This window comes from Tachyglossus aculeatus, chromosome 17, assembly GCF_015852505.1.
Source record: "Tachyglossus aculeatus isolate mTacAcu1 chromosome 17, mTacAcu1.pri, whole genome shotgun sequence".
Classification (NCBI taxonomy): domain Eukaryota; kingdom Metazoa; phylum Chordata; class Mammalia; order Monotremata; family Tachyglossidae; genus Tachyglossus; species Tachyglossus aculeatus.
The window spans coordinates 39776202-39848290 of NC_052082.1; the positions used below are offsets into that span (position 1 = coordinate 39776202).

Below are 72089 nucleotides of genomic sequence, written 5' to 3' on the forward strand. Positions count from 1 at the left end.
TTATTATTATTAGAGTTGGGAAAGATAGGATGAGGAAAGGATTTTGTATAATAATAATGATGGTATTTGTTAAGCGCTTACTGTATACCAAGCACTGCTCTAAACACTGGGGCAGATAAAAGGTAATCAGATTGTCCCACGTGGGGCTCACAGTCTTAATCCCCATTTTGCAGATGAGGTAATGGAGGCACAGAGAAGTTAAGTGACTTGCCCAAAGTCACACAGCTGACAAGTGGTGGAGCCAGGATTAGAACCCATGACCTCTGACTCCCAAACCTGTGTTCTTTCCACTAAGCCTTGCAGCTTCTCACAGGAAAGTGTGCACCCCAAACTCCCTTCTTTATTGCACAAAGGCAAAGGTAGATTCTTCAGTGCTATTAAGTTTATTCCTTACAAGGTTTATCTCTGTTTTTGAACCTGCTTCATGTTCTGTTAATTTTTGTGAAGACTTTATTCCGAAAAGTAACCCCTCTCCCGACTGCTGCCTTCTAGGCTGGTCTATCTGATGCAGTGGTTTCCTGCAGCCCTTTCTTTGCCTTGTCACATTTCTTGAGACTGTCCTCAAACAGTCTCAATTGTAATAAGCCTTGGCCCGCTGCAATGATTTAAAGTTGATAAATTTTCTCTTCTCTGACCCACCAGAATGAGTGAGGAAATGCTTTACGTATCTATGGGAGGACGGAATTCTTCTCAGCAATACCAGAAGGAAGATACAGTTTACGCAAGCATGAAGTTCAGACCTTGTTCCAAGGAGCAGAGCTGCCAAGAGTTGGAAAATTCCAGGGACAGAGCTATCGTCCAAACCAGCCCTTTGAACACATACTTTCTTCAGCTTCTCAATAATGGAACAGGTAGCTTCGCTTAGTTACCTGATTCCCTTTTTCTTTAAAGATAGGCTGGTGGCTGAGGGAAAGACACTCACCTATTCTGTGAGTCAGTTTCACTGATGCTGTTAGTTGTTGTCAGGTTCTGTTTGATTTCTTTGATGGAAATGATTTTGGAACTCATATGAAATCTGGTGATTTCACAGGGTTTCCAGGACATAGAAATTGCAAAGGCAGAGATTCCAAATAAGTATTTCACAAAACTAAAAGCATCCAGAAAATTAACGAATGATTCCAAAATTCAGAAAAAGCACTGATATAACTCTACTATTTCTCCTATTGCTTTACTACTTTTCATATCCCTGATCTATTTTAATGTCCGTCTCTCCCTGTAGACAGTAAACTCTTGTAGGCAGGAATCACATCTACCAAATCTGTTGTGTTGTACTTTCCTAAACACTTAGTACATGTGTTCTGCAACACTCACTCACTGTCTCCCAGAGCTTACTTTCTTTCTCTTCTGATATCTGCTTTATTCATTGTGATTTTCTTCTTTCCTAGCTTCATTGTCATTTGCATTCTCTCCTCCATTTCCTTGTGTCTTTAGTTCTCCAGAATATTTTAAGGTCTTTGTTCTTTCATCTTTTTGTTCTGTGTTCTCTTATTCCTCTTTGTCAAATTCTGTTTTCACAGTCTAAGCTGGAGGGAGAACAGGTAGTGAATACCCATTTCACAAATGAGGAAACTGTGGCATGGAGAAGTTAGGTGATTTATCCAAGGTCACACTGCAGGAAAGTGCTGGAGCCAGGATTAGAACTCAGGTCTCCTGACCCCCAGGTCTGTGCCCTTTCCGACTCGGCCACACTGCTCCTCTGATTATTCATTCATGTAGTAATTCTCCATCTTTGTTTTGAGGTGCCTTCAAACTGGCCTAGTCTCTCTAGTCTTCAGCCCAACCTCAATCCCCTTTGAAGCTGTTCAGAGCTCACACTCACAGGTACTACAAAATCTCTGCCTACCAAAATTTGACTGAAAAGTGTCTTACCTCTGGGGATGAAGACCCAATTTTCTGTGTCCTGAGGGCTTTGGATCCAGTCCGGTTTGACCATAGCTTTGTTTCCGGCTCGTCATCTTCTGTTCTGATAGGTTTCTCCTTCTTTGTTTAGAATTCCTAAGAAAAACTCACTTGATTGTTGCAGTCGTGATTCTTTTGATCCTCTGCCTTATTTGCCTGATAACAACCGTGGCTCTAAGAGTCAGGGGTAAGTAGAAAACTAGCAAGAGTCACATATGATCCAACCAATTTAGATATCAGGACAGTATCTCTTTATTCAAGGCATTTCTTAGGAACTTACTATGTGCTGCACATTTTGTGCTAAGCTATTGAGTAAATGATAATAATGAGAATCAGCATAGCCTAATGGGAAGAGGCGGGGCTGGGAGTCAGAGGACCTGGGTTGTGATTCCAGCTACACAACTTGTCTGCTGGGTGACCCAGGGCAAATCACTTCACTTCTCTGTGTCTCTGTTACCTCAACTGTAAAATGTAGATTAAGACTGTGAGTCCCATGGGGGACATGGGCTAATCCAACCTGTTAAGTTTGTATCTTCCCCAGCGCTTAGAACAGTGCCTCAGGCATATAGTAAGTGCTTAATAAATACCATGAAAAAGCGCTTAACAAATACCATTAAAAGTAATAATAATAACAGTACTAGTATTTGTTAATGGCTTACTTTGTGCCAACAGGCATCGGTATAAGATAATCATATCAGACACAGCCTCTCTTCCCTAAGGGGCTCACAGTCTAAAGGAGAGAAAGAAGAGGTATCTTATCCTCATTTTATAGTTGTGAGAACTGAGGTACAGAGAAGTTAAGTGACTTGTCCAAGGTCACACACCAGGCAAGTGCAGAGTAGGGTTTAGAATCAAGGTCTCCTGACCCCTAGGCCCATGCTCTTTTCACTAGGCCTTTCTGCTTCTTTAAATACTAGGTGATCAAATTGGGCATAGTCCCACAGGGGGGCTTGGACTTAGTTGTCTAAGTGGGGGGTGATGAAGTACCACCGTCAGTTATTAATTCTCAACAGTCCAGAATGAACAGTGTTAAGGTGGCAGATAAAACAGTCTCTGGAGGGGACAGTGCTCAAATTCCTTTTTGTTTCAGCCAGCCGTCCTTGGTTAAAAAGCACAACAGTTCATTCCCCTGGTACCCTGGTTCCCCAGTAGTTGGAGGGAGGTTGGCCTAAATATAACTTGCAGCCCTCTATGGATTCCAGAAGGCAGATTGCAGCTGTTTTTACATCGTTATTTTAGTGGAACAATCATTCTGCCTTCCTTGATCCAAGCTTTTGGCTACTGTTGGCTTCCATTGGAAAAATCCCACCATGGCATCCAGTTATAAATCTTCATTACTAATTTCAGTTCAGCAACAGCAGAAGGATCTGGAAATCCTGATCAAAGTGAGAGATCATCTTCAATTTGAGATTAGCAACCTTGCCAAAGCACTGAAGAGCACAGGTACAGTTCATCAATCAGTGTTATCTATTGAGTACCTACTGTGTGCAGAGCACTGTACTAAGCACTTGGGAAAATTCAGTAGAATCAGAATACATGATCCCTACTCTCAAGGAATTCAAAATATAACTGGAGAAAGACAAAATCAATTACACTGGAAAGATAGGCTTGTGGATGAGTAAATGCTTTGAAAGTAAAACGTCTAAGTCAGTAGGTACAATGTGTAGATGTTATAGGGGTGAAGTTCCGAGGGAATAATTGGTAGGATGTTACCTGGAGGGAAGAAAAATTAACTGGGAAATTCTCGTGGAGGTGATGGGATTTCAGAAGGACTTTGGTAGTCTGGCAGGTCTCAGTGGGGATAGGGTTCCAGGCATGAACAAAGGTTAGAAATGGGAAAGAAGAGAATGAGGCACCATGAGTAGGTTAACTTGGGAGGAGCAAAGAGTGTGAGTTTTTTTATAGCATTTATTAAGTGCTTACTATGTGCAAAGCACTGTTCTAAGCACTGGGGAGGTTACAAGGTGATCAGGTTGTCCCATGGGGGGCTCACAGTCTTAATCCCCATTTTACAGATGAGGTAACTGAGTGGGAAGACAGAGTGGGTAGTAAAAGGGAGAGAGCTGCTGGAGTGCCTTACAGCCAGTTGTCAGGAAGATGATGATGGTATTTGTTAAGCGCTTCCTATGTGCCAGGTACTGTTCTAAGCACTGAGATAGATACAAGCAAACCAGGTTGGGCACAGTCCCTATCCCACACAGGGCTCACAGTTTTCATCCCCATTTTTCAGATGAGGGAACCGAGGCCCAGAGAAGTTAAGTGACTTGCCCAAGATCACACAGCAGACAAGTGGAGGAGCCGGGATTAGAACCCAAGCCCGTGCTTCTTCCACTAAGCCATGCTGCCTCTTAACTTGTCTGCTGTCACATCACTTCTCTTCACTTCTCTTTGCCTTAGTTACCTCAATGGTAAAATAGGGATTAAGCCTGTGAGTCCCACGTGGGACATGGACTGTGTCCAACCTGATTATCTTATATCTACCCCAACACTTAGTGCTGTGAGTCCCTGAAACATAATAAGCGCTTAACAAATACCATAAACAAAAAAAAACAAAACTAAGGATCTGGCACTGTACTAAATGTTGGGAGTAGATACAATAATAATAACAATAATTATGGTATTTGTTAAGCACTTACTATGTGCCAAGCACTGTTCTAAGTGCTGGGGTAAATACAAGGTAATCAGATTGTCCCACGTGAGGCTCACTGTCTCAATCCCCATTTTACAGATGAGGGAAATGAGGCACAGAGAAGTTAAGTGACTTGCCCAAGGTCACACAACAGACAAGTGGCAAAACAGGAATTAGAACCCATGACCTCTGTCTCCCATGCTCGTGCCACTAAGCCGTGCTGCTCCTCTCAATCAGATCAGATACAGTCCCACATAGGGCTCACAGTCTAAGGAAGAGTAAGAACAGGTAAATTCCCATTTTACAAATATGTAAACTGAGACACAGAGAAGTTGTGACTTGTCTAAGGTCACCTTTGTCCCTTGGAGGCAATGAGGGCTTTTCATGATCAGTCTCCCCACAGGACTTGACTCTAGGGAACTAAGACAAAACCTGAGAACCTGAAATGACTTTAGAAATGTGTTTTGTTTTCCTATGGAATCGCGGAAACTCTCACAAAGGAAACTGGACTTGCATCGAAGAGAATTGCTATCATTTTTCTGCTATAAAAAAAACCTGGCCAAACTGTATGATATACTGCCGTGAACTGGGTTACAGTATGCTGAAGATAGACAGCAAGGATGAACTGGTAGGGTGTCTGCTCTTCCCCTGGGGATTCTCGAATAATTAGAGCTTCTGGTTTCAGCACTTCTGGGAATTCACCTTACTACTGAAATGCAGTTGGGGTTTTCCAAGGAATTCAACCAAAGCATTAGACATGTTCAAAGAAGAAATACTTCAGGGCGGTCTTCATGTGACATCACATTCTGGGTTTTGGCTGGAGTAGGCAATAGTCACAAATGCAGTTAAAATATAATACAAGGGGAGAGAATTTCCTCATCCTTAACAAGTTCTTTCTAGGCCCATAAAGTGATTTTGAAGCCTCAACTAATCTATCCCTGGCATTGATTAAGCATCCACTGTGTCCTGACGAAGGTGAAAGTATACTAGCAGCAGAGGAAATGGTCTCTGTCTTTGAGGGGACTTATCATTCAAATGAAGTGACAGGTCGACATAAACTCTTTACAAATAGAGGGAGCAGGAGGAAAAACATATATAATATAGGTCGTGTTGTTCAATAAATTCAGATATGGGTTCAAATTCATGCAAATGTTAAGGCTTGTTGTTGGCTTCTGAGAATTTTCCTTAATTGTGAAAATGAACCTCAGGGGAAATAGGAAGGGGAAATGAGGAAGGGTAGGAGATGGGCCTATTTTAGAGAGAGATCATTTTGGGAAAATTGGGATAATTGGGGGATAATTTTGTCTGCTGTGTGACCTCGGGTAAGCCACTTAACATCTCTGTGCCTCAGTTACCTCATCTGTAAAATGGGGAGTAAGACTGTGAGCCTCACATGGGACAACCTGATTACCTTGTATCTACCCCAGCACTTAGAACAGTGCTTGGCACCTAGTAAGCACTTAACAAATACCATAATTATTATTAAAAGAGCAGCAAGCAAGGGAAGCAAATGTCCAGTGGTAGGTGTGAAGTGGGTGAGCATATGCACATCATGGTAAGACTTGGGATGGCACCTTTCTCTCCTATAGGGATTGTGAAAGATGATAAATCGGTCACATTTATCGACCACTTACTGTGTGCAGAGGGAACTAAACTCTTAGTTAAGTACAATATGTAAGCTCGTTTTGGGCAGGGATGTGTCTGTTTATTGTTGCATCGTACTTTCCCAAGTGCTCAGTACAGTGCTCTGCACACAGTAAGTGTTCAATAAATAAGACTGAATGAAATAGAGTCATTAGGTGTTGATTTGGATTTGTTTTCAGGTGGCTATGGAATCCAAAGCCAATCACTTTCACTGGATTGGATTATCCTTTAAGGAAGGCACATGGAAATGGCAGGATGGTTCACTTCTTTCTAAAGACATGTAAGTCTAGGGAATTCACATCATGTCTCAATTCCTTTATTTCTGTCTCCTGTTCAGTGCCGTGAGGCGGCAACAGGGAGGGAAACTCTCCAGTACAAGCTCAGGTATAGATGTGACTTGGAAAGGAAGATTCCATTCCACTTCAATCTGTTCTTCAGAAACCTCAGACCCCAGGGGATCTACCATTAAGGGTGCACTTTCATGCTTTAGAGAGCATAAAAATAAATTGGTGACAATCAATGGTGTTTATTGAGCACTTACTATGTGCAGAACACTGTACTAAGCACTTAGGAGAATACAATACAACTCAGTTGGTAGACATGTTCCCTGTCTACATGGAGCTTACAGTCTGCAGAACTAGAAGTGTCTAGCGGTATCTCTAGACCATCTCCTTCAACCTCATTTGGATGAAGTTTTGCTTCCTGTTTCATCTTTAATATTCAATCAAATTATTGATCAGCTGTATTTCTTGGGCGCCTACTGAACTTAGGACTGGGAGAATCCAATAAATTTAGTAGACATGATCCCCTCCCATATTCTTCGACTTTTCCTCAGAAGGCATTTAGCCAAAAAGGCCTCAAGAATTCCAGCGTCCATTTGCTCTCCACTTTGATAGTTTAGATTCACAGTCCACATGCTCTTCTACTACATCCCAGCTTACACACTTAGCTCCTCTAATGTTGATCTTCTCAGGGCACCTCGATCTCTTCTATCTCTCTGACGACCTCTCGCCCACATCCTTCCTCAGTCCTGGAATGCTCTCCCTCCTCATACCTGATAATTACTCTCCCCAACTTCAAAGCCTTATTGAAGGCACATCTCCTCCAAGAGACCTTCCCTGACTAATCCCTCCTTTTCTCTCACTCCCTTCTGTGTCTCCTTGACTTGTTCCCTGTTTTCATCCTCCCACCCCCGCCAGCCCCACAGCACTTATTTATTGATTTATTTATTTAGATTAATGCCTGTCTCCCCTTCTAGACTGTAAGCTCGTTGTGGGCAGAGAATGTGTCTGCTTATTATTATATTGCAGTCTCCCAAATGCTTAGTATGGTGCTCTGCACACAGTAAGCACTCAATAAGTACAACTGAATGAATGATTGAATGAATGCATATGTTTCCCTCAAAGTCTTATCGAATACATTCAATACATGCCTCAGAAAAGATCAATTCAAGTCTCTGAAATTGCAGCGTTTTCAAATAATTTTGAGATACTTTGAAAAAGCTTTTCTACCTCAGACACCCTTCTTTTCAAACATCCCTCTTCTTTTATCCATACACATTCCCTGGGAATGTATTCCAATGTCAGGGGTTACTGTGTCTTTTCATTTAGAATGAAGATAATGATATGTTCTTTATTCCTTCTTACAGAAACTTCAGTGTGACCAGTGGAGATGGTCATTGTGCATTTTTAAGCCCAACAAGAATCTCTGCAATTAAATGTTCTTCCACATACTCCTGCATGTGCGAGAAGAATCCTCATCCTACAAAGATTGTTCACAAAAATGAGCTCCAGACAAAGACATGAGCATTTGGTTTCCGAAGGGTGACAAAACTAGGACCATTGCAGAAATCTCATCTTTTCTCATTTGCCTCCTCTGCTTTTATTTTGACAGGTACCCTTTAATGACATTAAAGAAATTGAACTGAGAACCTATTTTGCAAAGAATCAGAGCTGGCAAATTAATACAATACTCCTAGAGTTTACCGCTCTTTAAAATATTCAGCAATGAGCCCTGAGGCACCCAGATATTCCATTAAAAACCTCATCCTCATCACTGCACTGACCATACCCGAGTCTGGTGTACCATTATGGTCAAGTGTTAGAAACCTTCGCTGACCATGACTGCGTTTAATCCTGACTCACATCCTGGAACACTAGGGATAATATGATGTCTTTGATACAAACAAATAATGCAAAATATGGAACCTAGTGCTTTTCCAGCCTAAATGTAACACAGTTAATAGCATGGTACTCTATTTTGTAAGCTCAGTATACAAATGGTTGAAAATAAACAAGGCAACTAAGCACACATTTCTCGTTCTGTTTGTCAGCTCAGGATATTTTACTGGGCCCCTCTTCAAATATATGTAAAAAAGAATGTCCATGATTTCTAACCCTTAACCCTGCCTTAGGCCAGAGTCTCCTGTCTGAAATAAAAACTGGTGAAAACAGGCCCATGTCCTTGACCAGTTCTCAGAATTAAAGTGCCTTCAATTTTTTGAAAATAATAGTAATAATGATATAATGATAGTAATAATAGCAATCCAATCAATGGTATTTATTGAGTGCTTACTTTGTGCAGAGCACTGAACTAATCGGTTGAGTGAGTACAAAACAAGGAATTCATTTATTCCTTCAGTCGTATTTATTGAGTGCTTACTGAGTGCAGAGCACTGTAAATGGAATTAGCGGACATGTTCTCTGCCCATAAGAAGCTTATGGTCTAGAGGACTTACAGTCTAGAGTCCAATAAAGTACTTGGTAAATGCTTATTATGTGCCAAGCACTGGACTAAGCACTGGGGTAGGTAAAAATTATTCAGGTTGGGCACAGTTCGTGTTCTACATTGGGCTCACAGTCTAAGTAGGAGGAAAGTAGGATTTAATCCCCATTTTACAGATGAGGTAACACGGGCACAGAGAAGTTAAGTGACTTGTCCAAGGTCGCACAGCAGACAGATGGTGTAGCCAGGATTAGAATCCAGGTCTTCTGACTCCAATGCCCACCATGCTTTTTCCATTATGCCCCATTGCTTCATTGAAATTTGTAGAGGGAGCTATGTCTTCTTAGAGTATTTACTTTGAGGACATTTTGAATAATTTGAGAATTTCTTGATGGTTTGATGTCCCTGCATACTGGTTTGACCAGCTACAACTCCTGCAAGAAGTGTTCTCAATTCGTCAATGATTGACTGAATTTCTAGTTGCCGAGATTCAGGAAGAATGAAACACCTGGACCAAGGTTGATGTGCAGAAACTAGTTTTTAATGTGCCTTTTTCTAAAGTAACCTGTGAATTCTAGGAGCATTTGTCTCCCCATTACCTGCCAGATAGAGTAGGTTTGCAAAGTTACCCAGGAATTTTCAATTTCCAGGGAAAGCTGCTGCTAAATGGGAAACACAACCAGATTTGGGGAAGTAAAACTTATATACCAATTTTATGTCATGTTTATGTGGTCAACTTAATTCCCACTACCCTGAAGTGATTATCAATCTCTCAGAGAGAATTTTCAGCTATTTTTCAGATTGTCAATTTTCAAAACATCCACAAAATGAATGAGATTTGCCTTAGTGAGGCTCCCCTTATATAGTATCATCCTTAGATCTGAACATGGTAGTGCTGATGGCCATACAGCACCTTTGAGTGCCAGAGTCTTTGAAATTGAATCTCTTGCTCTCTGTATCTGTGGAATTAGGGTAAAAGAAAATTTCTAATGCCTTGCTCTTCAGGTGAGCCATTGCTTTCCAGCAGGAAATGCACTTCTGTTGCATTTGCGGATGTCCTGATGGGAAGTAGTTTGGTCTACTGGAAAATAATCTGAGCCAGGGAGTCATAGGATCAGGGCTCTAATCCCAGCTCTACCACTGGTCTGCTGGTTGTGACCATGAGTGAGTCATTTAACATCTATGTGCCTCTTAGACAGAGAAATAACTCTTCTTTCCCTCTTAGACTGTGAGCCCCGTGTGGGACAGGAGTGTTTCTGACTTGATTACCTTGAATCTATTCCAGTCAATCAATCAGTTTTCTTTATTGAAGGCTTACTGTTTGAAGAGCACTGAGTGCTACAGAATGCAACAATATAACAGACACATTCCCTGCCCACAATGAGCTAACAGATTAGAGGGGAGACAGATATTAATCTAAATAAATAAATTACATACATATATGTACAAAAATGTTGTGGGGTCGGGGTGGGGTGCGTGGGAAAGTCAATAAAGGGAGCTAGTAAGAGTGATGCAGAAGGGAGTGCTTAGTCAGGGAAGGCTTCTGGGAAGAGAGGTGTCTTCAATAAGGCTTTGAAGGTAGAGAGTAATTTTCTGACATATATGAAGAGGGAGGGCATTCCAGGCAAGAGGCAGGAAGTGGTTGAGAGGTCAGAGGTGAGATAGATAAGATAGACGTACAGTGAGTAGGTCGGCAGTGGAGGAGTGAAGTGTTCAGGATGCACAGTAGAAGAGTAGCAAGGAGTGGTAGGAGGGAGCAAATTGATTGAGTGCTTTACAGCCAGTGGTGAGGAGTTTCTGTTTGATGCGGAGGTGGATGGGCAACCACTGGAAGTAGCTGAGGAGTCGCGAAACACAGCCTGGAAGATTTTGTAGGAAAATGAATCAGACAGCAGAGTGCAGGATGGATTCTGGAATGCGGAGAGACGGGAGGCAGGGAGGTCACCAAGGAGGCTGATGCAGGAGTTAAAGTGGGAAAGGATAAGTTCTTTGATCAGCATAGTAGCAATTTGGATGGAGCGGAAAGGGCATTTAATACAGTGCTTGGCATAAAGTAAGTGTTTAACAAATGCCCCAGTTATTATTAATGGTTTGTGTTGAGTCATCCAAACACTATCATCCAACACCCCTGTTCTCAGCAGCACATATTGCAAGAGACGTGTTCTGGGGGACATGTCCCTAGAACAGTCTCCCCCACAAAATGTCCACCATCTAATAGGATCTTTGTCTGTCATCTCATTCAGCAATTCTCCAAACATCTTCGAAGCTTTGTTTATATCATCCCTAGATCCACTGGACACATTTGCATTTATAGAAGACATAGATGAAAGTCATTTTAAAGTTTGAAAAATCAACACTTCATTTAGGTTACCTTTTTGCCACTCCGTGAATAGAAAACCAGGGATCGTATATTTGCCTTTTCTTGTCACAGATGTGGCTAACACACTGACCCCAAATTGTTTATGGCCTTGTACACTTGATGCAATGAGGTGGTAACTCAAAACCATGTTTTGAGATTAATGGTTGAACAGGTTAATCAGGGAAGCCACTGGAGACAAGGAGCTTTGCAGAAAAGACTTTATTAGGGGTTACACCTTTCTATGGTATTTGTTAAGCACTTACTGTATGGCAAACACTATTCTAAGCCCTGGAGTAGATAGCAGTTAAGTTGGACACAGTCCCTGTCTCGCATGAGGCTCAGAGTCCAAGTAGGAGGGAGAATGGAAAACTGAGGCACAGAGAAGTGAAATGACTTGCCCACAGTCACACAGCAAGCAAGTGGCAGAGCCAGGATTAGAACCCAGATCTCTGACTCCTAGGCCTCTGCTCTTTCCACTAGGCCACCTGCTTTCTTCCTAGATCGACACATTCCCCTCGGCCATTGAGGAACTCCTGGGTCAAATCAGAATTCACAGACACCTGAAGAAAGATCAGAACTCTAGAAAATACAGTTCACACTTTGTAGAGAATTGAAAAATAAGGTTCAGTGGATCTGAATGTTCATCTCCTTAAAGTCTATTGCTTTCTGTATCTGTAAAGTATTTTAATGTTTACCTCCCCCACTGGAATGGGGATTATGCCTATTAACTTTATCACATTATCCTAAATGTTTCATACAAGACTCTGCCCATGGTAAGTGCTAAATAAACACAATCGACTGATGGATGGATTGAATGGCTTAGAGCCATTTTCTCAGACACCCCAAAGTTGAGTTTCCTGAATTTCATAGAAGATTCCAATTTGCGAATGTGTGCTAAATATCAGGCATGACATAGAAGATGGAAAAAGTATCATCACTATCTTCAGTGAACTTTTATTGTTGGGGAGAACCTAGAGTCACACTATTACTTGAAGAAAATAAAAATTGATTTCAGATATCTTCTCATCTTTGTCAGTCAATAGTATTTACTGAGTGCTTACTCTTTGCAGAGCACTGTACTTAGTGCTTTAGAGAATACAATAGAGTTGGTAGATAAGATTCATGCTCCCTGTGGATACAAATGAGAAAGATTAATCTCCTTCAGGAGAAAGCTTTATCTAAATTACATTTTTGCTTATTTTCTAAACTGCCCAAGGGAAATAATGAATTTGGGAGGCAGAGCGGTAATATCCATCCACAACCCCTACCCTATCCCGACCCCTGCCTCCAGAATAATTTAATTACCCTTTTCATCACTTTTCTAGTTCTTCTGCCCAGATGTAGGAAACGGTGTGTGAGTTTCCCTATATTCTTATTTTATTTTAGGATATTTGTTAAGGACTTACTATGTGCCAGGAACTTGTTCTAAGCACTGGGGTAGATACAAGCTAATCAGGTTGGACACAGTCCATATCCCGCATGGGGCCCACAGTCTAAATCCCCATTTCACAGATGAGGTAACTGAGGCACAGAGAATATAAGTCATTTGCCCCATGTTATGGATGAGGAGACTGAGGGACAGAGGAGTTAAGCGACTTGGCCAAGGTCACTCAGCAGGCAGGTGGCAGAGCTGGGACTAAAACCAAGTTCCTCCTACTTTCAGGCCCATGATCTCTCCACTAGGCCACGTGCTCAGCCAAAATAGGAGCTCAGTACATTCTCCAGAAGCTGAGGGCATTACAATTGGTTTTGAAAAAGACTAATAAATTATGATAGCTTCTCACATTCTTTCTTCATTTCTCTGTTCCTCAGTTCCCTAATCTGTAAAATGGGGAAGAAATTCCCATTCTATTTAGATTGTGAGCCTCATGTACGACAGGGACTCTGTCCAACCTTATCATCTTGAATCTACCACAACACCTAGTAAACTGTTGGGCACAGGGTAAGTTCTATACAAATATCACAATCATTAGATTACCTAGAATCTCTGTGACCATAGTGGAAGATCAGGATATTCCAAGGCCACCCATTATATCTGTGAAGATACAGAATGGAACTGGAGGGTCAATCAATTAATCAATCATATTTATTGAGCACTTACTATTTGTAGAGCACTATACTATTTGGGAGAGTAGCATATAGTAAAATTGGTAGACTTAACCACTGCCCACAATGAGCTTAAAGTCTAGAGGGGGAGACAGAAATTGACATAAATAAATAAATTTACAGATATGTACATAAGTGCTCTGGGGCTGTAGGAGGGGTGAGTAAAAGGTGAAAATCCAAGTTCAAGGGTGATGCAGAAGGCAGTGGGAGAAGACCAAATGAGAGCTTAGTCGGGGAAGTCTTCTTGGAGAAGATGTGATTTCCGAATTTTTGAAGTTGGGGTGAGTGATTGTCTTTTGGATATGAAGAGGGACAATGTTCCAGGTGAGAGGCAGGATGGGAGAGAGAGAGGTCAATGGTGAGAGAGAAGAAATTGATATACAGTGAATAAATTGGCATTCTGGGAGCGAAGCGTGTGTGCTGGGTTGTTGAAGGAAATCAGGGAGGAAAGGGAGGAGTTGGGCAAGGTGATAAAGTGATTTAAAGCCTCTGGTAAGGAGATTTTGAGGAATGGAGAAACGTGGACTGAACAGTTTTGTAGAAAAATGACCCGAGCAGCAGAGTGAAGTACAGACTGGGGTGTGGAGAGGCAGAGGCAGGGAGGTCAGCAAGGAGGCTGAGTTAGTTATCAAGGTGAGGTAAGATAAATGCCTTAGTGGATAGAGCACCAGCCTGGGAGTCAGAAGGTCATGGGTTCTAATTCCAACTCTTCCACTGGTCTACTGTGGGAAAGTCACTTCACTTCTCTGTGCTGCAGTTCTCTCATCTGTAAAATGGGGATTAAGACTGTGAGCCCCATGCGGGACAGGGACTTTCCAACCAATTTTGTTTGTATACACCCCAGTGCTTAGTACAGTGTCTGGCACATAGTAAGTGCTTAAAAAATATCATTATTATTATTATTATTATTAGCGAGGTAGCAGTTTGGATGGAGAGGACATGGCAGATTTTAGAGGTGCTGTGAAGGCTGAACTGACAGGATTTAATAATAATAATAATGGTATTTGTTAAGGGCTTACTATGTACAAAGCACTGTTCTAAGCGTTGGGGAGGTTACAAGGTGATCAGGTTGTCCCACGGGGGGCTCACACTTTTAATCCCCATTTTACAGATGAGGGAACTGAGGGACAGAGAAGTGAAGTGACTTGCCCCAAGTCACACAGCTGACAGTTGGCAGAGGCGGGATTTGAACCCATGACCTCTGACTCCAAAGCCCGTGCTCTTTCCACTGAGCCACGCTGCTTCTCAATTCTCAATTTAGTGACAGATTGAACATGTGAGTTGAATGAGGGTAAAATGAAAGCTTGGAAAATAGCCCTTCTCCTTACCTTCTGAATCAAGCCCACACCACAAGCAGGACAAGAAGCTTAGAGCATTTTGGGGTCTCCTCAGCTGTGCTCAAAGGGACTTAATGGACACAATGATAAAATCTTTAGGAAGAAAGTACAATGTTTATTATTCCACTTAATAAGCAGGTAGAAAGGTAGGCAAAAAGTAACAACAATAAAGAATAGGAGAAAAGGATACTGATCACTTGATAACTTGCTGGATTTTTGAAGATTTTGAAGAGAAAATGATACTTCCAAGATGGTTCCAGGATAGAGACACTACCGTATAAAGATCTTCATGTCTTTGACCTGCTTCCCATTTCAGTTGGAGACTCTTGAAGACAACTGATTACTCTCACACAGACAGAAGTACTTAGATGTGCACAGTACAGCAGAGACATTTGTTGAACTTATAATTGCACAATCGTCACCCACAGATGACTCAGTCAGACCCCTAGGGAAGAGGGAAATATACAATATTAACAAAACATCTTGGCATCAAAAGAAAAGACCAGAATTATTAGCACTAGGCCTTCATAGAAGAACGAATGGAGGTTGTAGTAATAGTAAAAGTATGAATTGAACACCGACTAGGTGTGATTTACTGTACTGAGAGCTGGGGAAAAACAAAAACAAAGAGGCTTGTTCCCTGCCCATAAGGAGCTTACTCTCTAACAGGGGACTCGGACATAAAAACTATTTTAAAATAGGGTAATAGATATTTGAATGCAGTTGAATGGATATGTGTGTATGTGTATTCATGTATTCTCATAGACACACACAAGTGCTGAGGATGTATGCCAATAAGTGCAACCATACTATAAATGAGAAGCAAAGTTGCTAAGTGGAAAAAGCATGGGCCTAGAAGTTAGAGGAACCGAGACCTGATTCCAGCTCCACCACTTGTCTGCTGTATGACCTTAGACAAGTCATTTAACTTCTGTCTGCCTCAGTTACCTCATCTTTAAAATCAGGATTAAGGGACCCTATGCAACCTGATTATTATTGTATCTACCCCAGCTTCTGGTCGATTGCCTGGCACATAGTAAGCACTTAACAAAAACCATTTAAAAAAATAACTGATGGGTTTATATGACTTGAGGTCCTGAGAATTAATCAGGGAAGGCTCGTTGTAGGAGTTGGGATTTGAAGAGGGCTTGGAATGTGGAGAAAGCTGTGGTGGGGAAATAGGGGAGATGGAGGGAGTTCCAAGCTTGAAGAACAGACAAAGTAAGGGAACCCAGGTTAAAAATCAAGAGCAACGTGCAGTTTGAAGGAATGAAGAGAGTGAGAGTTAGGAGTAATGGGCAAATTGAGCAGATGCATATGATGAGGTGAATTGGTGGTGAGCCTTGAAGTTGATTGTGAGAAGTTTTTACCTGTTGCAGGATGGCATTTGGAGAAAGGAGAAATGTGGACCAGGTGACACTTTAGGAAGATGATCTATCTGTACAGCAGTGGGTAAAAAAGATCAGATAAGGGAAGAGATCAAAGGCAGGAAGACCAAGAAGGAGACTAATATAATATTCTAGCTGCAATATGATATGAGCGATCTTTAGATATGAGCGATCTACCAGGAGCGTCTGTTGGAGGAACTGTCAGGGCTTGCAAAGTTGGAAGACAGGGAGGATTTGAGGTTGCTATTGAGGGAGTAAATTGCTGGGACAGGGAGAACAGTGGGGTGATCACCTGAGGTGGGAAAATTAGGAGGAGGAGTGGGTTTAGGAGGAAAGATGAGTAGTCCTACTTTGGACATACTGAGTTGCGGTGCCAGAGGGACAGCCGTGCAGAGATATCCTGGAGGCAAGACAGATGCAGGATCGCAGGCTAGAAGAGAGGTCAGGGCTAGAGAGATAGATTTTCAAGTCAGCTGCAAAGTGGTGGTAATCACGGTCATGTGAGCAGATGATTAATCAATCATATTTATTGAGCGCTTTTTGTGAGCACCGCACTGTACTGTTTGGGAGAGTACAATATAACAGAGTTGGTAGAAACATTCTCTGCCAACAATGAGCTTATAGTTCAGAGGGGAAGACAGGCATAAAATTAAAGGTACAAATTCAAGTGAAGGGTGACGTGAAAGGGCAAGAGAATAGGGGAAATGAAGTCTTAGTTGAAAAAGTTGTCTTGGAGGAGATACGATTTTAATAAGGATTTGAAGGTGGGGAGATTGATTATAGTACAGTGCTCTGCACACAGTAAGTGCTGAATGAAACTGTCAGATATGAAGTGGGAGGGCATTCTAGTCCAGAAGCAGGATGTGGGCAAGAGGTCTGCATTGAGCTAGACAAGATCGAGATACAGTGAGTAGGTTGGTTTTAAATGAGCAAAGTGAATGGGCTGGGTTGTAGTAGAAAATCAGTGAGGTGAAAATCAGATAGGAGGGGGCACGGTGATTGAGTGCTTTAAAGCCAATTGTAAGGAGTTTCTGTTTGACAAGCCAGTGGATGGGCAACCACTGAAGGTCCTTGATGAGTGGAAAAACATGAGCTGAATTTTTTTTTTAGAATAATGATCCAGGCAGCAGAGTGTCGTACGGACTCTGGAGTGGGGAGACACAGGAGCCAGGGGACTGATGCGATTAAGTGGGATAGGATAAGTTCTTTGATCAGTATAGTAGCAGTTTGTATGGGGAGGATAGGGTGGATTTAGCGAGGTTGTGAAAGTTAAACTGACAGGATTTAGTAGTGGATTAAATATGTGGGTTGAATGAGAGGGAGAGGAGCCAGGGAAAATGCCAAGGTTATGGGCTTATCAGACAGGGAGGATGGTAGTGCTGCTACAGTGATGAGAAATTCAAGGGGAGACCAGGGTTTGTGTGGGCAAATAGGGAGTTCGGTTTAGGATATGTTACGTTTGAGGTGTCAGCAAGACCACCAAGTAGGGATGTCCTGAAGGCAGGAAAAAATACAAGCCTGCAGAGAATAATAATAATAATAATAATAATAATAATAATAATAATAATAATAATAATAGCATTTATTAAATGCTTACTATGTGCAAAGCACTGTTCTAAGCACTGGAGAAAGAAGAGCAATCAGGGCTGGAGATGTAGATTTGGGGATCATCTACATGAAGATAGTAGTCGAAGCTGTGGGAATGAATGACTTCTCCAAGGAAGTGGTTGTAGATGGAGAAGAGAAGGGGATCCAGAACTGAGTCTTGAGGGACAGCCACAGTTAGGGAAGTGGGAGGCAGAAGAGGCCTGTGAGACTGAGAATGAACAGTCAGAGAGATAGGAGGAGTACCAGAAAAGTCAGGGAAGCCAAGGCTAGATAATGTTTCCAGAAGTGAGTGATCTATAGTGTTGAAAGCAGTTGAGTGGTCAGGGGGGATTAGGATTATGTAGGCAGTTGGATTTGTCAATAAGGAGGTCATTGGTGATATATGAGAGGGCAATTTTTATGGACTAAAGGGGGCAGGAGCCAGATTGGAGGGGATTAAGAAGAGAATTGGAGAAGAGGAAGTGGAGGCATTTTAAGACGTCTATAGAGGAACGGTAGGTGGGAGATGGGCAATAATTAGAGGGATCCTGAGCACTTACTGTGTGCAAACACTGTGCTAAGTGCTTTGGAGAATGCAATACATCAGTATCGGTAGACACATACCCTACCTACAAGGACCTTTCAGTCTATAGTGGAGATTAAAGACCATAGCTGGATAATGGTATTTGAAAGGACAGCAAATGTAAGACATTAAAATAGAGGATGACAGGATCAAAGTAGCAGGAAAAGAGGATTTTTCAATAGGCAGTAAATTTCTGTACATTTGGAGTCCAGAAACAGGAAGGGCAACAAATAAGTGGTCTCAGTAAACCACGAGCGTGGTGACCAGGGACGTGGAGACAGACCTATGGGTGACAGCGAAGGACTAAACTGAGGATATTCATTCATTCATTCATTCATTCATTCATTCAATCGTATTTATTGAGTGCTTACTGTGTGTAGAGCACTGTGCTAAGCGCTTGGGAAGCACAAGTTGGCAACATATAGAGACGGTCCCTACCCAACAACGGGCTCGCAGTCTAGAAGGGGGAGACAGACAACAAAACAAAACATATGGACAGGTGTCAAGTCATCAGAATAAATACAAGTAAAGCTAGGATATGGTCCAGAGACTCACAGGTCAAGAGAAAGAGGTGAGCAATCTTGCCAATTCCAGCTGCTCTTATCTCTTACTCTTGTTAAACCGATCCAGTGAAAGTGACTCATTTTGGATTGTATGGCCACCTGCAATGGAAAAGAACATCGTCCAACTCTGTGTCCTGGGTATGGTGGAAAAGTAAAGTTAAGGCCCCATATTCACTCCTGTGCTTCCCTTCTACAGAAAATCAATGCGCGCCATGCCCCCTCTCTGGAAGAAAAGCTTTCTCCTTTTACTGGGGTGGTCACATCACAGCTGTTACATTTTCTTTCGGGCTATGGAAATCCTATAGAACATCATGAAAATCAAAGCTGTTTTATAGTCAGCTCATCATCATCAAATGCTGTCAGGATGTTTCTTATCCCATAGTGACTCTTGTCTTATGCTGTCGAGTCATCCCTAACCCATAGTGACTCCATGGACCCATCTCTTCCAGGATGCCCCATCTCCGTCTGCAATCATTCTGGTAGCGTATCCAGAGACCTTTCTTTGTAAAAATATGGAAATAGGTTATCATTGTCTTTTTCTGCACAGTAAGCTCAACTCTCTCCCATGCCGCTGCTGCCCAGGACAGGTGAGTTTTGACTTGTAGCAGATTACCTTCCATTTGCTAGCCACTGCCCAACCTCCTGCCTCTCCCCACTTCAGTCCACACTTCACTCCGCTGCCTGGACTATATTTCTACAGAAACACTCAGGACACGTCACCTCCCTCCTCAAAAATCTCCAGTGGTTGCCTGTCAACCTCCATATCAAACAGAAACTTCTCACTATTGGCTTTAAAGCTCTCCATCACTTTGCACCTTCTTCACATCCCTTCTCTCATTCATTCATTCATTCATTCATTCATTCAATCGTATTTATTGAGCACTTACTGTGTGCAGAGCACTGTACTAAGTGCTTGGGAAGTAAAAGTTGGCAACATATAGAGACGGTCCCTACCCAACAGTGGGCTCACAGTCTAGAAGGGGGAGACAGAGAACAAAACAAAACATATTAACAAAATAAAATAAATAGAACTCAGCTCCTCTGGTGCTAATCTTCTCACTGTCCGTCATTCTTGCCTGTCTTGTCGCCTAGCCCTGTCTTATCTATGGCCTGGAATGCCCTCCCTCCTCAAAGCCACCAAATAATCACTCTTCTCCTCTTCAAAGTCCCACTGAAGGCCCACCTCCTCCAAGAGGCCTTCCCTCTTTGCCTCAACTCCCCCTCCCTTCCACGTCACCTAGACTCACTCCCTTTGCTCTTCCCCCCATCCCCACCCCACAGCACTTATGTATATATCTATAATTCTACTTATTTATATTGATGCCAGTTTACTTATTTTGATGTCCATTCCTCCCCCCACCGCAGATTGTAAGCCTGTTGTGGGCAGGGATTGTCTCTCTTTATTGCTGTATTCTACTTTCCAAGCATTTAGTTCAATGCTCTGCAAATAGCAGGCACTCAGTAAATATAATTGAATGAATGAAGGAAGAAAGGAATAGAATGGGTATGTCGCTGCTCCCATAGCCGAGACTATTAGAGTACTGGAAATTCTCCAGGTGCCATCCTGAGAGAGTATAGTGACTCTATGGACATGTTTTCTAGAGAACATCCTATCTTCTGTCATAACTGTAGTTGTTTTGGAATGTACATCCATAGAGTTTTCTTGATAAAAAAAATATGGACGTGGTTTACCATTGCCTTCTTCCACTTATAGTCAGTTGGAATCCTTAGACAGAGGTGTGAGGACTCTTCTACTTATGCTGACATCCCATTCCACTATGGTCCTCATGCCTGATTGCCACATAATCAGTTTGCAATCGTCCTTGGAGATCTGAGGCCTTATCATTTTATGGCCTGAACCCAAGGCTGTTAGTCAATAGTATTGACTGGTCAACAGTATTCACTGAACATCATCCTGAAAAAAGCATTGCTGAGCATTGAGTGATGCTCAATGAATGTTACATTAAGTCTCAGTAGATAGAATCCCAGGTGTTTTACAGGGGTGAATCTAATCCTTAGGCTCTGTGTGGTATACATAGGCAAACGTAGTATGAAGCTTTGAAGGAAAAGTGAAGGGTTTCCCTTTTATCAATTGCATTACAATTGATGAGGTGCCCCCAAGAATAGAAACCCACACTTTACCAGTTCAACCTTGCTGTCTATCTTCAGCATATCTTGAGTCAGTAGGGAACAATATTTTCTGCAGCTGGCCCAGGTGTCCTCTCTAGTGGAGAAGTGGTAACAATTTTCTGCCATGCAGCTCCAGTTTCCTTTTTTGGATTTGACAACAGTTTGATAGAAAACAAAAGCAAGTCCATGTTCATTTCTATTCCCGCTTGAGGGAGGCCATCTAGGTTTCCAGACCCATCCCAAACCCTTCAGACACCACTGGAAACATCTCTTTGCTTGTTTCCATTGCAATTGGGGAAACTTGGGCCCATAAAGATGATAATTCAGCTAGCTGGACTCTTAGGCTCTCTACAGCATGTTTTGTTTTTTATCCTAACGGTCTCTTACTCCACAAACAGACCAGTCCCTAATCTATTGGTTTATCTTTTGCCCCTGTTTCCTTCTTTCTCCCCATTCTGGTAGAACTGTCATTGGGTAACTGTTCAGTGATGTGCAGAAGTAGGGAAAATGCGACATAATATCACACAAACCAATACAAAGGGTAATGGAACTTGGATGATGGAATTAGTTACTTTGGCTTACCAAATAGCTCACTGACCAAAGACAGTGAAGCCCATGTGTAATGCCTGGGAAAAGGCCATGATAGAATGGGGGTGGACCACTTTACTGGATGCAATATTAATTATTGCATATTAGATAAACAGTGCTCAGCATCTGAGTTAAATGTGCCAACTGCCATGTCACAGCCCTGAGTGAAGGCAGGGCAAAATCCCCTGTGGCTCTCCAGGATTATTTTGGAATTTTTCCCAACCTTGCCTAGGGAGTCACAGTAGGAAGCAAAAAAACTACATGTGCATTAACTGCAGCAGGCAGGGGAGAGAAGGCAGAGAATGGAGGGTAGAGGCAGAGACCGAGACCAGATCAAAGCAAACCTAGCCACTTATGTGGTACTATGTTACCCCAGTAAGGTGAAACACATATGTAAAGCACTAGGGAATAACCCATTAAGATGGCCCCCCAATCTGCTTGTCCTCCTTCTGCTGTGGGGTGAGGTGGGGAGGATGATGGGGAGGTGAATGGGCTAAACCAACTGAGCAGGTTTATTTCCTGCAGGAAAATTCTGAATTGCAGGTGTCCAAGATGTAAAAGGGGAAACCTTGTAAGAGCAGAAACCAAGGTGATTCATTTCCTCCCTTTGATTTATTTTCTGATTTTATATCAGGAAAGGAGGATCAGCCACCTGGAAACATCCCAGTATAAACCAGTGGTCTACAACTCAAACAGCTTAAGCTCTGAAGATTCACTATTTATAAGGAGTGGGGTTGGGGTGAGGGTCTCTAGAAGTGATTAACAGTAACCATGATTTCCATCACTTTAAAACTATAACGGGTGACCTAATGGAAAGAACGTGAAGCTGAAAGACAGACAGAACCAAGCTCTAATCTGGGATCTACCACTTGCTTGCTATGTCACCTTTGGCAACTCACTTAACTACTCTGTGACTTTCTTTCCTCGTCTCTAAAGCAGAGATTAATTACCTCTTCTCTCTTCCTCACAGACTGTGATCCACATGTGAGACAGAGACTGTGTTTGATCTGATTGCATTTCATCTACCCCACAGTTCTTAGTGCACAGTAAGTGCTTTACAAAAACTTTTCTATTATTATTCTTAGTATTACTATTATTACTATACCTTTTATATCCCAGGGTTTAGCGAGGCTTTCAATCTGACTTTGGAGATTTTCTTTTTCATAGGCCATGATTTCCAGATTTTCCTGCTGCTTTTGAGCTGAAAATAATAACTTGATTTCAAAAATGCTGACAAATGTTAAGCAGTGATTTTCTTTTTATATCTTGTTCCCTTTTCTTTTCTCATAAGAATAAAATAAAATTACCTACGTAGAGCCAGAGGAATAATACAGCCAAAGAAATATTTTAGCCAATGGAATGTCTAAAGGGGAAATGATAAGACATTTGAAAAAAATGAAAAAAGTAACTTACATGCACCTTGATACGTGGTCACTGCTATTTGTACAGATTAAAGTTGAGTCTCAAACAGTGGGAAATTTGAAATTGATACATTTTAAAGACTAGGACTTGGGTGATCCTTATCCTGCATTACCTCTCCTTGGTATGACAGCATTACCTGTTTATTGTACAGAACTGGCTGCCAGAGAGGATTGAAACTGTAAATGGGACATAACATTGCAATTTCCTCTAGGCCAGAGATTCTGAATTTTTTTCAAGACTGTAAGCTCCCTGTGGGCAGGGAACATGTTTACCAACTCTGTTATACTGAACTCCCCCGAGCACTTAGTACAGTGCTTTGCACACAGCAAGCACTCCATACCATTGATTGATTGATCTGTTATATTCTCTAAAGTTCTTACTAGAGTAAAAATAATAACAATAATAATGGTATTTGTTAAGCGCTTACTATGTGCAAAGCACTGTTCTAAGCACTGGGAGGATACAAGATGATCAGGTTGTCACACGTGGGGCTCACAGTCTTAATCCCCCTTTTACAGATGAGGTAACTGAGGCACAGAGAAGTTAGGTGACTTGCCCAAAGTCACACAGCTGACAATTGGCAGAGCTGGGATTTGAACCCATGACCTCTGACTCCAAAGCTCAGGCTCTTTCCACCGAGCCACACTGTTTCTCTCCTCCCAGTCGGTGATCAGTCAATACTGATGATGATGATGGTGATGATGATGACAATGATTTTTATTGTTGCACAAATGCCCAACCCAAGTCCAATGTGGAATAGTCCCTGAACATATTCATTCATTCATTCAATTGTATTTGTTGAGCGCTTACTGTGTGCAGAGCACTGTACTAAGCGCTTGGGAAGTGCAATTCAGCAATATATAGAGACGGTCCCTACCCAACAACAGGCTTGAGGTCTCAGTCCACAGCAGCCAGTGTCCACCATGGAGCACAGTGAAATGGGCACAAATGAGTAATGGCCAATGGGATGTCAATATGTGGGGAAGTGATATTAGGAGATTCTTTTCCGGCAATACTTACACTTGAACACAAAGAACACAACTGTTCCCAGGAGAATCAAATTTAGGATTCCAAGAATAATGGCAGCAAGATGCCAGCAAGTCAGACATCCTAACCAAAAGAAGAAGAGGATACTGATAGGTTCAGAAGAGAAAAATCACATATGTTCCCTGACTCAGGGACCAACAAATTAGAAATTAGAAAAAAAAAATCATTACTGATCTGTGCAAATTACTGAGACTGTGAGCTCCATGTGGGACAGGGACTATATCCAACTTGATAAACTTGTATTTACCCCAGTGCTTAGAACAGTACTTTTTTTTATAATGGCATTTATTAAGCACTTACTATGTGCAAAGCACTGTTCTAAGTGCTGGGGAGGAACAAGGTGATCAGGTTGTCCCACGGGGACTCACAGTCTTAATCCCCATTTTACAGATGAGGTAATTGAGGCACAGAGAAGTTTAGTGATTTGCCCAAAGTCACACAGCTGACAAGTGGCAGAGCAGGATTTGAACCCATGACCTCTGACTCCAAAGCCCGTGCTCTTTCCACTGAGCCATGCTGCTTCCCCAAGCTAAGTACTTGGTACATAGTATGCACTTAACAAATACCAGAAATCAATACATCAAATCAAATAATACATATAGATAAACTGTCTAATGTATTTTATATTTAGCTCACATTTTTGTGCATCACCATACGTATTTCCTTTCTCTTTCACAGATATCAATTCAATGACCTTATAAATTACCATACTCTCAAGAGGTCAAATTGCTTCTCGGACATATCTGAAGCAATGTGTAATGTTTAGAGGATTTTGGTGGCAGCATATTTCAAAAACTGTAATAGTTGTGATATTTGTTAAGTCCTTACTACGTGCCAAGAACTGTACCAACCACTGTTGTAATCAATGAATCAACCAAGCAATCAATCGTATTTACTGAGTGCTTACCGTGTGCACAGAACTATACTAAGCACTTGGGAGAGTATAATATAACAGAGTTGGTAGACATGTTCCCTGCTCACAACAAACATACAGTTTAAAGAGGAAGACAGATATAAATATACATATATAATTACACTTATGCACATAAGTGCTGTAGCACCAAGGTAGGGATGAATAAGGGTGAAAATCCAAATGCAAGGGTGACCTTGAAGGGAGTGGGAAAAGCATAAATGTGGTTTTAATCAGGGAAGACCTCTTGGAGAAGATGTGCTTTTAATAAGGTTTGAATGTGAGGAGAGTGGTCATCTGTCAGATATGAAGAAGGAGAGCATTCCAGGCCACAGGCAGGACATGGTTGAGAGGTTCATGGAGAGATAGAAGCAGCGTGGCTTAGTGGAAAGAGCACAGGCTTGGGAGTCAGAGGCCATGGGTTCTAGTCTCGGTTTGGCCGCTTGTCAGCTGTGTGACTTTGGGCAAGTCACTTAACTTCTCTGTGCTTCAGTTACCTCATCTGTAAAATGGGGATTAACATGGTGAGCCCCACGTGGGACCACCTGATTACCTTGTATCTACCCCAGTGTGTAGAACAGTGCTTGGCACATAGGAAGTGCTTAACAAATGCCATCATTATTATTATTATAGAGGAGATTGAGGTCAATGAGCAGATTGGTATTAGAGGAGCAAAGTGTTGGGGCTGGGTTGGATTAGGAAAGCAGCAAGGTAAGGTAAGAGGGGCAGAGTGATTTGAGTTATTAAAAGTCTATGATAAGGAGTTTCTGTTTGATGCACTAGTTGATGGGTAATCACTGGAGGGTCTTGAGGAGTGGGAAAACTTGCACTGAGTGGTTTTGTAGAAAACTGATCCGGGCAGCAGAGTGAAGAATAGACTGGAGGAGGGAGAAGCAGGAGGATGGGAGGTCAGCCAGGAGGCTGATGCAGTAGTTAGCTCATTGGAGGCAGGAAATATGTCTGTTTATTATTATATTCTACTCTCCCAAGTGCTTAGTACAGTGCTATGCACACAGTAATTGCTCAATAAATATGATTGAATGAATGAATGAATGAACTAAGGTGGGATACAGCAGTTGTATATATTTGTACAGATTTATTACTCTATTTTACTTGTACATATTTACTATTCTATTTATTTTGTTAATGATGTGCATGTAGCTATAATTCCATTTATTCTGTTGATTTTGACACCTGTCTACATGTTTTGTTTTGTTGTCTGTCTCCCCCTTTTAGACTGTGAGCCCACTGTTGGTTAGGGACTGTCTCTATATGTTGCCAATTTGTACTTCCCAAGCGCTTAGTACAGTGCTCTGCACATAGTAAGCGCTCAATAAATACGATTGATGATGATGATGATTCATTCAATCGTATTTATTGAGCGCTTACTGTGTGCAGAGCACTGTACTAAGTGCTTGGGTGCTGACTTCTCTTTCCTGAGCACTTAATACAGTGTTCTGCACACAGTAAGTGCTCAATAAATACGATTGAATGAATGAATGAATGAATGACAAGTCTTTGGATTAATGTGGTAGCGGTTTGGATGGAGAGGGAAGGGAGGATTTTTGCAGTGTTGTTAAGGTTGATCCAACAGGATTTGGTGACAGATTGAGAATGTGGATTGAATGAGAAGAGATGAATAGAGGATTATGCCAAGGTTATGAATTTATGAGATGGGATAGATTTTGGTGCTGCCTACAAGTGATGGGAAGGTCAGGAGAAGGACGGAGTTTGGGTAGGAAGATAAGGAACTCTGTTTTGGATATGTTAAGTTTGAGGTGTCAGTGGGACATGTAAGTAGAGATGCTCAGCAGGCAGGAGGAAATGAAAGGCTGCAGAGAAGGAGAGAGATCATGGTTGGAGATGTGGATGTGAGAATCATCTGCATAGATCTGGTAGTTGAGGCCACTGGAGTGAATGGGTTCTCCGAGGGAGTGAGTATAGATGGAAAATAGAAGGGGACCCAGAACTGAGCCCTGAAGGACTCTCACATTTAAGGGATGGGAGGTAGAAGGGGAGCCTACAAAAGAGATTAAGAATGAGCAGCCAGAGAGGTAGGAGAAGAATCTGGAGAGGACAGTGATAATAAAACCAAGGTTGGATAATGTTTCCAGAACAAATGGGTTGGTCAGCAGTGTCTCAGGCAGCTGAGACATCAAAGAGGATTAGGATGGGGTAGATGCCATTGTCCCTCTCAGGATTGCACCTGAAGAGTTTCCAGTACACTACCAGTCTCTGCCACAGGAGGAAGAGTCAAGAAGAGGCATATCCATTACATTCCTAGCTTGGGCAGTGGCTAGCAAGTGGAAAGCAATCTTCCACAAGCCAAATTTCGCCTGTGCTGGGCAGCATTGGCATGGGAGAGAGTCGAGAGTAGAGACTCATTTACTGAGAGGAAGAAGACAGTGGTAAACCAATTTTGTGTTTTTACTATAAAGATACACTACCAGAATGATTGCAGATGGAGGTGGGGGGTTCTGGGAGAACTATGTCCATGGATTCGCTATAGTTCGGTAAGGACTCGACAGCAAAGGACAAGTCAAGATGCCCTTGGACTTGGCAAAAAGATCATTTGTGACCTTTGAGAGGACAGTTTCTGTGGAGTGAAGGGGGTGGAAACTAGATTGGAGGGCATCAAGGAAATAATTGAGGCAAAGAAGTGGAGACAGCAGGTATAGACAATTTGATCAAGGAGTTTCAAGAGGAAAGGAAGGAGGGAGATGACACAAAACCTGGAGGGAGCTGTGGGGTCAATGGAGGGTTTTTTTAGGGTAGGGAAAACTTGAAGATGTTTGAAAACTGTGAGGAAAAACCCACTGGAGAGTGAGCAGTTGGAAATGGCAGTCAGGAATAGAAGAAGGGAGGGGACAAGCTCTTTGATAAAGTGTGAAGGGATGAGGTCAGTGGCACAGGTGGAGAGGGTGAATATTGAGAGTATGTAGGAGATCTCTTGAAATACTGCTGGGAAAGATGGAAGAAATGAAGAATGGGTGGAAGGAGGGAGGAACTGGAGAGCAGCAGGGGAAATTTTAGGGAGTTCATGCCTGATAGTTCCACTTTTCTCATTAAAGTAGGTGGCCAGATCATTACAGTCAAGAGATGGGGGAGGTGGGAGTTTAGGGGTTTGAGGAGGGTGTTACACATCTGAAATAACTGGTGAGGGCAATAAGCATGGGAGTTAATAAGGATGGAGAAGTGATATTGCCAGGTAGAGGAGAATGCAAGGATGAACTTGAGGTAGACAAGGTCAGCCTGGATTTCTGCTAGCAGTGCTCTATGGCTCACGCACAGGAGTAAAGGAAGTGGACTATGGAGGTGATTCAGGATTGTGGGTTAGTGGTACAAGATCAGAGAAGGGATAGGGGAGCGAGTGAGTTGCATTTGGTAGTTACAAAATAATCAAATCAAATTCCTTGGCCACAGGGGACTAACAGTCCAAAGGGAAAGACAGGACCCCCATTATACAGATGAGGAAATTGTAGCACAGAAGTTACATGACTTGCACAAAATCACACAGCTGGTAGGTGGCAGAGCCAGATTTACAACCCACATCCACTTCAAAAGATTTTCAACTTATTTTAGAAGGATTTATACAAGGTCTTAAAAATGAAAGAAGAAATGGATGATTTAGAGTAATAGAAAACCAACTAAAAAGTAATAGGCAAGGGGTAGAGCAAACTGGATCATTTTCTGGTTAAAGAAATGTAAATAGCGGACTTTTCCATGGGTGGGCGAGAGGACTGGTTTGAATTCCCATTTTCTATAATGATATGGATGAGAGGGTGCAGGATTTGGGAGAGACCGAGTTTTTCTGGATGTTGAGCAGATAGGGTAGAGCTCCAAGAAAATCCAATGCAGTTGAGAGATTGGGCAGAAAAGTGATGAGATTTGAGATATCATTCATTATTCAGAAAAGATACCTTGGATACCTTGGAGTCTTCCTTGCCTGTTCTAACAAATAATCAGCCCAGTGTACTGCAGCCATCATAAAGGACAACAGAAATTCACCACAGATTGGAAATCAATCAATGGCATTTATTGAGAGCTTACTGTGTGCAGAGCACTGTACTAAGTACATGAGAGAATATTGTATAATAGAGTTGGTAGATAAAATCCCTGTCCACAGGGCGTTTACAGACTAGAGGTGGAGACAGACAATAAAATAAATTGCAGAAAGGGGAAATGGGAGAGTAAAGGGTTATGTATATACATCAGCTTTGCCCCTATGCAAACCAAAGTATGTCTTCATTGGAGTACTGTGACCTTTACTGGTCCTATATATTATAAGGAAAACAGGGTTATAGAAGTAATAGTAGGAGTAGTAGTTATACTGCACTCTCCCAAGCGCTTAGTATGGTGTTTTCGATTGACTGACTATGAGAAGCAGCATGGCTCGGTGGAAAGAGCCCGGGCTTTGGAGTCAGATGTCATGGGTTCAAATCCCGGCTCTGCCAACTGTCAGCTGTGTGACTTTGGGCAAGTCACTTAACTTCTCTGTGCCTTAATTACCTCATCTGTAAAATGGGGATCAAAACTGTGAGCCCCCCCACCCCTCGCTGGGACAACCTGATCACCTTGTAACCTCCCCAGCACTTAGAACAGTGCTTTGCACATAGTAAGAGCTTAACAAATACCATCATCATCATCATCATAGTAATAGTAAAAATAATGGTATTTGTTAAGCACTTACTATGTGCCAAGCCCTGTAATAAATGCTGCGGTGTATACAAGCAAATCATGTTGTCCCTGTCCCACATGGAGTTCACACTCTCAATCCCCATTTTACCGATGAGATAACTGAGGCACAGAGAAGTGAAGTGACTCGCTCAAGGTCACACAGCAGACATGAGGCAGGATTAGAACCCTTGACCTTCTGATGCCCAGTCCCATGCTCTATGCACTATGCCATGCTAGTGCTCACTGTGTGAGGAACACCATACGAAGTGCTGGGAGAGAAAACACAGGGGAAATCAGACATGGTCCCTGGCTCACAATCTGAGAAGGTAGAAGAGAAGGGCAACCAAGGTGATCAATGGGATGGAGCAGGTTCACTAGGAGAGTGAATTGAAAAGATCAGACCTCCAGTCTGGAAAGACTAAGGATAAGAGGGGTATAATTAGAGAAGCAGCAGCGTGGCTTAGTGGAAGAGCAGGGGCTTGGGAGTCAGAGGTCGTGGGTTCTAATCCCATCTCCGCCACTTATCGGCTGTGTGACTTTGGTCAAGTCACTTAACTTCTCCATGCCTAAGTTACCTCATCTGTAAAATGGGGATTAAAACTGTGAGCCCCACGTGGGACAACCTGATTACCTTGTATCTACCCCAGCGCTTAGAACAGTGTTTGGCACATAGGAAGCACTTAACAAATACCATCATCATTATTATCATAAAGTTTAAAAATCATGAAAGATATGAATAGGCTCAACACAATTGATGTTCAAAACTTTTCCCTACACCAGGGTGAGGGCACAGGCATCACAGCTGGAAGGTGGTCAATCTGAAATAAAGGGGAGGAAAAGATTTTTCTTTTGATTCAGCAGGGCCCATTTGCAATCACAGAGTTGTGTGGGGTGAAAGTATCAATAGATCCAAGAGACGGTTGGATAAAACCATGGATGAGGGATATTTGGCTTTGTACCCTTTAAGCACTTGGTAGTCACCCCATCCTCGGCCCCACAGGATTTATTCATCATTTATTCTAATATCTGTCTCCCTCTCTAGACTGTAAATTTTCCACAGCTAGGGACTACACCTACCAACTCTGTTGTTTTGTACTCTCCAAAGCACATCAAACCAGTGCTCTTCAAACTATAAGCATTCAATAAACATCACTGATTGATTGATTGTGAGGAGGTCAACAGTGTAGTGAATTTAGAAAGCTTGAGTCATATGGAGTTCCAGGAGAGGTTAGTAGAATAATAATAATAATGATGGTATTTGTTAAGCGCCTACTTTGTGGAAAGCAGAGCGTATTAAATGGCAGTAAACTAACATGAGGATTTATGACAAGGAAAGTAATTATCACATGAATTCTCAGAGAATCCTTTGTGTCAGTCTCAGAGAGATTTTTGAACTGGGTGAGCGAGTAATCCACTAATGACATTTCCTGTGTTCTTGTTCTCCAGCTATTCTAACTTGTTAGACTATTCTGTGGGTCAGATTTCTTGCCAATAGGTATTTGTTAATCAAAATCCAAATATGGAGTTCTGTATGTTTAAAGTTATTTGGTGGATATTTTAAAAATGAATTTAATGGATTATAAAAACCAAGGAACTAAGGAAGTACATTGTCTTATAAGAGAGAATTAGTGAGGTTGGGGAAATGGATTGACTTTTGGTTCTTCATTCTGACCATATTGTATCTACTCCAGCACTTGGCACAGTGCTTGGCACATAGTATGTGCTTAACAAATATGACAATTAAATCATCATTATTACTATAATTAGACTCAGGAAAGGATGCAATAGCCCAAACTTACCTCTTCTTTGAGAAGCTTTAGGTCTGTATTGTTTCTGATGACTGGAAGAAGAATTATGTTTCACTAGGGAGTCTGCCCTCTGCAATTTATGCATTTCTGGGGAATTATAAAAGGTTATATTCTGCTTTGATTGAAAGCCCTGTTATACCAACGAGTCTCCCAGTTATTTTAGACAAGGAAATAGAAAACTGAATCAAAAAGGATAGTATGTCTTTTGAGAGACTGAGTTAACAGACAACACAGACTCAAGTTGTGAATTAAACTGAAAGTTAACATAAGTGTTGGGGTATCCAACCTTCTATAGGATATCCACAGAAAGATTACCCAGCCCCTCAAGCCGCTACACCAGCCCCAGGAGCAGCAGACATCCTGAACATCAAATAGCAAACAGAATCACCCACCAATGATAGTCATGGAATCCAGTCAATTAAACCCACATTGAGGAAATACCACCAGACATGACTGTCTGACCTCCATGATCACCACATAATTGCCGATTCTCAGCATGCTATGTGACCATATATGTGTGGTGGAGTGGAGTTTCAACTCTTTCACATTTGCAAAAAACTCATTTTTCAAGACAGCATGACATTTTGAATTGCATTTCAGCAAGTGAGTTCAGAATCTAAGGACTTATTCATTTCCATCATTCCTCTTTCCCCAAGGCTCTCAACTTCGCTCCCTTCTCTCCTCTTCCTTTACATCTCTTCATCCCTCATAACTGGTTGGGGGAATTGAGGGTCTGAAGAAGATGCCAGGTGACTCTTACTTTGCCCCGAGGCTATGACTATTTTAATCAGGCCCTAGACCCATAGAAAATTCTAGATGCAGGGCCAGAAACCAACCCAGGAGAGCTCAGTAGACTTCCCTCTGAGGACAACATTCCTGCCCCAACTAGGACCTTTATTTTGGGTGTCAGCGGGAGTCTCTGAATATAACAAATCACTTGGTCTAGATGTAATCCCAGCTCCACCACTTGTTTGCTGTGTGACTTCGGGCAAGTCACTTAACTTCTCTGGGCCTCAGTTACCTCATCTGTAAAATGGGGATTAAGACTGTGAGCTCCATATGGGACAGGGACTGTGTCCAAACTGATTAACTTGTATCTACCCCAGTGCATAGACCAGTGCTTGACACATAGTAAGCACTTTACAAATACCATTATTATTATTATTATTAATGAATGTGAACCCAGATTAATCAAGCTCTCTCATAAAACTTCATAGAGAGTCCTAAAGTCAACCCTTCCTCAGTCTCCTCTTCCCTCTAAAGGAACAAATGGCAGACAATCTCAGCAGAAGAAGAAGCGTTAGAAACATTGAATGCAAGGGGCGATCAAACTATTGAAACTGAAATCCGTAATTAATCAACAGTATTTATGGAACACTTGCTGTGTGTAAAGTACTTTACTAAGCACTTAGAAGACTACAATACAAAAAGTTGATAGATACAAAATGAAAACTTGTCAGGTAGTCATCCCTCCAGGGGTTTGGAGAATAGACTTCCCAAACTCAGCCAGCCCCAGAAGTTAAAGCTTGGGATGGCTCAGTCTACAAATTCATTATGGGAAACCACTGTTCCAAATACCTTTGACCCAAACCTCCTCCCAGTGACACACATACTTCCTGATAATGTCCAGGCTTCACAAATCACCCTCATCACAGAAATAAAATCTTATTTCTGCCAACTTGGAGCCCCTCCATTCCGACCAACACAAGCTAGTCTTTCCAATGCCCCCTCGCTAGCACTGACAATGGTGAGCATTAACTGGTGTTACCTGCATTCACATCCAGGGTCTCTTCTGGCTGAGGATGCTGATCAGGAACAGAGCGGGAAAGGGGCTGTGGTGCCTGGTGCATAATCTTGGGGAGAGAGATTGTCTGATTTTCGCGTCTCACACAGCTGTTCACAGAGGGGCTGCCTGAAGAGATAAAGAGACTTCTGAAGACTGATGTTTCCGCCAACCTAGTACAGGAAGTCTCCTCTCAGCTCAGTGTCTAATATGATCTCTCACCTGCTTAGAGGAAATATACTTGTACAGATTTATTAGTCTATTTATTTTACTTGTACATATTTATTATTTATTTTGTTAATGATGTGCCTATCACTTTGATTCTATTTGTTCTGACGATTCTGACACCTGTCTACATGTTTTGTTTTGTTGTCTGTCTCCCCCTTCTAGACTGTCAGCCCATTGTTGGGTAGGGACCATCTCTATATGTTGCCAACTTGTACTTCCCAAGCGCTTAGTACAGTGCTCTGCACACAGTAAGTGCTCAATAAATACGATTGAATGAACGAATTGAATGAAATAAGAGTCAGCAGTTGGCAGCCTAAGTAAGGCTGATCTAGGGAATTAGTCCAGCACTAAGTTGCAGGTTCCTCCATTCCATTCCAGGAAAAATAAGTAATCACACCAAAGGAGTTGCTGTATCTATGTGAGTAGACAAATCTTCAGAAAAAATTCTGGACACTTCTAAGTCACCCCAAGTTTACTCCTGTCTCTGCTGGGAGGAGAAGGGATTTCTACAATGCAGCATACAGAAATTTGCCCCAGCTTTCAATCAATCGATTGTATTTATTGAGAACTTACTGTGCAAAAAATACTTTGGAGAGTATTACAGAGTTGGTGATAATCTTAGACATTGGGGTAACCACTGGTACTTGGGCCTGGGAGTCAGAGGATCTGAGTTTTAATCCTGGCTTGGACACTTGCCCTACTGGTGACCTTGGGCAAGTCACTTAATTACTGTGTGCCTCAGTTACCTCATCTGCAAAATGGGGCTTAAAGTCCCTCCTACCTAGACTGTGAGCCCCATGTGGAATAAGGACTGGATCAGACATGATTATCTCCTATCTACCCCAGCACTTAATGTAGTGCTTGGTACACAGTAAGCACTTAACAAAAACCACAATTACCGTATAATTATCACTACTGATGGAACTCAAGTATACAGGAGGCTCTTTAGCTGACTGGGAAGAAACAGATTCCAGCTACACTATGTACATTATTAAATGCAATTAGAACGGTGCTCTGCACATAGTAAGTGCTTAACAAATGCCATTATTATTATTATTATTATTATTATTATTATTATTATTATTATGTGAAAGTTTTGTGAAAGTGTGTACACTAGTCTACTCCTGGAGGAATAACCACCCTGATAGAGATGGCGCTGATTCTCATCCTGATTCTGCCTGGGGAAGCACTGCTCTAACTGCAATCTAGGCAACCACAGCAGCCGAACCGTGGGGCAAAACAAACATTAGCAAAACAGGCGGCAATACTTCTTTATCTTAGCTCTTCCCCAGCTCTATGTCTCACCTCGACCTGATTGAACAGGAATAGTTCAAGCTTCTTCCCCTTCTCAGGCCTGTCTTCCCTCCCCGCAGCCTGCTTGGGTGACCCAACAAGGTGCCCCGTGTCCTCATAGGTTGGCAGCAGAATGAAGAAGGGGGAGTCCGAGGTAGCCAGACTCTTCGTGGGAGCTGTCAATCATGCAGTGACTCAGGGCATCCAGGAGGCAGGAGAAAGAAGCAATCAATCAGTGATATTTATTGAGTGCCTACTGTGTGCAGAATAAATAAATAATTAGAGAAGCAGCCTGGCTTAGTGGAAAGAGCCTGGGCTTGGGAGTCAGAGGTCATGGGTTCTAATCCCGGCTCTGCCACTTGTCAACTGTGTGACCTTGGTCAAGTCACTTAACTTATCTGTGCCTCAGTTACCTCATCTGTAAAATGGGGATGAAGACTGTGAGCCCTATGCGGGACAACCTGATGACCTTGTATCTCCCCCAGTGTTTAGAACAGTGCTTGGCACATAGTAAGTACTTAATAAATACCAACATTATTATTATTATTATTTTTTACTATGTGCTAGGCAGTGTACTAAGCACTGGGGTGGATACAAACAAATCTTTTTGAACATAGTCCCTGTCCTACATGGGACTCACAGTTTTGATTGCCATTTTACAGATGAGGTAGCTGAGGTCCAGAAAAGTGAAGTGACTCTCCCGAGGTCATACATCAGACAAGCAGTAAGCCGGGATTAGAACCCATGACCACCTGACTCCCAAGCCCGTGCTCTAGCCACTCTGCGATGCTGCTTCTCCTAGGTGTTTGGGAGACTATGATAGAGCAAGCAGACATGGCTCCTGTCCTCAAAGATCTTACAGTCTAGTGAAAAGGAAACTGAGGTTCAGAGAGGTTTAGTGACTTTCCCACGGTCACACAGCTAGTGGGTGGCAGAGCACAGACTTGAGCCCCGACTGGTCCCTTCCAGTACACTAGCAATCTCTCAGTCCTGCTCTCCTGTCTGAACTGTGAATTCATTTTCGGGTAACACAGCCACTGTAGAAAGTTGGAGCTATCTCTTTTTATTTTACGGTGATGCTTCTGAGCGGGGATAAGGTTTTCTCTATTTCAATTCTTGATCACTTGTTTCATCAGGCACAAGAACTGGAGATTCATGAGACAAGACACTTGGGAGAGTATCTTTACCATAGTTTAATTTTGTTCAGATCATTCATTTGCGTCATAAAAAAATACCCACAAAACCCAAGGGACCTCACATCTCTGAACAACTGGGGTGGGGGTGGGAGCGCGGTTAACGTAATACACTTCCAAAGGGCTTTTACTGTGTGCTCTAGCTAAATGAAGCAAGTCATTGCCATCAGCTGTTTGACGTGGAATAGAAGTTAAACCTAACCACATCAAGTTTAGTACCATGTTCCTTCCCCCCCCCACACACACTCCTCTCCCCTTCCCCAAACCGTATATTCATCTATAGGGACTTTAACATCAAAGTCTAATCAAAAAGTCATATGACCCACGACCAATTGGAACCCTGGAGGCTTGGAAGTATTTGCTGTTTTTTGTTGCAAATCCGGCATGACATTACATTATCACAAACTGGGACATGGAAGGGGGACTGAAGCTCTATGGCCTTTAAATCCTGGGGTTCACACTTTCTTTTCCCACTGTCCGGCCATAAGCAAGCAGACGGTTTTAGAAACATGAATTCATCCTCCCCTGAAAGACTACTTAGAGGGAGGGAGATTTCAGGGAAGTGAGATAAACAGGATTGGGAATGTAGGGACATGGATTGGAGGAAGAGAGCTGAGGGTTCGGGCAGCTTTGCAGTTTTTGAGGCTGGGGACTTCATCATCAATCATATTTATTGAGAGCTTACTATGTGCACAGCACTGTACTAAGCGCTTGGGAAGTACAAATTGGCAACATATAGAGACAGTCCCTACCCAACAGTGGGCTCACAGTCTAAAAGGGGACTTCCCTTCAGAGTGAGAGACTTTTGGTTATCTTTGGACAGTGAGCTCCACTAGACTGCAAGCCCATTGTGGGCAGAGCAAGTCAGTGCTCTGCACACAGTAAGCTCTCAGTAAATACAATTGAATGAGTATTGTATTCTTCCAAGCACCTAATACACTGCTCGGCCCACAGAAAGTGCTTAACAAATATGATTGGCTGATTGATTTTGACACTCTTATTCACAAAAGACAAAGCAGTGGTTTGATAATAACAATAATGATAATAATAATAATAATAATAATAATAATATAATGGTGTTTGTTAAGTGTTTACTGTGTGCCCAGTATGATCTAAGCAATCTGATTATAAAGTAATCAGGTTGGACACAGTCCCACTAGTCCCACATAATAATAACAATAATAATGTTGGTATTTGTTAAGCGCTTACTATTGGCCAAGCACTGTTCTAATCGCTGGGGTAGATACAAGGTAATCAGATTGTCCCACATGGGGATCACAGTCTTATTCCCCATTTTACTGAGGCACAGAGAAGTTAAGTGACATGTCCAAGGTCACACAGCAAATATTGGGCAGAGCTGAGGTTAGAATGCATGTCCTCCGACTCCCAGGCCATTAGGCCATGACTCTCTCTCCATTAGGCCATTCTGCAATCCACCCCCTTTGTCTTGCCCTTTTTTGATTGATCCCTTACCCCAGATTTGATTAGTGGGAATATATGTTTCTTATTAGAGTCCCCACACCACCGCAGTCCCGAACACTAATTGATTTTTAGCACCAGAGATACTTTCCCCTATGAGACAAGCCTTCTTACAGACCTTCCTGCCTCCAGCCTCTCACTCCTCTCCAAGGCCATACTTCACTTTGCTGCCCAGGTAATTTTTCTGAAGAACTAACTCTGCGAACGTCTCCTCACTCCCCCAAAACCTCCAATGATTGCTCATTTATCTCGGAATCAAAAAGATACTTTAAGGCACCCAATCAGCTCTCCTACTTGAGCTCCTTCCTCTCCCTCTACAACCCAGCTACCACACTTCACTCCTCTAATACTAAAGATTCACTGTTTTATCTTGTTTTATGCTGTTGAGTTGACTCCAGTCCATACTTACTGTGTGCAGAGCACTGTGCTGTTTTGAAGAATACATTATAACAGACTTGATTGACCTGTTGCCTGCACCCACTGAGTTTACAGTCTAGAGTACTATGTTATAATAATAACAGGTATCCATACACAAAGGGAATTCACAGAAGGCTGAATCTAATAAATCATGAAACAGCATTATTTTTCATCGAAACATATGCATATATATCACTTTGTTTTAGTATGGCTAGTGGACATCAATTCATGAATAATAGTCTCTTTCTGTCAGTCAATCAGTCAGTCAGTCATATTTATTAAGCACTTACTGTGTGCAGAGCACTGTACTCAGCTCTTGGGAAAATACAATATGACCATAAACAGACTCATTCCCTGCCTACAGTGAGCTTACAGTCTAGAGGGGTGACAGACATAAATAGAAATAAATAAATTACGGACATGTACATAAGTGCTATGGGGTTTGGAAGTGGGAATGAATAAAGGAAGCAAGTTAAGGTGACACAGAAGGGAGTGGGAGAACAGGAAAAGAGGGCTTAGTCAGGGGAAGGCCTCTTGGAGGAGATGTGCCTTCTCACCTTCTCACTGTGCCTCAACCTCGCCTGCCTCGCCGCCAACCCCTGGCCCACATCGTGCCTCTGGCCTGGAATGCCCTCCCTCCACAAATTGGCCCACATCCTGTCTCTGGCCTAGAATGCCCTCCCTTCACAAATCTGCCAAATAATCGCTCTTCCCCCCTTCAAAGCCCTGCTGAAGGCACACCTCCTTCAGGAGGCCTTCCCAGACTAAGCCCCACTTTTCCTCAGCTCCCCCTCCCTTCCGCTTCACCAGTACTCGGTCCCATTGCTCCTCCCCCCTCTCCCTGCCCCGCAGCACTAATGTATATATGTATATATCTAGAATTCTATTTATTTATATCGATGCCTGTTTACTTGTATTGGTGTCTGCCTCCCACCTCTAGACTGTAAACCCACTGCAGGCAGGGATTATCTCTATTGCTGTGCTTTCCAAGCACTTGGGAGTCAGAAGTCATGGGTTCAAATCCTGACTCTGCCACAAATCTGCTGTGTGACCTTGGGCAAGTCACTTCACTTCTCTTTGCCTCAGTTCCCTCATCTGTAAAATGGGGATGAAGACCGTGAGCCCCACATGGGACAAACTGATCACTTTGTATCCCCCTCAGTGCTTAGAACAGTGCTTTTCACATAGATCCTGGGGATATTATCTCTCTGTTTGACCTCAGGCCTGAGAGTCAGATTCAGCAAGAAAGGAACAAAGCATCTGTGAGTCTACCCAGAGTCTTACAGGTCACAGGAGAGTGTTGAGTTCAGGTCCAGTTGCCAGAAGACCTTTCCTCTAACCCAGTCCAGGCACAGCACTGAACAAAATCTCATGTGGAAGTTAGAGGTTATCATCATCCTTGTAATCATCAAGAGTATTCATTCAGAATCAATTAATCCATAGATGGTATTTATTGAGTGCTTGCCGTATGCAGAGCACTGTAATGAGTGCTTGGGAGAGTACAACACTACAGAGCTGGAAGACATGTTAGATGTCTCCCCCTCAAGGCTCGCAGCTTGTCTTGGGCAGTGAATGTGTCTACCAACTCTTCCAAATGCTTTAGTACATAGTGCTCTGCACACAGTAAGCACTCAATAAATGCAACTGATTGATCAATTGACAGAAACTCCCTGAAGGAAAATACTCTCAAAAATTTATTCTAGGTGAATGCAGGCAGTTCGCAATAAAGGCATTTGGGCAAATGTACAAATTCATAACTCTTTTAATCTAACTGAATAAGTGAATAGGATTGTAAGCTCCTTGAGGGTAGGGATCCTGTCCACCAACTCATCTCTTCTTCCTCCCATTTTAGTTTTCATCTTGCTTAGGAGTTTTTGGGGTACTCAGTTAAAGGTACAACCGGTCAGAAATCGAAGCTGGCCTCTGAATTGCAGAGGGTGGAAGGTGTCACACCTGGGCAGGGAGACCCTTGCTGAAAACCATGGAGATGCTCTGGAGTGATGGCAAATCGGGCCCTTGGTGGGCAGTGCAGACAGTGGGGATGGAGGAGGGGCGGGGAGGGACAGCCTCAGCAGGTTGGAGCCCCTTCTTTCAGTACGGGGCCACCTTGGACCCCGGGGACAACAAGGTGACGTGGCTCAGTGGAAAGAGCAAGGGCTTTGGAGTCAGAGGTCATGGGTTCAAATCCCGGCTCCACCAATTGTCAGCCGTGTGACTTTGGGCAAGTCACTTAACTTCTCTGGGCCTCAGTTACCTCATCTTGAAAATGGGGATTAAGACTGTGAGCCCCATGTGGGCCAACCTGATTACCTTGTAACCTCCCCAGCGCTTAGAACAGTGCTTTGCACATAATAAGCGCTTAATAAATGCCATAAAAAATAAAATCTCCCTCCCCACAACACAGCAGAGGAAGAGCCAACTTTTTGTGGGGTTCTGTGTTAGAAGCCACTGGGAGTTTATCTCTCTGCCACAGAGCCCAAGCGTGAGAAACACATGGAGAACAGGTGTGGCCACCCACATGATATCGTCCCCACCTCCTACCCCTAAACAATGACAAATGGGACGCTGAGGCCAGGCCAGGTGGCAGGTGACCCCTGAGTTGGGCAATCCTGACCCCATTCCCTCTTATCACAGATGAAAAGTCTCCATGCATGAGACAAAATGAACACTTCTCTCTCATGGATCCAGGACTCATAACCCAATCGTGGACAGACACTGGGGCATGCATGGAGACAACACATCCCACTTGGAAGCGGCCTCCTGGAACATACATGGAGCCCAATCAGGACCTGCCAACTGATTTCAGGTTGTCTGATGTGGACCTATCCAAATGGCAACAAGTATGCAATTAGTGATGGGATAAGAGGGGCAGGCTGCTGGAGGCTTGGGGTAGTAGCTCCTCTGACTCCATCTGGCCTGGGCTGGCATGTATATTCAGTGTGATGAGGACCTCTGCACAGTGATACCTAGCAGAGCTTAAGGGGAGAGGGTTGCCAGGATTGACACTAGTTGTCCTCTAGACTGAGAGCTTTTTGTGGATAGGGAATAATAATGATGGTATTTGTTAAGTGCTTACTATGTGCAAAGCACTGTTCTAAGCACTGGGGAGGTTACAAGGTGATCAGGTTGTCCCACTGGGGGCTCACAGTTTTAAGCCCCATTTTACAGATGAGGGACCTGAAGCACAGAGAAGTTAAGTGACTTACCCAAAGTCACACAGCTGACAGTTGTCAGAGCTGGGATTTGAACCCATGACCTCTGACTCCATGCTCTTTCCACTGAGCCACGCTGGAATGTGCCTGTTTACTGTTATATTGCACTCTCCCAAGTGTACAGTGCATTGCACTCAGTAAGTGCTCAATAAATATGATTGAATTGAATCCACAAGCATAAGATGTGCCATCCCTGTTCAGTCTATCAAATTTTTTGAACACTTACTATGTGCAGAACACTGCAAGCACTTGGGAGACCACAAAGCATCACAACTGGCAGACACGTTCCTTGGCCACAAAGAGCTTACAGTCTAGAGGGGGGAACAGATATTCATAAGAGTAACTAATGGCTAGCTAGCATTAGGGAGCTAAATCCTTGGAATGCCTACATTTTAATAAATGAATAATATTCATAATAAATTATAAATTTAATAAATAAAGCCTTGGTTAAAGAAAATTACTAGCTTCTGTCTCTCCCTCTGACTGTTCATGGCTGCTTGGATCTTGAAGTAACCAATTAGACCTGGTTCAACCCCACAAGGACAGTGACTATTATTTGGTGTCATAAGTGGGATCCGAGATGTGCCCAACAATCTTGATTGAGAAGGTAGAAGCTGGAAAACCCTGGAAGAGGGCTTCTCCCAAGCCGGCTGGCCCAAAGTGCAACGGGACAAAAAAATGGGTCGAGACTTACGATCAAAATCCTGACACGATTTGGACTAGATTCATGGGGTGGGTTGTGGCTTGAAAGATTAAGAAAAAGAAGGGAGAGTTGGAAGGCAGGCATGTGCTGGTTTTTAGAGGCTGCCTCATAGTAAATTGTGAAAAGTTGAAAGGGGCCCAGGATGAGCTGGCTTGAAATCAACAGCACATTAGAGAAGCGCAGAAAGAAGGAGGGTATATCAGCTCAAGGCACAGGGGCTCCAGCACTGAAAGGAGCAGTGTTGCTCAGTGGTAAGAGCACGGGCTTGGGAGTCAGAGGTCATGGGTTCTAATCCCATCCCAGCTCTGCCACTTATCAGCTGTGTGACTTTGGGCAAGTCACTTATTATTATTATTATTATTTTTGGCATTTGTTATGCACTTACTATGTGCAAAGCACTGTTCTAAGCGCTGGGGGGGGGAGACAAGGTGACCAGGTTGTCCCACGCGGGGCTCACAGTCTTAATCCCCATTTTACAGATTTCACTTCTCTGTGCCTCAGTTACCTCATCTGTAAAATGGGGCTTAAGACTGTGAGCCCCACATGGAACAACCTGATTACCTTGTATCTAGAACAGTGCTTGGCGCATAGTAAGCACTTAACAAATACCATAATTATTATTACTAAAGTCTTGGAGGACAAACTAGGTCCTCTAATAATTCAGAGGACAGAGGACCAGCAGTGACACCTCCAGGGAAACCTCCTTGACGGCCCACTCAAAGTCCGCTGTGCCCATTATGGCGACCCTGAATCTGGGGGCAGCCTGATTTGGAACCCCTACCATCTGGGTGGGAGGAGGGGGTGGTGAAAGACTCAGTCCAACTGTACCCCAGCCTGGATCCCTGTAAAGGCTAGGGAAACTAGGAAATGGGGCTGCTCCAGTTTCCGTTTATCCCAACAACAGCAGTCTTAATGCGGCTGCCTCCCCAGTGATGGCGATACAGGTTAACAGGAAATATGCAGTCAGTTTCCACATGGACACTGGTCCTATTCTTTCACGCAATTGTATTTTTTGAGAGCTTACTGTGTGAAAAGCACTATACTAAACGCTTGTGAGAGGACAATACAACAGACACATTCCCTGCCCACAAATAGCTCACAGTGTAGTGGGGGGGAGACAGACATTAATATACATAAACAAATATATACATATATAAATTACAGATATATACATATGTGTTCCAGGGATAGAAGGGAGAATAAATTAAGGGAGCAAGTCAGGGTGATGCAGAAGGGCATGGGAGAAGAGGAGAGGAGAGTTTAGTCAAGGAAGGCTTCTTGGAGATGTGCCTTCAATAAGTCTTTGAAGTGGGGGAGAGCAATTATCTTCCTGATATGAGGAGGGAGGGCTTTCCAGGCCAGAGGTAGGATGTAGGCCAGGTAGATGAGATCCAGGTACAGTGAGAAGGTTAGTATTATTAATAATAATGATAATAATAATAATTTTGGTATTTGTTAAGTGCTTACTATGTACCAAGTTCTAAGTGCTGGGGGAGATACAAGATAATCAGGTTGTCCCACATGGGGCTCACGGTCTTAATCCTGTTTTCCAGATGAGGTAACTGAGGAACAGAGAAGTTAAGTGACTTGCCCAAAGTCACACAGCTGATAAATGGTGGAGCCGTGATTAGAACCCATGACCTCTGACTCCCAAGCCTATGCTCTTTCCACTGAGCCAGGAACGAAGTGTGCTGGCTGGGTTGAGGCATCAGTCTCATGGACATAAGTGTCCATGATAAGCATTAGTGATTATCAGAACATGAGCCCCCTGGCTATACTCAGTAGGAAGGTGTTAATAGCATAACAATGGGAACACCATTCATTCATTCAATCGTATTTATTGAGCACTTACTGTGTGCAGAGCACTGTACTAAGCTCTTGGGAAGTACAAGTTGGCAACATATAGAGACGGTCCCTACTCAACAGCGGGCTCACAGTCTAGAAGGTAGTCTGGGTTAAATTAATCATTTTAAATAGTAAAGAGGTCCAAACCCACCTCCTATTAGGAACTATGGGAGTGGTGGGATAGCAGATCAGTGGGCTGTCAGTGATGATGTGATAGTTAAGTGCTTGAATCCGCATTAGGAGTTGCTTTACAAGAGCCCAGTAAGAGGGGAAAGAATGATTTCTCCCAAGGGAAGAGAAAGTTGTAAAATGAGATCACATCAGGATACTTCTGGAATTAAAGTATATAGTTTAAATCAGTACTAATCAATTTCAAATTAGCAGGAAGCAAAGCAGACTCTCGTGAGAAATTGGTGTTTGCTTGAGGCGCATAGCGCTGTAACCTGACATTCCCTGGAAGAAGAGTGATAGAGGCTACTTAAGTCTCAGCTAAATGAAGAGAAATTCCTTGGAGTGACCAGAGAACACCTGGATTCTTTCTGAGGTACTCAAAGGATTGTATGAATGTGTTGGGCTTGAATGCACCCTCGTGTCTGTGTAAGAATGTACATAGAATGTGTTGTGTATTATGGGGAGAAATTCCTAACAGAATTTTGGTAACTTTGCAGATTAAGAATAAAAATTTAAAAGATTAAAGAGAAAATTTTGTTGGAGGGAAGGCACTTCCCCCAAGCAAATATTTAACTTTATTGTACAGTATGGATCTCCCTGTTCTAAAAGCTAGTTCTCAATGACGATGATGGTATTTGTTAAGCGCTTACTATTTGCCAGGCACTGTTCTTAGCGCTGTTAAGTCTGAGAATGCAAAAGAGGTAATTGGGAGAGGAGAATTTGCAATTACTCTTACAGATTAAGAATGCCCGTTGGGGAAAGGATGTAATTATTACATCAGAAATCCTATTGCGTTAGCTATAGATTTGCTAAATTGGTAAAGGAGCATATGAGTGTGTTGAGTAGAGACTATCATCTTTATATTTGGCTGGTAGAAATGTGTTGGCTTGAATAAAGTGAGATTTGCCTTGATATGTTTATTGTGTGGTTAAAGGGAAAAAAGTAAGAAGAACATGTGGTCCTTTCCTATGTAATCTTGAGTAAATTGAAATGTGGAAATTTGGTGTAATGTTGTTTTGGACAAAAAGGTAATAATAAGGATGAAAGGGGGGAATTTGTCATGAATGGAATTAAAAGTGAATCTAAGGAATTTATGGTCTACAGGGTTGCCCGAATTTCTTGAGAAAAGACCCTGGCATGGGTCATCTTCTCATTTTGACAGGGGATTTTAAGACCATATAGAACCCCTACTTGCAAAAGGTTTATTAAAGGTTAACTAGAATAGGTTTAAGGCTGAGAAACCTGTTAGCCAGGGGTCTGAGAAGTCTGTGCTAAGGGGATAGCTGCATACAAAGTAGAGACTTAATTCTGAGGCTACAAATTCAGTGTATGGACATTTGTAAAAGGAAAAGCTTATCTGTTTATAAAAAGTAAAACAAGTCAACAAAGAAACCGTGGAAATTATTGAACTCCCAGCCACTAAACAACAAGGACCAGGCAGGAAGTCATCTTCCTGGGAGTGTGGTAATAATAATAATAATTGTGGTATTTAAGTGCTTACATTGTGCCAGGCACTATTCTAAGCACTGGGGAGGATACAAACAAATTGTGTTGGACACAGTCCCTGTCCCACATGGGGGGGCTCAGTCTCAATCCTTATTTTACAGATGAGGTAACCTGCCCAAGGTCACCCAGCAGACAAGTGGTGGAGTCAGAATTAGAACCCATGACCTTCTATCCACTATGCCATACTGCTTCTCTTGGTGAATAGGATGCTGGCAAACTATTCCCTGTGGTTAACCTTAAGGACCGCCTTGATCTCCCAGCCTCTCAGGGCAAATGGGAATTCCCGATTATGAATGCATGACTGTTGGCATGCACACAAACCAGGGGTTTATATGTCCTCTTGGGGAAGTCCCCTGAGCAGCACTGGAGAAGACAGGAAGAGGAAACCTTTGGCTCTTTGAAAGAGAAGGTGGGAGTGTTAGAATCCCTGAAACCAATCCACCCAGCTAGACCCTTCTAACTCCATGTCTCAGTGGGTGACTGTGCAGTCCAAGGGAAATTGTGGCCGAGAGGAACCTCCTCGCATGAGGTCTCCATTATGTTTGGCTCTAAGGCATGGCTTTTTGGTCTGGTCTAACTATTCCCTATTTGAAAAGGTGTTCAGTGCTTAGAACAGTTCTTTGCACACAGTAAGTGCTTATTAAATGCCATCATTATTAAAAGGTGTTCCTCACAGCTAACGTGGCCCTGCAGGATACTGAAGCTTTGATGGAGAGCAGGACAGTTATGATTCCGGCTGGACGCTATCCATTCACCACTGATCTAAGTACCTCCAACCCTAGGGGTGGAGGAGATCTTATATTGACTTTATGGAGGTGTACACAGGAAGCCCTGTGGACAAAGTGGGTGGCCTTGGGGGTTCCTATTCTACTCCAGCTGGAGCAAAGAGCAGGGCAGCCCCATGAGCAGTCCCTGAGAGAGGAAGTCCTGGCCCAACATCCCAACTTTGAGACCATTACCCTATGCCCCAAACCAGGAAAGGGGAGGATTTGGATGACACGGGACTGGGTTGGTAAGACTATCGTTATTCCTGAGGTTTGGATTCTAGCCAAGACCTAGTATGTGCTCTCTCCCTCCCTCCCTCTCTTCCTCCCTCCCTCTCTTCCTCCCTCCCTCTCTCTCTCCCTCCCTCCCTCCCCAGAGGAGACTGATCAGGAACAGAATGGGAAGGGGTCCATCAGTCCTGGTCCTGGAGCTCCAGTGGAAGAGGAGGCTGGTCAGAAACAAGATTGGGAAGATTTTGGTTCATGAAATCTTGGTCCTTGGATTGGAAGGGGACCAACTGATTTCCTTGTCTCACACAGCTGTTCACAATGGGCTGGATGAACAAGAAAAAAGAGGTAACTGAAGACTGTTGTTTCAGTCAACTCAGCACAGGAAGTCCTCCCCCTTGTGCCCCCACTTTAACATCTTAAGTGCTTAGAGGCAAATGGCATCATCACCTGCCAGCTAGAATGAGGATGATCTAGGGAACTGGTCCAGTATTAGGTTGCAAATTCCTCTATTCCACTCTGGATCATTTGCAAGCTTTCACAGTTCTGTCAGAACAAGGGAAAGACAGAAAGACGTGCTCACACGCATCCCCCAAAGGCAAGCGTGTTTGTGGAGATATATTTTTAGAGGAAACTGAGGATTCTCCCAGAGCTATCTCTAGAGGGGCATTAAGGCTCAAGGTAAATCCCCCCCGCCCCCCCGGAGCAAGCCTTGGAAGGCCCTGATTCCAGGCCCAATTTGCCCCACCCCAATTTACTCAGCTGCAGAAAAGTTTCCCAGTTTGCCTTCCCCTTGAGCAGCTCTGACTGCTGCATATTCTGCCTGGGTTTCGTTAAGAGCCATTACATTAAGTTTGAGCCCCAGTCCTCCAGGGCCTGAATCCTGGAGTAAAGCAAGCACAAGGAAGGCAGGTAGCACTAATAATAATAATAAAAATAATGGCATTTAGTGTAAAGCACTGTTCTAAGCTCTGGGGTAGATACAAGTTAATCAGGTTGGAAAGAATCCATGTTCCACATGGGGCTCACAATCTTAATCCCCATTTTACAGATGAGCGAACTGAAGCCCAGAGAAGTGAAGTGACTTGCCTAAGGTCACACAGCAGACAAGTGGCAGAGCTGGGATTAGGACCCATGACTTTCTGACTCCCAAACCCGTGCTCTATCCTGCCACCTCCAAGCTTGTCTCAGAACTCTGAGGTTGGATTCGCTTTGATCGGTCAAGAACATAGCTGGGTTCGCTCCCCCTAGCCAGGCCTGAACCTGCAACTCTGTAGCCTGCCTGGGTGACCTGTGTTCGGACTACCAATGGTCTGACAGCAGAGTGAGGTGGAAGGCATCCAAAACTGCCAGTTTATTGCCTGTGATCTGTCCATCATGCAGCATCTCCCCCCAGTCCAAAGGCTTATGGAGGGCACATCTCCTCCAAGAGGCCTTCCCTGACTAAGCCCTCCTTTCCTCTTCTTCCACTCCCTTCTGCCTCACCCTGACTTGCTCCCTTTATTTACCATATCTCCAAGCCCCACAACACTTCAAGAGAAGCAGTGTGGCTCAGTGGAAAAAGCCTGGGCTTTGGAGTCAGAGGTCATGGGTTCAAATCCTGGCTCCACCAATTGTCAGCTGTGTGACTTTGGGCAGGTCACTTAACTTCTCTGTGCCTCAGTTCCCTCATCTGTAAAATGGGGATTAAGACTGTGAGCTCCCCATGGGACAACCTGATCACCTTGTAACCTCCCCAGTGCTTAGAACAGTGCTTTGCACATAGTAAGTGCAGAATAAATGCCATTATTATTATTATTATTATTATTATTATTATTATTATTATTATTATTATTTTCTGTGCCTCAATTTCCTCATCTATAAAATAGGGATCAAGACTGTGAGCCCCCTGTGGGTCAACCCGATCACCTTGTAACCTTCCCAGGGCTTAGAACAGTGCTTTGCACATAGTAAGTGCTTCATAAATGCCATTAAAAAAATCACTTATGCACATATCTGTAATTTATTTATTTATATTTATGTTTGTATCCCCCTCTAGACTGTAAGCCCCTTGTGGGCAGGGAAAGTATCTGTTCATTGTTATACTGTACTCTCCCAAGCACTTAATACAGTGCTTTGCATTCTGTAAGCACTCAATAAGTACGATTAAATGAATGACTGGCCCTTTAAGAGGTAGAAACAAGGAGCAATCAGTTCCACAGCACAGCTTTCCTGTTACAACTATGCAACTCCTCCCGGGGAAGACACACCTATTGAGAGGAGTTAAAGATGTTCTTTATTTTCTGGTGAGGTTCCCATGAGGGATTCATTCATTCAGTCGTATTTATTGAGCACTCAATATGTGGATAGCACTGTACTAATCCCTTGGAAAGTACAACTCAGTCCAATCAATCAATGATATCAATGTATTTTTTACTAATGGTATGTGTTAAGTGCTTACTATGTGCCAGTCACTGTACTAAGCACTGGAGTAGATACAAGATGTTCAGGTTGGACATAGTCTGTGTCCCTCATGGGGATCACATCTTAATCCTCCTTTAGACTGAAAGCTCACTGTGAGCAGGGAAAGCATCTACCAACTCTGTTACATTGTTCCCTCCCAAGCATTTAGTACAGAGCACTGCCCACAGTAAGTGCTCAATAAATACAATTGATTGAGTGATTGATTTTACAGATGAGGTAACTGAGGCACAGAGAAGTTATGCTTAGAATGGTGCTTGGCACATAGTAAGTGCTTAACAAACGTCATCACCATTATTATTAGAGGATTAGGGTGGCCTAATAGAAGTAAGCACTGAGTACAGTGCTCTGCACACAGTAAGTGCTCAATAAATACAATTGAATGAAAGAGCAAAGCCTGGGAGTCAAAGGATCTGGGTTCTAATCCTGTCTTTTAATCAAATGCCTGCTTTGTTACCTTGGGCAAGTTAGTTAACTTCTCTGTGCTTCAGTTACCTTATCTCTAAGATGGGGATTCAATACCTGTTCTCCCTCTTATAGACTCCCTCTGAGTGCTGTGTCAGATAAGGACTCTGTCTGACCTGATTATATGGTATCTTTTCCAGTGCTTAGAACAGGGCTTTACTTATTGTGTGTATATAACAATTATTTACTTGTTTATTTATTTATGAAGTACCTAATGTTATGTCTTGGTTGGACTATGCTCAGTCCAAGGTCAGTTTAGGTCCCTTAACAATCTTAGTAGTAGTAGTAGAGATGTGTACAAAAAATACCATTGATTGATTGACTGAACAATTACTGGGCACCCACTTGGTGTGGTGTACTGTACTAGGTGCTTGGGAATTTTCCCAGACTGAGCCCACCCTTTTCTTCTGCTCCTCCTCCCATTCCCATCGTCCCTACTCCCCCCTGCTCTACCCCCTTCCTCTCCCCACAGCATGTGTTTATATTCGTACATATTTATTACTCTATTTATTTTGTTAATGATGTGTATATATCTATAATTCTATTTATCTATTTTAATGGTATTGACGCTTGTCTACTTGTTTTGTTTTGTTGTTGATCTCCCCCTTCTAGACTGTGAGCCCGTTGTTGGGTAGGGACCGTCTCTTTCGGTTGGGGAATTGTCCTTTCCAAGCGCTTAGTCCAGTGCTCTGCACACAGTAAGTGCTCAATAAATATGACTGATTGAATGAATAGTAGTAATTCATTCATTCATTCACTCAATCATATTTATGAAGTGCTTACTGTGTGTAGAGCACTGTACTAACTGCTTGGGAAAGTACAATACAACAATAAGCAGTGACATTCCCTGCCTTCAACAAGCTCACAGTCTGGGGGGGGAGACAGACTTCAATACAAATAAAAAAAACTACCGATATATACATAGGTACTGTGGGTCTGGGAAGGGGAAGGCAAAGGGAGCAAGTCAGGATAATAATAATAATAACAATAATAATTAGAATAATAATAATAATAATAATAATGGCATTTATTAAGCACTTACTGATGATGCAGAAGGGAGTGGGAGATGAGGAAAAGTGGGGCTTAGTCAGGGAAGGCCTCTTGGAGGAGTTGTACCTTCAATAAGGCTCTGAATGGGGGGAGAGTAAGTAGTTACTAGCAGCAGGAGCATTTACTGAGTGCCCACTTGGTGTGGTGAACTGTACTAGGTAGTTGGGAAGTATAAAACAAAGAAGTGACACAATCTCTGCCCCCTTATTGACTCCCATGCCCAATGCCCTTATCAGTTGATCCAGACATTTAACTTCCTCCTCAGGCCCCCGCCCGCGTCCCCCTTCCCTTGTCCCCAATTACCTGGCCACCCACTTCATCAACAAAATTGACAGCATGAGGCGTGACCTCCCAAAAATCTGCCCTGCCCCTCCCCAGGCTCTCTCCTCTCCTGCCCCTTCTTCAACCCTCCCATCTTTCCCAGCACTATCTCTAGAGGAAATCTTCTGCCTTCTCTCAAAATCCACTCCCTCCACCTGTGCATCAGACATCATTCCTTTGCAGCTCATCAAAACACTTGCCTCCTCCCAGCAGCCTGATCTAGTGACAGGGCACCAGCCTGGGAGTCAGAAGGTCATGGGTTCTAATTTTACCTCTCTGTCACTTGTCTGCTGTGACCTTGGGCAAGTTGCTTAACTTTTCTGTGCCTCAGTTCCCTCATCTGTAAAATGAGGGTTCAGACTGTGAACTCTATGTGGGACAGGGACTTGGGTCCAACCTGATAATCTTGTAGCTACTCCAGCACTTAGAACATTGCCTGGCACATAGTAAGTGCTTAACAAATGCCTTTATTATTATTATCAATATTATTATTCCCTCCCTAACTGCCTCCCTAACTGCTCTGCAACATTGCCAAGATCCGCCCTTTCCTCTCCATCCAAACGGCTACCCTGCTCGTTCAAGCTCTCATCCTATCCTGTCTGGACTATTGCATCAGTATTCTCTCTGATCTCCCATCCTCGTGTCTCTCCCCACTTCAATCCATACTTCATGCTGTTGCCCGGATTGTATTTGTCTAGAAACGCTCCGGGCATGTTACTCCCCTCCTCAAAAATCTCCAGTGGCTACCAGTCAATCTGTGCTGATGCAGATTGATGACAGAAACTCCTCACCCTGGGCTTCAAGGCTCTCCTTCACCTCGACCCCTCCTACCTCACCTCCCTTCTCTCCTTCTACAGCCCAGCCTGCACCCTCCGCTCCTTGGCCGCTAATCTCCTCACCGTACCTCATTCTCGCCTGTCCCGCCATCGACCCCCGGCCCACGTCATCCCCCGGGCCTGGAATGCCCTCCCTCTGCCCATCCACCAAGCTAGCTCTCTTTCTCCCTTCAAGACCCTACTGAGAGCTCACCTCCTCCAGGAGGCCTTCCCAGACTGAGCCCCTTCCTTCCTCTCCCCCTCGTCCCCCCTCCATCCCCCCATCTTACCTCCTTCCCTTCCCCACAGCACCTGTATATATGTATATATGTTTGTACATATTTATTACTCTATTTATTTTTTTATTTTACCTGTACATATCTATTCTATTTATTTTATTTTGTTAGTATGTTTGGTTTTGTTCTCTGTCTCCCCCTTTTAGACTGTGAGCCCACTGTTGGGTAAGGACTGTCTCTATATGTTGCCAACTTGTACTTCCCAAGCGCTTAGTACAGTGCTCTGCACACAGTAAGCGCTCAATAAATACGATTGATTGATTGATTGGTCTTCAACTGTTCACTCCCCAATGACTTCTTCCCCACTGCTTTTAAACACGTACATATCTACCCTAACCTAAAAAAAATCTTCCCTTGATCCCACAACTCCCCCCAGTTACTGCCCCATCTCCTTCCTACCATTCCTCTCCAAAATCCTTGAGTGAACTGTCTATACCCACTGCCTTAAGTTCCTCTCCTCCAATTCTATCCTTGACCCTCTCCAATCTGTTTTCCATCCCCTTCACTCCACAGAACCACCCTCTCAGAGGTCACCAATAACCTTCTTCTTGCCAAATCCAACGGCCTCTACTCCATCCTAATCCTCCTCACCCTCTCAGCTGCCTTTGACTGTCGACCACTCCCTTCTCCTGGAAACTGCATCCAACCTCTGCTTCACTGACACTGGCTTATCCTGGTTCTCCCCCTATATCTCTGGCTGCTCATTCTTAGTCTCTTTTTTGGGCTCTTCTTCTGCCTTCCATCCTCTAACAGTGGGTGTCCCTCAAGGTTCAGTTCTGGATCCTCTTCTTTTCTCCATCTACACCCACTCCCTTGGAAAACTCATTCACTCACATGGCTTCAACTATCACCTCTATGCTGATGACACTCAAATCTACATCTCCAGCCCTCTCTCTCCCTCTCTGCAGTCTTGCATTTCCTCCTGCCTTCAAGACACGGATGTCCTTCTGTCACCTCAAACATAATATGGCTAAAACTGAACTTCTTATCTTCCCACCCAAACCCATCCCTCCTGCTCACTTTCCCATCACTGTTGACAGCACCCCCATCCTTCCTGTCTCACAAGCCCATAACCTTGGTATCATCCTTGACTCCCCTCTCTCATTCCACCCATATATTCAAGCCATCACTAAATCCTAACAGTTCTACCTTCACAACATCGCCAAAATCCGCCCCTTCCTCTCTGTCCAAACTGCTACTACATTACTGCAAGCACTTATCTTACCCTCCCTGCCTCCTGTCTCTTTCCACTCCAGTCCATACTCCATTCTGCTGCCCAAATAACTTTCCTTCAAAAGCATTCAGACCATATTTCCCCACTCCTTAACAAAGTCCAGTGGTTGCCCAAACACCTCCACATCAAACAAAAACTCCTCAGCACTGGCTTTAAAGCACTGATTCACCTTGGCCCCTCCTACCTCACCTGGCTACTCTTTTACTACAACCCAGCCCACACACTTTTTCTTCTATTGTTAATATTCTCACTGTATCTTGATCTCATTTGTTTCACCGCTGACATCTCACCCATATCCTACCTCTGGCCTCTCTTCTCGTATCAGACAGATAATTGCCCTCCTCCACTTCAAAACCTTACTGAAGGCCCATCTCCTCCAAGAAGCCTTCCCTGAATAATCCCTCTTCTCTTTCTCCCACTCCCTATGTGCCACTCTTAATTGCTCCTTCATTCATTCTCCCTCCCATCCCCACAGTACATATGTATATAACTGTATATATATAATGTATATTATATATATCAGTGATTTATGTATTTATTATTATTAATATCTGTCTCACCCTCCAGAATGTGAGCTCTTTGTGGGCAGGAAGGTATCTATTTGTTATTATATTGTACTCTCCCAAGTGCTTAGTACAGTGCTATGCACACAGTAAGTGCTCAATAAATACAACTGAATGAATGAACGAACATTACTTCCTGGAAGAGCACTGGATTATTCAATGGGAAAGCCAAGGCTTGAGGTGGATCCTCCCTGACACTCCCACCTCTCTGAGAGTCAGTGGGGAACTAAACTTGATCCAAGCAGGCACATCTCCATCCACTCTCCCTGACTTTCCCATCACTGTTGATGGCACTACCATCCTTTCCATCTCACAAGCCCACAACCTTGGTGTCATCCTCGACTCTACTCTCTCATTCACCCCTCACATCCAATCTGTCACCAAAAACTGCCGGTCTCACCTCCACAACATCGCCAAGATCCACCCTGTCTTCTCCATCCAAACCGCTACGCTGCTGGTTCAATCTCTCATCCTATCCCGACTGGATTACTGCATCAGCTTCCTCTCTGATCTCCCATCCTCCTGTCTCTCCCCACTTCATGCTGTTGCCTGGATCATCTTTGGGCAGAAATGCTCTGGGCATGTTACTCCCCTCCTCAAAAATCTCCAGTGGCTGCCAGTCAACCTATGCATCAAGCAAAAACTCCTCACTCTCGGCTTCAAGGCTCTCCATCACCTCCCCCCCTTCTACCTCGCCTCCCTTCTCTCCTTCTCCAGCCCAGCCCGCACCCTCTGCTCCTCTGCCGCTAACCTCCTCACTGTGCCTCGTTCTCACCTGTCCCACCGTCGACCCCCGGCCCACGTCCTCCCCCTAGCCTGGAATGCCCTCCCTCCAAACATCTGCCAAGCTAGTTCTCTTCCTCCCTTCAAAGCCCTACTGAGAGCTCACCTCCTCCAGGAGGCCTTCCCAGACTGATCCCCCTCCTTCCTCTCCCCCCCATCCCCCCAGCCCTACTTCTTTCCCCTCCCCACAGCACCTATATATATGTTTGTACAGATTTATTACTCTATTTTACTTGTACATATTTACTATTCTATTTATTTTATTTTGTTAATATGTTTTGTTTTGTTGTCTGTCTCCCCCTTCTAGACTGTGAACCCGTTGTTGGGTAGGGACCGTCTCTATATGTTGCCAACTTGTACTTCCTAAGTGCTTAGTACAGTGCTCTGCACACAGTAAGCGCTCAATAAATACGATTGAATGAATGAATGAATACCTTGGATTTATCATTCATTCATTCAATCGTATTTATTGAGTGCTTACTGTGTGCAGAGCACTGTACTAAACACTTGGGAAGTACAAGTTGGGCAACCGGCCCCCAGCTGTGAGGGCGGTGTGGTGCAGGGGCATTGAGAAGTTGAGGGTGTGAATGGGGAAGAATATTTTATTAGGTAATCAAAGGTTACAAGGGTCAAAATAGCCCAACTTTCTGCACTTGTAATTCAGAACATACCTGATTTCACAGGAGTACCACTATCAGTTATTCATTCATTCAATAATATTTATTGAGTACTTACTGAGTGCAGAGCACTATACTAAGTGCTAAGGAGAGTACGATATAACAATAAACAGACATATTCCCTGAACACAGTGAGCTTACAGACATTAATATAAATAAATGACAGATATGTACATAAGTGCTATGGGACGAGGAGTGGGGGGATGAATGAATGGAGCAAGTCGGTGACGCAGAAGGGAGAGGGAGAAGAGGTAAGGAGGGCTGGATTGAAGTCAGTGAGTAGCAAGGTAAGGTAGAAAAGGGCAAGGTGATTGAGTGCTTTAAAGCCAATGGTGAGGAGTTTTTATTTTATTTGATATAGAGGTGGGTGGGCAACCATTGGAGTTTCTTGAAGAGTGGGAAAACATGGCCTGAATGTTTTTGTATAAAATGATCCGGGCAGCAGAGTGAAATATGGACTGGGGTGGGGAGAGACAGGAGGCAGGGAAATCAACAAGAAGGCTGATGCAGTAATCCAATCAGGATGGGATAAAAGAAGCAGCATGGTATAGTGGATAGAGCATAGGCCTGGGAATCAGAAGGTCATGGGTTCTAATCTTCGCTCCACCACTTATCTTCTGGGTGACCTTGGACAAATCACTTCATTTCTTTGTGTCTGTTACCTCATCTGTAAAATGAGGATTGAGACTGTGATCCCTTTGTGTGACAGGGATTGTGTCCAACCTGATTTGTTTGTATCCACCCCAGTGCTTAGATCAGTGCCTGGCACATCATAAGCACTGAACGAATACAATAATAATAATAATAATTATCATTATTATTATTATAAGTGATTGGATTAATGTGGTAGTAGTTTGGATGGAGAAGAAAGGGTGAATTTTAGTGCTGTGAAGCTGGCTGACAGAATTTAGTGATTGAATATGTGGGTTGAATGAGAGAGAGGAGTGGAGGATAAAGCCAGGGCTATGGGCTTGTGAGACAGGAAGGATAGTGGTTCCATCTACAGTGATGGGAAAGTTGGGGGAGAACACTTTCAGAGCCAAAAATAGAGAAAAGAGTAGCATCAGTATGCTGTGTCCTCCAGTCACTTCAGCTCTGCTGGGTACCATTTCCTGTGTACTGAGCTGATAGGGTCTCACTGCATCACAAACAAAATTTCTGCTCTCCCACCAGGATCAGATTGTCTGCCTAATTTTGCTCAGCATCAACAAACTTCATGGCCTTCCTTGCTGCCTTCCCCTTCAGTAGGACAGTGTGGTAATTCCACATGTCTTCGTTCTGAGCCAGGCCAGTTTGGGCTCAGACTTAGCCTCACCCATGACCCCAGAATTCTCATCTTCCTCTCCAATGGGAAGGGTGGGTAAGATTTTCTTATTTTTTAATGGTCTTTGTTAAGAGCGTACTATGTGCCAGGCACTGTTCTCAGTGCTGAGGTAGATACAATCTAATGAGGATGGACACAGTCCCTGTCCCACATGGAGCTCACAGTCTTAATCCCCATTTTGTAGATAAAGTAATTGTGGCACAGAGAAGCAAAGTGACTTGCTCAAAGTCACACAGCAGACAAGTGACAGAGCAGGGATTAGAATCCAGATCAAATCAGAACACTTTCAAGTCAAAAATACAGTTTAAACTATTCTCATAGGAGAGACTAGAGAGTCCTCACCTACTAAATGAAGACAGATGTCAACATCCAAAGGCCTCCAGAGTTTAGAGGTCTTACCAGTCCCCATAAAACAGTAACACTATGATGTTATTCTTCTGTAGTCTATTTTTTTCAATGGTATTTGTTATATGCTTACTATGTTCTAAATTTTGGGTTAGATAGAAAGTAACCAGGTTGGACTCAGTCCGTGCCCCATGTGGGGCTCACAATCTTAATTCCCATTTTACAGATGAGGTAACTGAGGCACAGTGAAGTGAAGTGACTATGAGGTAATGGAGGCACAGTGAAGTGACTTGTCCAAGGTCACACAGCAGATAATTGGCAGAATGGGATTGGAACCCGGGTCCTTCTGACTCTCAGGCCTGTGCTTTGTCCAATAGGCCATGCTGCTTCTCTTAAGGGCCTGAGAGTCAAAAGGACCTGGGTTCTAATTCAAGTTCCACCACTTGTTTGCTGTGTGACCTTGGGCAAGTTACTTAACTTCTCTGTGCCTCAGTTCTCTCATCTGTCAAAAGGGGATTAAGACTTTAAGCCCTATGTATGTCTAACCTGATTAACTGGTTTCTACCCCATGCCTGGCACATAGTAAGTGCTGAACAAAATACCACTAAAAAAACAAAAGGAAAGAAAAATTTAGAGCCAAGGAGTGGTGGTAGTAGTCTAAGGGGTTTACTTTTGGGTGGTCCCCAGTTCTAATTTGCCCCTATGGCTGTAGTTATGACTCTTAGATTCTGAGCTGCAAACAGTCAGAGATTCTTCTCTTTCTGCCAGAGCACTTGATGCTTTTTGCTCTTATTCTGGGTATTTATCCTGGTCTTTTGTAATAATAATAATAATAGTATTTATTAAGCACTTACCACATGCCAAGCACTGTTCTAAGCACTGGGGAGGCTACAAGGTGATCAGGTTGTCCCACAGGGGGCTCACAGTCTTAGTCCCCATTTTACAGATGAGGTAACTGAGGCACAGAGAAGTGAAGTGACTTGCCCAAAGTCACACAGCTGACAATTGGTGGAGCTGGGATTTGAACCCAAGACCTCTGACTCCAAAGCCCGTGCTCTTTCCACTGAGCCACGCTGCTTCTGCTTTTGTGTTGTTTTAATGTTTTTTAAAATTGTATTATTGAAATGGGACTTGTTAAGCACTTAGTATGCATCAAGCTCTGTACTAAGCACTGGGTTAGACAGAAGAGAATCAGATTAGATATAGTCCCTGCCAATTTGGGGCTCACAGACCACTGTGACATTTTATGTGTCTGTCACCTGCCCCTCTCTCTGCCATCGATTCTTAGATTATGAATCCCTAGAGGGCCAGGGTTCTGGCTAACTCATAATCAGTGTATTTTTTCCAGGGGGCAGGGCACATGTCTACCAACTCTATTACCGTGTACTTCACTGCCCTTGCCAATTGTTTCTGACATTTAACTCCCTCCTCAAACACCCATTCTCCCGTCTCTCCAGTCCCTTGCCCCTAATGACCAGGCAGCATGGCTTAGTGGAAAGAGCATAGGCTTGGGAGAGGAGGTGGGTCCAAATCCTGGCTCTGCCACTTGTCTGCCGTGTGACCTTGGTCAAGCCACTTAACTTCTCTGTGCCTCAGTTACCTCATCTGTAAAATGGGGATTAAGACTGTGAGCCCCATGTGGGACAACCTGATTACCTTGTATCTGTCTCAGTGCTTAGAACAGTCCTTGACACATAGTAAGCACTTAACAAAAACCATAATTATTATAATTATACACTGAAAACTATTGAAACTATCAGGAGTGAACTCCCCTGCTCCTCTCCAGTCCCTCCCTCCTCCTACCCCCTTCTTCAGTTCTTCCATCCTTCCCAGCAGTGTGTCAAGAAATCTCCTGCCTTCTATCAAACTCTACACTCTCCACCTTCACATTCTACCCCATTCCTTCACATCTTATCAAAATGCTTGCCCTGTCCCTTCTTCCTTCCCTGACTGCCATCTTCAACTGTTTGATCTCCAATGGCTTCTTCCCCACTGTCTCCCTTATCCTAAAAGAACCCTCTCTTGATCTCACGTTCCCTCCAGTTATCGCTCATCTCCCTCCTACCATTCCTTTCCAAACTCCTTAGAAGAATTGTCTAAACCCACTGCCTCAAGTTCCCATCCTCCAATTCTTTCCTTGACCCCCTCTAATGTGGCTTCTGTCTCCTTCACTCCCCAGAAACCTCCCTCTCAAAGGTCACCAATGATCTCCTTCTTGTCAAATCCAATTCTTCTACTGCATCGTAATCCTCCTTGACTCCTGAGCTGCCTTCAACAAAGTTGACCACCCCCTTCTCCTGGAAACATTACCCAACCTTGGCTTCACTCAACTGTCCTCTCCTGGTTCTCCTCCTATCTTTTTGGCTGCTCATTCTCATCTCTTTCATGAACATCTCCTCTGCCTCTCAGCCCCTAACTGTGGGAGTCCCTTAAGCTTCAGTTCTGGCTCTCCATCTCCACCCGTTCCCTTGGAGAACTCATTCACTCCCATTGCTTCAGCAACCACCTCTTTATGAATGATTCCCAAATCTACATCTCCAGCCCTGATCTCACTCCTTCTCTGTAGCCTCATATTTCCTCTGACCTCGCTTAGTGGGAAGAGCACAGGTTTGGGAGTCAGAGGATGTGGGTTCTAATCCCGGATCCACCACTTGTCTGCTGTATGACCTTGGGCAAGTCACTTCACTTCTCTGTGCCTGTTACCTCATCTTTAAAATGGGGATTAAGTCTGTGAGCCCCATGTGAGATAACCTAATTACTTTGTATCTACCCCAGTGCTTAGAATAGTGTGTGGCACATAGTAATCACTTAACAAATACCATTATTATTATTATTATTGATAATAAAGACATCTCTCCTAGTTTATCGTGCCATCTCCTTAAACTTATCATGTCCAAAATAGAACTTCTTACCTTCTCACCCAAACCCTGTCCTACCCTTGACTTTCTCATCACTGTAGATGGCACCACCATTCTTCCTGTTTCACAAACCTGTGACCTTAGTGTTATCCTTGACTCCTCTCTCCCTCTCTTTCAGGCCACGTATTCATTCAATCAATCAATCGTATTTATTGAGCGCTTACTGTATGCAGAGCACTGTACTAAGTGGTGGGAAGTACAAGTTGGCAACATATAGAGACAGTCCCTACCCAACAGTGGGTTCACAGTCTAGAAGGGGGAGACAGAGAACAAAACCAAAAATAATAACAAAATAAAATAAATAGAATAGATATGTACAAGTAAAATAAATAAATAAATAGAGTAATAAATATGTACAAACATATATACATATATACAGGTGCTGTGGAGAAGGGAAGGACGTAAGACGGGGGGATGGAGAGGGGGACGAGGGGGAGAGGAAGGGGCTCAGTCTGGGAAGCTGGGAAGGCCTCCTGGAGGAGGTGAGCTCTCAGTAGGGCCTTGAAGGGAGGAAGAGAGCTAGCTTGGCGGATGGGCAGAGGGAGGGCATTCCAGGCCCGGGGGATGACGTGGGCCGGGGGTCGATGGCGGGACAGGCGAGAATGAGGCATGGTGAGGAGATTAGTGGCAGAGGAGCAGAGGGTGTGGGCTGGGCTGTAGAAGGAGAGAAGGGAGGTGAGGTAGGAGGGGGCGAGGTGATGGAGAGACTTGAAGCCCAGGGTGAGGAGTTTCTGCCTGATGCGCAGATTGATTGGTAGCCACTGGAGATTTTTGAGGAGGGGAGTAACGTGCCCAGGGCGTTTCTGGACAAAGATAATCCGGGCAGCAGCATGAAGTATGGATTGAAGTGGGGAGAGACACGAGGATGGGAGATCAGAGAGAAGGCTGATGCAGTAGTCCAGGCGGGATAGGATGAGAGCTTTGAACGAGCAGTTTAGCAGTTTGGATGGAGAGGAAAGGGTGGATCTTGGCAATGTTGCGGAGCTGAGACTGGCAGGTTTTGGTGATGGCTTGGATGTGAGGGGTGAATGAGAGAGCGGAGTCAAGGATGACACCAAGGTTGCGGGCTTGTGAGACGGGAAGGATGGTAGTGCCGTCGACAGTGATGGGAAAGTCCGGGAGAGGGCAGGGTTTGGGAGGGAAGACAAGGAGTTCAGTATCGGACATGTTGAGTTTTAGGTGGCAGACAGACATCCAGATGGAGATGTCCTGAAGGCAGGAGGAGATGCGAACCTGGAGGGATGGGGAGAGAGCAGGGGCAGAGATGTAGATCTGGGTGTCATCAGCGTAGAGATGATAGTTGAAGCCGTGGGAGCAAATGAGGTCACCAAGGGAGTGAGTGTAGATCGAGAACAGAAGGGGACCAAGAACTGAACCTTGGGGAATCCCCACAGTAAGGGGATGGGAGGGGGAGGAGGAGCCTGCAAAAGAGACTGAGAAGGAACAACCGGAGAGATAAGAGGAAAACCAGGAGAGGTTGGAGTCTGTGAAGCCAAGGTCGGATAGCGTGTTGAGGAGTAGGGGGTGGTCCACAGTGTCGAAGGCAGCTAAGAGGTCAAGGAGGATTAGGACAGAGTATGAGCCATTGGATTTGGTAAGCAGGAGGTCACTGGTGACCTTTGAGAGGGCAGTTTCCATGGAATGTAGGGGACGGAAACCAGACTGGAGGGGGTCGAGGAGAGAGTGGGTGTTGAGGAATTCTAGGCAGCGCGTGTAGACAACTCATTCAAGGAGTTTGGAAAGGAATGGTAGGAGGGAGATGGGGCGATAACTAGAAGGTGAGGTGGGGTCAAGAGAGGGTTTGTTTTAGGATGGGCATGTTTGAAGGCAGAGGGGAAGGAACCAGTGGAGAGTGAGTGGTTGAAGATGGAAGTTAAGGAGAGGAGAGGGATGGAGCGAGAGATTTCATGAGATGTGAGGGAATGGGGTCAGAAGCACAGGTGGCCAGAGCAGCACTTGAGAGGAGGGAGGAGAGCTCCTCTGAGGATACTGCTGGGAAGGATGGGAGAGTAGCAGAGAGTGTTGGGAGCCGGGGGGTTGGATAAGGGCGGGGAGTGACTTTGGGGAGGTTGGACCTGATGGATTTAATTTTGTTAATGAAGTAGGAGGCCAGATCGTTGGGGGTGAGGGAAGGAGTAGGGGGAGAAATCGGGGTCCTGAGAAGGGAGTTGAATGTATGGAAGAGCTGATGGGGATGATGGGCATGGGTGTCAATAAGGGAGGAGAAATAGTTTTGTCTGGCAGAGGAGAGGGCAGAGTTAAGGCAGGAAAGAATAAACTTGAAGTGAACGAGGTTGGCATGGTGTTTAGACTTTTGTCAGCAGCGTTCGGCAGCTCGAGCATAAGAGCGAAGGAGGCGGATAGTGGCAGTGATCCAGGGCTGTGGGTTAGTGGTATGAGAGCGGCAAAGGAAAAGGGGAGCGAGTGAGTCTAGCTGAGTAGAAAGGGTAGAGTTGAGAGCAGTAATCTGATCATCAAGACTGGGTAGAGAGGAGAGGGAGGCGAGGTGGGGTGTGAGGTGCTCAGAAAGATGGATGGGGTCAAGAGACCGGAGATCTCTGTGAGGGAGTAATATGGATTTACAGGGGAAAGGAGTGTGAGTGAGGAGGCAGGTGAGAAGATTATGATCAGAGAGAGGGATTTCAGAGTTGGTGAGGGTGGACTCAGTGCAGCGGTAGGAGATGATGAGGTCGAGGGTATGACCAAGTTGGTGAGTGGGTGAGGTGGGGTGGAGCAAGAGGTTGGCAGCGTCAAGGAGAGATAGAAGGTGGGTGGCAGAGGAGTCATCAGGGATATCCATGTGGATGTTGAAGTCTCCGAGGATCAGAGTGGGTATGGAAAAGGAGAGAAGGAAGGTGAGGAGGGGGTCAAATCGTTAAAGAAGTTGGAGGTGGGGCCGGGGGTGGGGGGTAGATGACGGCTACAAGAATCTGGAGGGGGTGGTAGAGGTGAATAATGTGAGCTTCAAAGGAAGGGAAGGAAAGGGAAGGGGGAGGAGGGATAGTGCAAAAGCGACATTGGGGGGCGAGAAGGAAACCGACACCTCCTCCCTTTCCGGTGAGTCTGGGGGAGTGGGAGAAGAAGAGGCCTCCACTGGAGAGAGCAGCAGAAGAGACCGTGTCGTCCGGAGACAACCATGTTTCAGTTAGGACGAGGAGGAGTAGAGAGCTGGAAAGGAATAGGTCCAGGATGAAAGGGATCTTACTTAAAACGGAGCGGGGGTTCCGGAGGCCACACTTGGCAGTAGCTGCTGAGGAAGGGGAGGGAGGGGGAAGGGTGCGAGGGGTGGGGAGGGTTTGGATTGGGATGAGTTGGCGGGGGCCTAGGTGGGGAAGAGGGGTGGCTATGGAAAAGGAGAACTGAGATGGGGTGGGAGCAGGGAAAAGGGGGGGAGGGGGCTGGGAGGGAGGAGTGGAGGACTGGTGCTGGTACAGAGGGATCCTTGGTAAGGGGTGAGGGGTAGTGGTCTTGGTGGGGGAGAGGGAGGGAAAAAGCTGGGTGGGAGAGAGGAAGGGGAAGGTGAGGAATGGGAATGGCAGTTGGGAGCAAGGGAATTGAAAGTATTCAATCTATTGCTAAATCCTTTCAGTTCAACCTTCACAATATGCTAAAGTCTGCCTTTGCCCCTCTACCACATCTATCCAATGACTTATCCTATCCCTCCGAGGTTACAGTGTCAGCCTCCATGCTGACCTCATAGTCTCCTGTCTCTCCCACTACAGTCCGTAGTTCACTCTACTGCTGGACCATTTTTCTACAAAAACATCCCCACTCCTCAAGAACCACCAGTGGTTTCCCATCCACTTCCACCTCAAACAGAAACTCCTTACCATCGGCTTTAAAGCGCTTAATCGCCTTGCCCTCTCCTTGCTTACCTTGTTACTCTCTTATTGCAACCCAGTTAGCACACTTGGCTCCTTTAATGCTAACCTACTTGCTGTACCTCTGTCTCTCTGTCCTCTGACCTCTGGCCCACATCCTGCCTCTGGCCTGGAACACTCTGCCTTTTCATATCCAACAGACAATTATTCTCCCCACCTTCAAAGCCTTATTGCAGGCATATTTTCTAGTAATAATAATAATAATGCTACTTGTTAAGTGAGAAGTAGCATGGCCTAGTAGATAGTGCACGGGCCTTGGAGTCAGTAGGACCTGGGTTCCAATCCCAGCTCAGCCACTCGTCTGCTGTGTGACCTTGGGCAAGTCACTTCATTTCTCTATGCCTCAGTTCCCTCATCTGCAAAATGGGGATTAAGACTGTGAATCCAGTTTGGGACAGGGACTGTGAACAACCCAATTATCTTGTATCTACCCCAGTGCTTAGAGCAGTGCTTGGCACATAGTAATTATTATTATTATTATTATTGTTATTATTAATAAGTGCTTACTCTTCGGCAAGCACTGTTCTAAGTGCTGGGGTAGATACAAGTTAATCAGGTTGGACACGGTCCCTTTCCCACATGGGGCTCACCGTCTCAATCTCCATCTTATAGGTGAGGTAAGTGAGGCCCAGATAAGTGAAATGACTTGCCCAAGATCACACATCAGACAAGCGGTGGAGTCAGGATTAAAATCCATGATCTTCCGACTCCCAGGCCTGTGCTCTATAATTGTAATTGTATTTGTTAAGCACTTACTATGTGCCAAGCACTGTTCTAAGTGCTGGGTTGCACTATGCCATGCTGCTTTTCCTCCAAGCAGCATCTCCTCCAAGAGGGCTTCCCTGACTAAGCCTTCATTTCTTGTTTTACTTCCTTTTGTGTCTCCCTGACTTGCTCCCTTTATTCACCACCCTGAGCCCCACAACACTTATGTACATATCCATAATTTATTTGTTGGTATTAACGTCTGTCTGTAAACTCATTATGGGCAGTGAATGTGTCTCATATCGTTCTGTTGTACTCTCCTAAACACTTAGTAACAAGCCCTGAACACAGTAAACACTTAATAAACATGACTGATCATTGATATTGTATTCTCCCCAGCACTTAGTATAGTGCTCTGCATACAGTAAGTGCTCAATAAATGCCATTGATAGATTGACTATGGTGCTCTGTATACAGTGAGCACTTAATAAAACTACTATTATTCCTCTTCCTCCTACTACTACATATAATCTGAGTCCCCCAGCAGGCTCTTTTGGTCAGGAAAAGCACTGAAGAGATTCCAATCCAGCACAGCAAGTCACCTCAGTATCACTACAATTAGAGTCTTTAAGGAGAAAGGTGACTGGAAGCTACTAGGTTAACTGACAGCTCTTTTTTTTTTAAGGCAGGAGTCTAGCCAGAGTCTTTCTGGACAGGTTACTGGAAAATATCATTAATATTCATGAGTATAAACTTCCAATTAAATTACAGCACAGAAGGCATGATCTTTGCAGTTTACCAGTTTAAAAAAAAAGTTGGGGAGAAACCCCAAGACTGTATCTGTGGATTTTACAAAAGCACTTAATACAGTAATTGACTTTGACCACTCCTAAGCAGATTTCATTTCTCTGAGACGTTCATCAAGATCCCAAGGCTGCTTCATTCTGGTGTGGTTATTAAATTCAGAGTGGAATGTTTCCTTGACCCATTCCTTCTACAGAAAAGAACCAAGAACCCAAGTAGCAACTTAGAAAGTTTCTGCAAAGAACAATCATTAGGCACACAGGATGTGGAAATAATTAGTTAGATTCATTCACACATAGGTTTAAATATGTTTAATTTATATATGTACAGATTTATTACTCTATTTTACTTGTACATATTTACTATTCTATTTATTTTGTTAATGATGGGCTTCTAGCTTTACTTCTATTTATTCTGATGACTTGACACCTGTCCACATGTTTTGTTTTGTTGTCTGTCTCCCCCTTCTAGACTGTGAGCCCGTTGTTGGGTAGGGACAATATATGTTGCCAACTTGTACTTCCCAAGCACTTAGTACAGTGCTCTGCACACAGTAAGTGCTCAATAAATATGATTGAATGAATGAATTTAAATCTTACCCAGAGTAGTGTCATCTTTGAACCATAAAGGACAAATACACACACACATACACACACATGTTTATAATCCACATGTATTAAAATAACATGGACAGATGACTCTCAAAATATGTAGATTTGCTCTTGGAGAGCTATTTACACTTGGAAAATTGATGTGGAAATGGCTGGGGGCAGGGGAGGTAGAAGCTTTTAATAAGATAAAAACTCTAATAAATACTTTGTAAGAGGGAATAGATTGTTAGCAAAGAAACCTTCTCTATGTACAACAGGAGAAAACCTGTATTGCTCAGGGCTTGTCTTTTCTTGATGTTTGGTGCTCATGGCAAACATGAGAAAGCATATATTAGGAATAAAAGAAACCTTAAAGAACGAACCCTGAAAGATTCTTCAGGGCAGGGATCATGCCCACTTACTTTATTGGGCTTCCCTAAGTGGTTAGTGCAGTGTTAGGCCCACAGTAAGCACTTAAAACATACTACCTGATGGATTGACTGGGTGACAGACTTGTGCATCTTTAATTCATCATATAGCAAAATACATTCAGCCACTTCCCCCAGCAGCTAAAGTTACCCCTCCTAGTAATTCAGTCGCTTTGGCAGGAGGATTTACATTTTTCAGATGTCTAAGAGACTGGAAAATTTGTAGGACTGCAGGTTCCATGCCCAAACAACTTTTAAGTGGTCGTAAAGTGTTAAAACTCCACTCAGTGTGCCTAATTCACTTTTATTGCTAGCTCCTGGTGCCAGGAGTCTTGACCTCTTTGTTTAGGAAGCCTCAGGAGAGTGGATGTTTAAGTTTAGAAAGAGATAAAGAAACTACAGTGGTAGTTGCTTTGGCGGGTGCTTTGGCTACTGTTTAGATTTTCTCTGACTGAAACCCTGCGGGGTACCAAAAGCTGGGACAAAATCCTTCCAGTCAGACTTCAAGGACACATCATAACAGGGCCAAAGGTAGGGGCAGGACTTAGCTTCCCTCCATATCTCTTTCCCTTTCCAGGAGGTCATCAACAATATCAAGATAATGACCCCTAATTCAGGAGAGTATACTTGTGAAACATTTGGCTTACAGTTCTCTTAATTTTTTTCAGTGGGTAAGTCAAGCCAATGGACTAGAAACAACAACAATTGTTAAAAAAATACTGTGGCATTTATGTACTTATGAGACAAGGACTGAGCATTGTGGGTGGGTCAGATAAAGTTTCAGCCTCACATGGGGCTTGCAATCTAAGGGGAAGGAAAAACAAACATTTCAGCCCCATTTTACAGATGAGGAAATTAAGACAAAGAAACTTAAGTGACTTATCTAAGATGTTACAGCAGACAAGTGGCAGAGGCAGGATTAGAACCCAGGTCCCCTGACTCCAAAGTCTGTGCTCTTGCTACTAGGCCACAATAAACCTAGTTAATTATTAAGAAATTGAGGCTGGCTATATGTTTCAGTTTAGTCCAGGAGCTGTCCCTGGGCAATTTCTGACCAACAGTTAAATGCCCCACCATTATGACTCTCCCAGATAAACTAGATACCTTATCTGTCATTCAATTATCTGCTGTCACTCATGATGTCCTATAAAGGCTCAGCTTTTGGTAATGGGTAATCAAATCAAAATCATTTGCAGAAAGAAGAAAAATAAAATCAAAATATGGCTATGCGGATGAGTATGTGCTTACAGATCAGAATTAAAGTCAATATGTACATATGTGGTAGTTGTGAGTATACACATGCTGAGGTGGGGTAAAAGTGCTATGGTGATAATTGTGAGGATATTAATTGGGAAATGCATTCTGGAGAAGGTGGGATTTCCCTCCCCTCCCCCATTGCCCCCACTCATTTCTTCTGCTCCACTCCCCTCCCTGACCCGCAGCACTTGTGTGTATTTATGTACATATTGATAATTCTATTCATTAATGGTGTGTATAGCTATAATTCTATTTAGATTGATGCTACTGATGCTTGTTTACTTGTTTTGATGTCTCCCCCCTTCTAGACTGTGAGCCTGATGTGGGCAGGAATTGTCTCTGTTGTTGAACTGTACTTTCCAAGCACTTAGCACAGTGCTTTGAACCCAGTAAGTACTCAATAAATACAACTTAATTGAATGAATGAAGTGCTTAGTATAGTGCTTTGCTCACAGGAAGCAGTCAATAAATTCCATTGATTGACATATTGATTGATTCAGAGGGCATTGAGGATTGGAAATTTGTGGTGAGGGAGGGAGTTCCAATCAATCAATCAGTTAATTAAATCAGTCACATTTATTGAGTACTTACTGTGTGCAGAGCACTGTACTAAGTGCTTGGCAGAGTACAGTAAAAGAGAGCGGGTAGAAACATAATAATAATAATAATAATAGTAGTATTTGGTAAGAGCTTACTATGTACCAAGCAATGTTCTAAGAGCTGGGGTAGATACAAGATAATTAGGTTGACCCATGTGGGGTTTACAGTCTTAATCCCCATTTTACAGATGAGGTAATTGAGGCACAGAGAAGTGAAGTGACTTGCCCAAAGTTAAATAGCTGACAAGTAGCACTATCCACTAAGCCACATGGCTTTCCTCCATACAATGAGCTTACAGTCTAGAGGGGTAAACAGACATTAATATGAATGAATAAATTATGGATATGACCGTTAGTGCTGTAGGGCTGAGGGAAGGGTGCATAAAGTGGGCAAATACAAGTGCGAAGGTGACACAGAAGGGAGTGAGAGAAGAAAAAATGAGGGCTTAGTTGGGAAATGCCTCTCGAAGGAGATGTGGTTTTAATAAGGATTTGGAGGTGAGGCGAGAGATCGTCTTTTTGATATGGAGAGGAAGTTCCATGCCAGAGACAGGATGTGGTTGAGAGGTCAGCGGTGAGATAGATGAAACCAAGTTTCAGTGAGTAGGTTGGCATTTACAGGAGTGAAGTGTATCGGCTAAGTTGTAGGAAATCAGGAAGGTAAGGTAATAATAATAATAATAATTATGATAATAATAATGTTGGTATTTGTTAAGCACTTACTATGTACCAAGCACTGTTCTAAGTGCTGGGATAGATACAAGGTAATCAGGTTGTCCCACGTGGGGCTCACAGTCTTCATCCTCATTTTACAGATGAGGGAACTGAGGCCCAGAGAAGTTAAGTGACTTGCCCAAGGTCACACAGCTGACAAGTGGCGGAGCAGGGATTAGAATCCATGACCTCTGGCTCCACGCTGCTCATTGGATGGGGCAAGGTGATTGAGTAATTTAAAGACTAGAGTAAGGAGTTTCTGTTTGATTTGGAGGTGGATGGGCATCCACTGGAAGTTCTTGAGGAGAGGGGAAACATGGAATGAATGCTTTTGTAGAAAAATGATCCGGGAAGCAGAGAGAAGTATGGACTGGACTAGGGAAAGACAGGAGGGAGTGAGGTCAGCGAGAAGGCTGATACAGTAATCAATGCAGAATAGGATAAATGCTGGGATTAACATGGTAGCAGCTTGGATGGAGGGGAAAGAAAGGGTGGCTTTTAGTGATGTGAAGGTTGAACTGAGAGATTGAATACATTGGCTGAATAGCCATTTTATTTTAGGTCGCCAACAGGCGTGGACCATAGAACATCACCTGGGACATAACCCTGCCTGAGAACACTGAAATCTTTCAGTCATGAGATCACAAACTGGCATGGACCATTGACCATGCCAAGAACAGAGACCGGTCTTGGGAAACTGAGATCTCTCCCCCAAATGTCCTCAATCAGTATGGACCCCTGAACAACTCCTGGGATGGAGGACCAAGTGGCCTCAGCTGGATTAGGTCATTGGACATCGGAACCACTGCCTTCCTCCTCCTGCCAGGACTCTGACATTTCATTCCTGAACTGCTGTGGCTGAGAAGTGGCCATTTCTTCATCTTCCCCCTTTCTTTGGAGTCAGGCCTGCTTCCACACTGGAGAATGCAGATCAGGTTTGGCTGTCTAATGACCAGGTGACAACGACCCAGATTTTTACATATCATTCATTCAATCGTATTTATTGAGCAGTTACTGTGTGCAGAGCACTGTACTAAGTGCTTATATCAACATCTGGCTACCTTAACATCAACCCAGCTTCAGGTTTACTCCTAAACTCTCACCTCTTCACCCTCAAAGACCCAAGATAGACAAGACTGAGGTACGGTGAGTAGATTGGCATTAGAGAATTGAAGTGTGAGGGCCGGGCTGTAGTAGGATACTAGTGAGATAACGTAGGAAGGGGGCAAGCTAACTGAGTCCTTTAAAGCTGACAGTAAGCAATTTCCATTTGATTTGGAGGTGGATGGGCAACCCCTGGAGATTCTTGAGGTGTGGGAAACTTTGAGTGAGAGGTTCTATTGAAAAATGATCCAGGCAGCCGGAGTGTAGTATAGACAGGAGTGGGGAGGGACGGGAGGCAGGGAAGTTAGCAAGGAGGCTGATGCAATAATCAAGGCAGGATAGGATAAGTGCCTGGGCTAAGATGGTAGCAGTTTGGTTGGCCTGGAAAATGCGGATTTTAGCGATATTGTTAATGTTGATCTGACAGGAATTGGTAAGAGATAAAGTACTAGAAATTAATAAAGACTTTAAAGGAGACACTCTATGGATCCAGAAGAGGACGCCCCTGAACAACAGCTCTGCAACTTGGATTGTTCTTCCTCAGTCCTCTCGTTATATCCCAAATTTGAAGAAAATATCCGGTCAAGAGAAGATTGGTTTCCTACAGGATCCATGTGTATCAGAAGATAAGTTTCTTGAGAGTATGGTTTGTGCCACATTCCTCTCATACTCTTCCAGGCATTTATTACTGTGGTATTTAGCTTCAATAACTATTATTGATTGATTGATTAGCTGAAGGATAATACCATAGTTAGGGTCTCAAAATCGACCATACCTTGATTCTTAGCATCTTTAGAGCTCTGACTTCTCTGCTCCCCAGTAAGTAGGTGACGATTCATTTCAACGTAAGTCCCATCTGCATCATCTTGAGCTGGGAATGCATGAGATAATGCTTTGGTCACTGAGGATTGAGGGTCGTTACTAGATTTACAACCTAAGAAAGAGTTACCCTAAAGATGAGAAAATAAATATGGATGGAATTTACATTTGAAAATATTACATGAAAGAGTTTGGGGCATGGGGAGTAGCAGGATTGTGTTCTGTGTACAAATATTTGCTTTGGACTTAAAGCATATTTGATCTCAATGACAGATAATGAAAAAGAGACACAGGAGAAAGATGACCTGTATCCAAAGACAGCAAGTGAATGATCAGTTTAAGGGTCAATTCCCTCTTAGAATCTGTGTGACTTGGGGTGAAAATGCATCAGTGGAGTTAATAATGATGGCATTTATTAAGCACGCTTACTGTGTGCAAAGCACTGTTCTAAGTGCTGGGGAGGTTACAAGGTGATCAGGTTGTCCCTCATGGGGCTCACAGTCTTAATCCCCATTTTAAAGATGAGGTAACTGAGGCACAAAGAAGTTAAGTGACTTGCCCAAATCACACAGCTGACAATTGGCAGAGCCAGGATTTGAACCCATGACCTCTAACTCCAAAGCCTGTGCTCTTTCCACTGAGCCACCCTGCTTCTCAAGAGTTGAGATCTTTTCACAAACTTCACTTTGTGAGGCGATAACTTCCAGTCCTTTTTCCCTCTTCTGTTTGGAAGAAAAATGTAGCTTCAACTCCACATAATCCGTTTGGGCCTCATCCATTTCTGGGGATTTAGAGAGAAGGTAACATACATAGCGTGACTGCTCTAGGGTTGGTTATACAGTTTTCTGGTTAATAGACCTCTTTGCTCTTTCCTTTCTCCCTGCTGCCAGCACCATTTATTTGCTCATTAGCACTTCCAGCAGAAGGTGAGATGAGAAAGAGAAAGAAGATGTGTTTATGGATGTGTTTCAGTTTGTTTATGGGCACTTCCAGAGCTCAGTCAGCATCATGCAGCAGCTCCTGAATCACCAGTGATGGTGATGATGGGAGCCTATCGTTTCCTACAGACCCCATTTGACATCTCAGTTAAATTTCAACTAAGAGGAGAATATCATATTTTAAATGAAAGGTGCTATTATCAGTTCAAATAACCTTTTCTCTCTACTATGCAATTTCAAGCTGCAGGGATAAAAAATTACAACAAACAAAATGACTTTTAATAAAACCAAGTCCCCAACCTGTCTTGGGGACTTGACAGCAAGCTCTTCAGCCTCCCAAAGCACTTGCTAGTTGAACCACTTCACCAGTATCCCACTCCAACCTCTCAATTCCACACAACGTCCCCTCCGGACCTCCTCCCCAACCTGCTTTGCTCCATCTCGGTGGAAGGGATTGAAGCAACAGCAGCAGCACTATCGTGCCTCCTCCACAAAATGTGCAACATTGGAAAGGTCGTAGCTATGGCCGTCACTGGGGCTAAGGCTGTTGAACTCTATGCCATGAGACCCTGACACTCTGCCGTTCTATTAATTATAATAATAATAGTAAGAAATAATGATAATTGTGGTATTTGTTAAGCACTTACTGTTTGCCAGGCACAGTACTAAGCACCATGGTGGTTACAAGGAAATCAGAAGCAGCGTGGCTCAGTGGAAAGAGTACACGCTTGGGAGTCAGAGGTCATGAGTTCTAAGCCCGACTCCGCCACTTGTCA

The 72089-nt window shown here is 43.6% G+C and overlaps 2 protein-coding genes across 2 annotated transcripts in view; one reads left to right on the forward strand and one right to left on the reverse strand.

Moving 5' to 3' along the window:
* Positions 1–7977, forward strand: part of LOC119939046 (CD209 antigen-like protein E) — a 10557-nt gene extending 2580 nt beyond the window's left edge. Inside the window, exons 2-7 of the mRNA XM_038758817.1 lie at positions 643–851; positions 1991–2086; positions 3247–3342; positions 5029–5156; positions 6352–6452; positions 7821–7977. Coding sequence (XP_038614745.1) covers positions 644–851; positions 1991–2086; positions 3247–3342; positions 5029–5156; positions 6352–6452; positions 7821–7977 — 786 coding nt within the window. The 5' untranslated portion in view covers position 643. The remainder of the gene's footprint in view (positions 1–642; positions 852–1990; positions 2087–3246; positions 3343–5028; positions 5157–6351; positions 6453–7820) is intronic.
* A 6935-nt stretch (positions 7978–14912) lies between these two features.
* On the reverse strand, positions 14913–43791 carry LOC119939047 (C-type lectin domain family 1 member B-like). Its single transcript, XM_038758818.1, has 9 exons — positions 43706–43791; positions 40584–40616; positions 33170–33309; positions 31393–31488; positions 23980–24069; positions 22643–22738; positions 20962–21089; positions 18812–18918; positions 14913–15143 (listed from the first exon to the last, which is right to left on the reverse strand). The coding sequence occupies exons 1-9, from the start codon at positions 43789–43791 to the stop codon at positions 15011–15013; spliced, it is 909 nt and encodes a 302-aa protein (XP_038614746.1). The 3' UTR covers positions 14913–15010.
* Between the last annotated feature and the right edge of the window lie 28298 nt (positions 43792–72089).

Bases quoted from the DNA above. Each gene is read 5' to 3' on its own strand.
- LOC119939047 (XM_038758818.1), bottom strand. From the start codon at position 43,791: ATGCGGATTCAAGCACTTAACTATCACATCATCACTGACAGCCCACTG. The intron at 33,310-40,583 runs GTCCTGATTGGG...CTCTTCAGGCAG, and splicing joins AACCTGAAATCAGTTGGCAG to CCCCTCTGTGAACAGCTGTG. The intron at 15,144-18,811 runs GTGAGTCTCTGG...CCTCTTCCCTAG, and splicing joins TCACCTCTTTCTCTTGACCT to GGGTCTGACTGAGTCATCTG.